Source organism: Lonchura striata, chromosome Z (genome assembly GCF_050655825.1).
Source record: "Lonchura striata isolate lonStrDom1 chromosome Z, ASM5065582v1, whole genome shotgun sequence".
Classification (NCBI taxonomy): Eukaryota; Metazoa; Chordata; class Aves; order Passeriformes; family Estrildidae; genus Lonchura; species Lonchura striata.
In genome coordinates this window covers 51,119,943-51,192,031 of record NC_140740.1, presented here as the reverse complement: position 1 = coordinate 51,192,031, position 72,089 = coordinate 51,119,943, and the positions used below count along the sequence as shown (strand labels likewise).

Here is a 72,089-nt window from a genome sequence, read left to right as displayed (position 1 = left end):
CAAATGCACCCCTGCTTGTGAAATGTCTCCTCTGCCCTTCAGGCCCCAAGTTCTGCTTCAGCACATGAGGATTCAGTGCCTGGCTGGAAACACAGGAATTACAACACATGAAATAAACTTACTTTAGTGGAAGTGAAGACAACCTGAACCCGACATCTTTAGCTAGCATAAAGCACCCCGTGGGTCCATACTGAATTGCATTTATTCGAAATTTGGTACATGTAACTTTCTGTAACTTTCAAGAAAAAAAATACATAGATAAGAAGTCAAATGAAAATAACAGCCAAAAAACTGTACAGACATGGAATACCATAATAAACTGGAAGAGAGAAGTTGCAAAAGAGGGAATCTGAATTCCAGATATTTTGCAAGTGGTGGTTTCCCTTCCCTGCCCTGCCCTTTGCTCCCAACACACAGGCTCAAATACCCTCCTTTTCACTTTCCTCCAGAAGGAGAACAAATTTTGCAATACTTCCCTGCTGTACTGAATTCTTACTGATACAAAGAATCCCGCTAAGATCTCACAGATACGAGGAAACTTTACACCAAAAGGGAGCAGGAGAAGCAAATGAATAGAACTAAAATATGTTCGGGGCCATTTACCTTCATTTTCCACGTTTAACTTGGTTCAGAATGCATTTCTGAACAGGACATTGATGGCTATTTGGTCTCTATATCTCCACAGGTGACTTCATAGGGAAGTGCCCCTTGACATACTGATATTATGAGAGACACTAAGCAATCTGTAGAATACATTTTTAAACCTTTAGAGATTTTGACCCATAGTCCTGACAAGACTCATCAAAAAACCCCAGAAGAACATCCCTTATTTCTTCTGATACATGTAGTCGTAAGATGTAAGGTAACAAAAGATGTGCAGTGACCACAAGACTGGATGAATTTGGTCATTTTGGTACTGAATTTGAGGAAGCTGTCCTGGTGAAAAACAAGCCCAAACCAAATGAAATGAAGAAGCACTTTTTGATTTTCTGCTTGCTGGTAACTGCTGTCCCTAAAAAAGGAAAGAAACAAATGGATTGACCAGACTATTAACCAGGAAGACTCACAGAAATTTGAAGGAGTATATCAGTATCTGCTGATAAAAACATTATTCACAAATATGTATTGTTTTAAAATTAATTTATTCAGCTAAACATTAAATTTGCAATATAATGCTATACATATTTGCTCCAGTTTCTGGACAATATGTTTTCCCCCACTCTGTTTAAGGAAGTGTTATGTAACAAATAGCTATGACTTCCTTAAATTATTTCTCAAAAATTATAGTAAAATTTACTCAAAATTTGTTATAAGAAAGCAATGTGAAGGGAGAATTTCATAGTTGAAGCTGTTTTGTTTCCTAATCATTTAATGAACTGAAAGATTTTTAGTTGTTTTTATGAAGGAAGTTGGAAACTATCACATGCACTTCCCAGATGTATAATAAATCTTTCCTGCCAGACAACCCTGGCAGTCCAGCTCATGAGAAGCTACAGTGGGATTTCCTGATGTTCAGAGGTTTGGTTTTCCCCAAGAAGCTCTACAAAGTCTTTCCTAAATTCTCTGAATTCTACAAATAGATAAAACTAATGTGCTAATCTCATTATCCTGAGTCCCCCAAAACAAGTTTGATATTTCCTGTATTTTACTGGCTTGAAAATATTGTCATGGCATCTTCCTTCAGAGTTTTTAACCACATCTATGTCCAGCTCTTGATGAAAATATTTATGATATATACATAGGATAACAAAGCAGCATTTATCTCATTTTGGAAATTTCCCCCCCTGATGCTTTGATTCCTCAAAACTCTCATTTGGTTCAGGCTCATGTAAAACACAAGACTGAAGCTGTGGAAAGCTGTTATCCAAAGCCAAGCTGTACCTTGTCCCTTTGCAAGTGGGCAGAGGTATCTGGGGCCAGGGGATGTGTGGTGCAAGCTGCTCAGTGGCAGATGTGGGCTGGGCCTGCCTGCTACACAGGGACATGTCTGATGTGTTGCTGCTCCGCTTGGCACGCTTCACTCCATGGCAGCAGCCCTGCTCAGGGCAGTAGAGAACACAGCCTCTGCTGAAGTTCACTGGCTTGGAAGTTTGAGAGCATTTCTTTCCAAATCCTGGTTCTCCTGGTTTCATGGAACTATCACTCTAAGGTATATGGCTGTGTCCTTGGCTTTGCAGCTGGAGATGAACTTCAAGGTTCTCACAAAGTAGGTGGGGTACAAGTTCCTTCCCAGAATTACAACAGCCAACACAAAATAGTTTTTCCCCTAAATAACCTTTCCTAGCTTTAATTTCTATCCCTTCAAATCAGAATTTTCCATAACATTTTTAAAAAACTACTATTAAACTGATTTTGTTACATCTGCATATAATTTTGCTTTTAAAGCTGCAGGACTCAATCCTTGATTCCTCTTTAGAGTTACAAATGGTCTGTTTTTAATTTCTTTGTTGCATCTACTACCTTACAGACATGAATTGTGTCCCTCACCACTTGCCATATATTGTAAGGACATATAGCACATCCTCATTCATCTTTGTTGCGTGATGCTTACATAACTTGTATTATGTACATGTAAAGAAGATTAAGTCAGCAGGCACCACTGAAAAGAACCAATCATATTGCATCAAAAAGTTGATTAATCATTTTCAATTAAAAAAAAAATCAATTTATTTTGGTTTGTTCACTCCAAAGAGAAAAAAGCAGCCCTTTAGAATGACTAGAACTCATAAAAAACAGATGAGCTGGTTGTTTTCCCTACTTTGTTGCTCATAAAAGCATATATTGATCCTTTGAAATTAAACAGTGATAATTAGTAGCTGTGATCTACAAAATGTCTAAGCCTTAAAGGATTAGTCTTGAGGTTCTCACACATGTAACGTGGGGAATGAGTGCACAGATTGTATCTACACAGCGATAGCTGAATCTGGCCTGGGGGGCCATGGAGGCTTGAAAAACTCCACTTAATTCAGTTTACATATAAACCTCAGCAGCCCTCAGAGCAGGAGGTACTGGCACTCCTTGTAGATGAAGTCATTGCCACCTCACTGTGCTGTGTGCACTGAAAGGCTGGGCAGACGTGTGGGAGGGCTAAAGCCCTGCTGCAGCCCCTCAGGACAGTCTGCAGTGCCACCCCTGCTCCTCCTGACTGCCCAGCGGCAGGGCCACTGCCACCCCAGCACGCTTTTCTTCCTCTGACGCTTTGAACCACCAAGCCTTTGCTCACTATGACACGTTTTCAAGGGGAGTGAGAGGCAAGAAATACTTCTGACCACTGTCTGACATTTCTCCCAGGGCAGATGCAGGCAATGGACTTAAATTCTCATAGACAATGAACAAAGCTGAAGCTGGATCTTCCCCACTGCAAAATGAAGGCAGTAATGCTTTGTTCTTTTTTAAAATTTAAAGCATTATGACTACATTTTTTTCCTTTTTTTTAAAGTTAATCCTTTGTGCTTTTAAAGATATTGCCTTGGGACCAGGTTATGAAATCCCAGGTAATGAGATCTCCTGGCTTGGCCTAGGGCATGCAGGTGCCCCCAGTTTCCAACAGGAAGCATAAGCTCATGCTTTCCCATTTCCTGTCTTTTTTTTTTTTTTCTTGTGATAAAACAGCTTTTAAAAACACCTTTGGACACCTAACACTAGAATGTACAAGTGTAACATTGTTTCAGAAGACAGGCCTATTATTTACTTTGTAAAATTCTGAAGCAAAGTGTGGGGTTTTCTTCTGAATAATTTCTTGTATTTTGCTTTAAACTATGCCCAAGCAAAGAAATTGCTGCAACAGAATGATGAAAGTTTCAGGGACAAAGTCTCATTATTCATTCTGATACCTTACTGTAAATAATTAACATATTTTAATGGTTTAAAAAGAATGCAGAAGTGTCAGTTTTCATTCATCTGTAATAATAAAGGAGGAGGAGGAGGAGTGAGCTGACAGGAGGATATGAGATAGTATGAATTTAAGTTAATAAATAATGCGTACAGTATCAGTCATCAGTTTTGCCTTCCACATCTCAACATGCCATATGCTGCACATTGCAAAGTCTTACAAGTGTTTTGAAACAGCCTTGTTTTATGTGGAAGAAAAATCATGGATTCTCTTTAATCAGATGTTCAAATAACTCACTTGAGATGGGAATTAAACAGAGGGAAATTAATCTAAGGATTGTTTTCTCTCACAGTTTCTTTTTTTTTCTATTTTTATTTAATGTGATATGATTAATAAATATTTGATGGGATATGACTCAGTAAATGTCATTTTCTTGGCTCTGAAGGGAATTTTAAGACATGATCAAAATGATATACAGTCTCTCTGGAACAAGTAAGACATGTACTGTATATCTGAAGTCCAGGTGTGTCAAGATAAATTACAAAGCCTCAATTTCATTCCAGGATTAAAAGGGAAAACTTTTGGGAAAGTGTAGGCTAAAATTTTAGCAATGCTGCTACACTAGGATATTTTCTCTGACTTTTCTTTAGCTCGTCACTTGCTGATACTGCAGAAGCAATAACTTCTGTAAACTATAAAGGTGTGCCTAACATTATGAAAATTACTTTAAGTGACTATGGCATTTTTCATTGTTGTTTTCAAACTTCCGCCTGCCTAAGAAACAAATCTGTTTCCTCTGACCTTATTGATGTGCTGACTTCAAACCAGGACAAATCTTCTTCCGTGTCTCCATTGCCTTCCCTGGACCATACTCAAAAGGTGAGAATCAGCTCTGACCTGAAATGGGAGATAGACACAAATTGCATGTATTTTATCAAGCCCTCTGTGATTTTTGGTAGGCTATGCAGCAAGCATTGATTAGCAACAGCTGGAACTGAGAAGCTGGTGCAGGCTGATTCCAGAGTTCTGTGGTGAAAAACTCCACCTCTCTATAGAATTTGGGAAGACAACAGAAGAGAATGCAAGACACATTTATTACCTGTTTTGTTGCTTTCTTGTGTTTACTTGTTAGTCTTATCCCCTCCCAAGAGATGCATAAGTCCTGAAGCATGGGACAAGCAGATTACTTGAGCAACATCTGGGCAGCCTTCCCAAACAGAAATTCTTGGTTTTTGGTGAAAATATTTTTGCCTGAGATTTTCAGTTTCCAAAATAACAAAGCACTGATGAAGCCTTTTCCCATACAATTAAAACTCCCTCACTAAGGCAAACAATATGAAAATTCAGTAAAAGCAGAGGAAGAATAATAATGTCAAAGATACCAGCTCCTACATACTTAAATATAATTTTTTCTTTGATGACTTTCTTTTGGTTTCATTCTATGAGAAATTACAGTAATTAACAAGGAAATAGATTTATTTTCAAGCACTTAATCTGGCTCCTTAAGACATGAAATTGCCCCTACAAGTGGGTAATTGCTACAAAAATTTTTGATTCATGTTTCCTGGAAACTGTTGCTGATACTCTGATACAATCGGAAATGCTGCTTCTTGCATTTGCTTTCTACAAATTACTTCTCATATCATTTGTCATTACTTACTTGAAGACATGAATTTAACACTTTCACCCTATGTGGTTGAATCTATGTCTGTCCACTCCTTCTTACATGAATTCTTTAATGGCTATACAACTATTGTACTGAGGAATGAAAAAGAAAAAAAACACCACAAAAATAGAGGAGGGGATTCAATAATACTTCTCCTTTACAAGCACAAGAAAACCAACCAACCAACAAACCAACCAAAAAAGAACCAAAAAAAAAAAAAAAAAAAAAACCAACACGGAAGAAAGAAGATTACTGCCTTCAACACATTTTGCAGCAGAGCCTGAAAGCTTCAGTGCATCTTTGGTGCCACCTTGCAAAGCTGCCTGGGTTTGGGCCTGTTGGGAGTTCAGCAGGAAAGAGGCCAAGTTTGGATGTGGCTGGGATGAAGCATGATGGTTTTGCCAGCCACCTTAGCCCTGTCAAGATGGAAGGCAGTTCTGGACATGTTCAGAGGCAGTACAAATGCTGAGTGAGTTGGCTATTAAAATCATAGGTTAAAGTTATGGTGCTTAAGTTTTGCTGAAAACCCATTTTAGAGACATAAAGCTTTCTGGGAGTGGCAGGGAAGGAGAAGAAAAGGAAGATTTAATCCTCATTTTCCATAGCTATTGGTTAGCCAAAGACTCTATTATCAAATTTACTGGTTGTTTTTCTTGGCTTTATAAAGCAGTACCAGTTGGATTGGTAAACTCCTGCCAAATTCTTCATTAATTGGCAACAACATGAGTTGATTTGGAAAATTTTGTGTTAAAGGAAGGTGATTTTTCAAAACTAATTTCCTTGTGATCTTGTCTCAGCCATTGAACCAGACAAAGGCCATTTCCATCCACTCTCATGCCTTTGGCAGCAGGCAAACACGTCAGTATTTCAAAAGAGTTTAGCAAGTTCCAGAAGCTATTTTGTTCAGTCATTAAACTTCAGGAGAGAACTTTTATCCCTTGGAAGCACAGAGACAGGCAGCTGTAACTAGATTAAAGAAACTATCATTGGCATTGGTTAAATGCACAATATTTTTAAAATGTCTTTCTAGCTTGTGTGTGTTGGGATCATATATGAGTGCACTTTGTTATACTGGAACCTAGTAAAGAGAACGATACTTTTTTATGGCCTTTGGCAGCCATTCCATGCTTCATTATCCACTGCTGTCCTAAGGACACTAATCAATCCCATATATTTACATCACCTGAAAGTCCCCTGTGGCTTGTTTTGTTCCTTTTGGTAAGCTGAACTCTGAGTTTTGGGTGGCATTAGCAGGTAATGCAGAGCAGTTGCTGCCCCTTACACAACTCTGGTGACACCAGCTGAGCATTGCCTTTACTGCCAGCATCAGTAATGCAGCACAAAGAGTGAGTCTTTTCACCACCTCAGTCTCCTCACACAAAGTAGAAGAATTAAAAAAATATAAGAAGCCCTAAAATCTCATCTCTTATGAGAAGGATATGTTGGTGCAAGCCATATGGAAGGCTGCCATGATCCACCCTGACAGTGGAGACCTCTCAATCCAGGCACAGGGTGTGTGCAGTGAATCTTGGGCAAGGCATGACAGAGGCAGGATGAATTCACACAACACCACAGAAAACCTGGACTGTCTTGAAATCCATAAGGCAAGGCAAGGAGACAACACAGCCCCAGTGAGGAGAGAGATGTGATGGGTACACAGAATGCACATAAAACTTCTCCAAAGGCCACCAGTAATGTAATGGAGGAAACTACTGGTGTGGGGGGATGGGCTGGGGTGGAAGAGAAATACAAAACCTAAATGACTGGTGATAACCTCTGACCTAAGAGAGGCGTAGATCAGATCAGAGGTCACTTGAAAGAGACCATGGAAGTCAGTGACATTATATAAACTAACATGAGCAGAGAGGTTGGTTTTGCATGAATATTATAAAAGTGCCTTAAGTATGTCCATGAAAGATATGTAAATTACCCCATAGCTGAAAAGGGGTAGTAGTGTAAGGGGTAACTGTAAAACGGAAATTATGCAGCGCATTCATATTCCCAGTGTATTTTATGCATTGCCTTTATTGGCGTCATATGTGCAAGCCAGTACTGTTATCAGGATCATCCTCTCACTTGTGTGTCAGAACATGTAATATTTTTCTTTTAAGGCTAAAGCCATAGTTGAAGGGTATGCTGTGCTATTAGAAGAAAATACATGAGGAGAATTGAAGAACAGACAAGCTGACGGTAATGCATATCTGACTGAGAGGTGCTGTAAAGGTCTGTGTGTGATTTGTTCATTTATTTGTAAGAGGTAGCAGTTCAAGAGAAGGGGGATTTATCCCAAACTTGCAAGTAAATTATAGTGTTTCACTAAGAGAGAGATATTCACATTTTACTGTTTTTTGCCCTTCTCTTGCTGGACAGGAATTATCAGAGGAAGAAAGGAAATTTTATTTAATGAAGTTGTACAGTTATTTCAAGCAGTTACTGGTCATAGGAAAACAGAGAAGTCTTGCAGGAGACTGTAAACACTGTCCTGGTTAGTGTCCAGGAATGGGTGAAAATGAGAGGACTCAAGATGCTCCTCAGGCAAGGGAAAGAACAGCAGAACCTCCAGTGCCTCAATTCTGACAGGAATGCCAGAAGAGCAAGTAGCTTCTTCAGTGGCATATGAAGACACTACAATTACAGCTTTTTGAAGAAATACTGGAACAAAATTTCTGGTTCAGACCTGCTGTCATGCTGTGTACACAAGCCTGAAGGTATTCTTTAGTTTAATTATATAAAATGTTTTGTAAAACAGTACATGAGAAGCAGTATACAAATACCAGACAGAGTATGAATGGCCATGTTGTTTTGATAGGTTACCGGAAAAGGAAAGTTTATTTTGGATTACACTTTGAGAAGAGCTATCACAATTTCAGGCAAATAAGAAAATATGTGACTGCATCTTGTTTCAGTACTTTTTTGTAAATCTGTCAAAATATTACAGACAATTCATATCCCCAAAAAAATTTCTCTCTGATTCCTCTTCTTATCCAAATGTTTAGGAGAAGTTCTGATGTCAGCAATATGGAGTGTGGTGGAGGAACATACATTATTGTGCCATGGATTATTTTCAGATTGCACATATGGTTTGTGAATTGTCCTGAACTCAGGAGAAATACTCATATGAGCTGCTCATAGTCTATTGCACAATACTGAATCTTCTTACAGATGCTTTTTGTAAACAAAAACATTTAAGGGGAGACCAGAAATTCAAGATTTAATTTCCCTGGGTGCTCCTCTTCAGTTGTGATATCTTACATTCATATCAAGCATGGAAGGTGCACTGCTTGTAATTTCAGTTTTGGAAATAGGATGCTGAAAGATTTTAGCTTGAGCATTTTAAAACCAGAATCTTTAAGAGGGAAGGAGTTGATAAAAATAACTTTTTGGGTTGTCCTAAACCTCCTTCAAGAGGGAATGATTGTAGGAAAGGTCTAGGTCCATTTTTAGATGTATCATAAATTATACACTCTATCTAGTAGTTAAAGAGGGAGAAATGCAGAAAAATGTAACCTTTTGACCCTTCCTTCCCCAAACAGCTAAAGTTCTCAAGAAAACATGAACTACTATAAATATTAGTCACTCCCCTTAGAGCTTAATTTGCTGCTTGAAATCCTGTTACAGAGCCTGCTCTTCGTGCATGAAAGAGAGTATATGCCACTTTGAGATCAGGACTTGGGGAACATATTCATAGTATGGAAGGCAATCCTTACTATAGATGATCACACTCAGAGGTAGAAGAGATGGCTTAATTTTTAATTTGAATGTTGACCCAAGAGATGGAGTGGCAAGTTAGTACCAGTAATGAAGTGCAAAGAAAGAATAAATACTCTTACAACCTCATGGTTTTATTCCTAGTTCATAAAAAGAGCTCGGTGGGAAAAGAGGGAAGGAGGAGAATCTCAGTTGTGATGTAGGAGTATTTTAAATCAGACTGAACCATAAAGTACATGTTACATTTACAGCTGAGACAAAGCCACAGGTTAGAATCAATGTTGCTCTTAATGGCTGTTCTCACATTTACATAGAAATCACATTTACATTTACATAGAAATCAAAGAGAAAATTCCCATCAGGCAGCCAAGGGTCCAAGCTCTGCGATGAAGTCCCTGATGACTTGACTGTGATGCTTGCAGCTGAAAACATGCCACAGGCATGCTCAGACAAATGGGGAAAGATTTCCCCCAGTGTGGGTGGCACTGGCACAAGGGCAGCAGTCTGAACTGTTGACATTTTGGAGGACATTTCTCAGAGCACTTGAACTGGCAGCATGTAAGCTGTCTTTTTATGTACTACATATCTTATTAATAGGGAAGGACTTGTCTTAACACAGGTTGGGTAGGGTTTCTTAAAACAAAGGTAACCATGTGACACATGCTAGATGCCAGACATGTACATATTCCATCCAGATAATTTTATAGCTTAAATATAGATGCTCCTCCTTAACATTGAACATTTTTTTTCATTCAGACACTGCTTCTACCCTCTACATTTTCCATCTGTATCTTTACCTTACTGACTTGTCCCAATATAATATTGTATTTGCTATCAGGATTGGTTTTACACTAGTGAAATTTGCTGTATCTTTTATCTTAGCAAAGTAATTTTTAGTAAAATATTTTTTTCTGGTAAGTATGGAAATTAAATGATTTTTTGACTGCTCTGTTCTGCTCCTGTAACAAGTTACAGGTATGACAGAATGTTTGTGTGTGGCACTAGCAAACACGCAGATCCTTCTTTTCTCAATAGACAAAAGCACAGTAAGGCACCTCCTTAACTGAAGTGTTTTTTGGAAATAGCATTGTCACACATCTCTCAGAGAAATAGATTCTGTCAACCCACTGTCAATTAACTATGTCCCATATAATTAAAGCTATTTTAAATATTCTTGGAAAGAAACTGTTGGGAAAATATTTAATCAATGGGCATTCAATACAAATAAAGCAGAAAGCTACTGGCATGTATTTATTATTGTTTGGAATAACTTAACTTGTCAAAGGAGTTGGCAAAGAATTTAAGTAATATTTATCTTTAGGGAGTAATGCATAATAAAGCCGTTCCACATTTTTCATTGCTTGGCTTTTTTTTTTTTTTAATTAGAAATGCTCAGGTATAAACTTCTCATAAACTTCTCTTAACATGTTGCTGAGATTGAGATGCAGGTTGATACAGCAAAAGATGTATTAAAACATGAATCTGACGGTACTTACATAAAATATTTGGATTTTAAATATTTTTAAAGCTGAAAAGTATGATTCATGTCTTTGCCTTTGACTAAAAATGATTATACAGACATTTTGATTCACTGGTAGGAAGAAATGAGCCCATTATTTTGCATATAATTTTCTGGGGATATTCCCAGGGACAAGCTTCATGTTCCTTCTTGCATGGAAAAGCTTCTTGAAAGTATTTCAAATACTTCTTTCCAGTATTAAAACACCAGATGCAAAGATACTTTTTCTGAATACAACATTTGCTCTAATTCTAAGAATGATCCATAAAGAGGTGGAAACCAGTACTTAAATGTTTCAGAGGAAGCATCCTGGAGCCATTTTCAGCTGATAAATAACAGCACATTATTAGAAATCTCTTCAGAAACCATTCCATTTGAATAGTTCCAAGTTGCAGGAGCAGACATGGACACAAAAAACAGGCAAAATGAAGGAGCTAACGTCCTACCTCTCCACTAGCAATTAAGCATTCAAATTTGAAACCAAAAACAGATTCTAATTCTCAGATTCTGGTGTTCAAAGTAGAGAGTTTAGTTCAGGTACCTTGGTAACGTAAATAATATTGTTTAGTTATTCTTGCTTGAGGAGGTTTGTACTATTCATCCCATTCTTATGGGCTCTTATGGGCTTATATGTCTCTCCTTTCAGTCAGGCACAACTGGAGACTTGGAGCTAGACAGCCAGCTTGAGGTGAGGGGTGTGCTGCATGGAGCAAACAGGGCAATGTGCCACCTACACAGTTATACTGTCTGCGGGACATCCCTGTAGCTGCTCTTGGTTTAATGCATTTAGCATTTAGGCAAAATCACAAAATTCAAATTATTTGACAAAACTTATTTTCAAGAAATTTCATACATTTTAACAGACCATTTTAAAAAAATAGGATGATTTGGCTGGCAAAATTAAATTTATCAAAATTGAAGATAAGGAGGGGGGTGAGGAAAGACCATTACAGCAAAAGGCAGGGGACAGATTTTTATTCACTAGTTTATTCAAAAATATCAGCTAGGACATAAACAATTAGTCATGAAGTAGTTTTACAAAAGCTTAGCAAACCTAGCCAGGTTTAACAGATTAATAAATGGTTTGTGATCAAACCCCTGCAGCAAGGTGGAACACCAAGTTAGCCTGTAAACTTACCTCTACCCCTTATTGTAGCAATATAAATTTTAAAAAATTATATATATAATGTAGCAAAACCAGGGGCAACACAGACTAAAAATACAGTGTGGAGCTGAACCACACTCTGAGCATTCATCTCACTCCTTTATACTGGTGGCTTATGGTCACACCTGCAGGTGTTGACCTGAGCCACCAGCCCTTGAGGCTGGCCAAGACAAATGTCTCTGTATAGCTTATTAAAGTAAGGGATTCTACAAAATATGAGAAAGCAGCCAAAGTATTTTAGATTTTTCAGTAGTCAAAAGCTTAGAATTATCAGAACATAAAAAGGCTAGCAGGACAATTTTCATTTTCTCTGTCTGATCTGATGCAGAAACAAGTACAAATCTGTACAAAACGTACTACTGATTTTTTTTTCTCTGCAGACATGTCTGCTGCAGTTTTCAGAGGCTATTCATGTTAAATATGCTGGCAGACCCACCACTTTCTCTGGTAAAGAGAGATAAGGTTGTCCACACCCATTGCCCACCCTTTCAAAGGAATGCCTTCACCATTCCCTGTTCACAGAGACAGCCTGGAACCACATACCTGGCATGAGATAACTTACGGCTGCTAGAATATAATTCTAAAATTCTCCTAGTCTACATATCCACTTTCTTTAAGGCACTCAATCTGTTTTGGAGAACAATTAAATAACATATTCTGACAAATCTGTAACATACTCCAGTCTGATGACAAATGTAATGCTTTTCCCAGCTCTGTCAAAAGGCAACAAATTCAAGTCCCAGAGACAGGATTATGACTATTCCTAAGCATAGAGCAGAAATTTGATTTATCTAAAAACCTATTGGCCAGCTGGCCCATCCATTGCCCTTCTCTCTGCCTGCCATTCTTAACAGACTTTGACTTTTTCCTCCCTGGTCCAGACAAAACCCTCTGAGGTTGCAGGACTGCATGCTGCTGCTCTGAGAACAGATAGAGGGACTTAGAGTCAGAACATACACACTGGCAACTGATTGCACTGGAAATAGCATTATGACACAGCATTATATGTGCATGCATATGCATACCCTGTCTGAGCAGCATCTGTCTAGAAATCAAGTGAGTATAAAAGAGAAAATTCATTGAAAGCCTAGACAAATACGTATTTGTCTGGCTCCAAATTTTTGTGAGTTTATTAGCACAGGGTTGACAAAAAGTTTTCCACTACAAATTGTCTGCAATGAAAAAAAAGTGTTTAAAATGTCAAATAATTTCTCTTTAACTGACTCTTTCAGGGACTAAATTCAATCCTATTTTTTTCCACATGGAAGGAAAAAGGGAAATGGAGGTTAGGGGATGCTCCAGACATTGTCACTGGAAATGAGGCCTGGCAGGATACATCCCAGACATCCTGGCCCCATGCAGCCAACATCCTTGTACAGCAAATTAGATGCAAAATGCTTTATTTCAGTGGTGAGAGACTGAAGGCCCAAGCACCCAAAGCACTGCTCTACTTCAGCTCATGCCTTTGCATATGGTAGGAGACTATGCTTACAATTCCCATGCTTATATCTGTGCTCTAGCATGTGCAATTGAAGATGCCACCAGAGTGACAAAGTTTATATCCCAAAATTGCAGATAACTGTGCTAAGCTAAAGGTCACTGACAATACACTCAGGTCTGGCAGCCAGCAGAAAAATACCCAATATGCCTGTAGAGAGTATGAGGAATATTTCAACCCTACCCTCAGACTTTGAATTTTGTATTAGTTCACAAAGGCCACAAAATCTTGCCAGAGACAAATAGCCATATGCAATGTGCCCTATTAGAGCTGTGATCCCTCTCCCTCCTCCTCTCTACAGAAACATGTGAAGGGAGTTTCTCACAAAGCCAAGAGGGATAATCTTTGCCTACAATTCTTGCCTGCACACTCACTTATCCTGAAATCAGAGATGAAAATTTACTCCCCTACCAATTACACCAGGGAGTTTTAGGTACTACTAGATGGAAAACAAATGAACAAACAAACAGCAAACCTCTTTGTTTTGAGTCATTGATTTAACTGATTTCATTTGCAAGTACTTCTGTATTTTTAAGTAAATTACAAGTGTCAACACAGGTGTGCAAATAAATTAGTCATCCTACCTGTGTATACATTATGAGAACAAAAGTTAAGAGAGTAATTTATATAGTTTTGTTTTCTTTCATTTCATTAATATCTAACTAAGATACAGATGCAAAAATCTCACTACACATTCACTTAAAATTAATTAGTTCCTTATTCCTGTTCTACATGTTCTTATACTTAATTATTGTTTACAAAAGACAACATCAAAAGTGTCCACACATTTGCATTTTGCTTGTCATGATATATATGGTACAGCTATTGTGTTGAGGTTCCTTTTCTCTTAATTGTGCATTGAAGTAGCTCTGGGGGTTATAACAAAAATGAACTGCATCAAATTATTTGTGCATCATAATTAATGCTCCAGACTAAAGTAAACTTTTCATGCCTCAGTTATCATTTACAATTCTCTCTGAGAGACATATGGAAATATCTGTGTATTGGGATGCTTTTTCATTTCACTCTCAAAATCACAATGAACAAATGTAACTTTGCCTGGGAAACAAATGAAACTGCTAGTGAGTTCATATGAACACGTGGCTGGTTTCATATTAAAGTAGCTGCTGATACAGATGTAGAAACACAATGAACTTAATGCACAGTTTAGGAATCTTGCCTGAAGTTTAGTCTGGCCCAGATTAGGAGACACCTTTCCTACTGTGAATATTTTATTTTTTTTACCTAGTGAAGAATTCTCTCTCTTTGTAGTGAAGGTGGGATAATGAGCAGGCATCTGTGAGCAAAGGAAGAAACAAGGTAAAAAAGAAGGGACTGACAAAATGGATTCCTACAGGTTTCTCACCTTTCAGACAAGACAGTGGGAGAAAATGCTTGCATCTGACATGTAAAATGTTCTGTGCATTTCTTTTTTGTGAGGGCACAAAAAACCCTTCACATAAGCAGCGCCCTGATGAGAAGCAGAATATGAGAAGAATATGAGAAGCACTGTGCATTCTAGTCAATGTTTGCCACTGTCTGCTTTAGTTTCAGTGAAGCAAAAGTTCACTTGTTTACTGGAATGACCACAAAACATGGAAAAGCTATACTATATTGTGTTAATGGCATATTTCATGCTTTATATATAGCCTCTTGGACTAATCCTGCTTTGAGAGGATTAAAATATTTAATTTTAAAAGAGACTCCAGAGCAGGTTCTGTAAAGTTATTAATATATTACGAACAGCATGGAAGAATAAAAAAGAGTCAACAATGAATTTTATTTTAATATTAGGTTTTTTGCTTCAGAGTCTGACTCACATTTTTAATGATGTGAGTCTTGTCCAGCACATTGCTTTCTCTTGATTACTTTAGAAGTAAGTAGTGGAGGTGGAGACACCACATAGTTTTATTTGAGAAACAAACATGGGTCTCCAGATAGAAACAAAAAAATAGAAACTACAATCAAAAATGGTAGCAACTAGATCCTGAGAGAGTAAAAAATGAGTTTATTGCAACTTTTTAACTTCCTAAAGAACAAATAATGCAGAATCCAAATGTTCAAGTCCTGATCCTAGTCAGTATTTTGTCCACTCCAGACTATGTTCTTATTCTGTAGGTGTATGTGTGAAGTATTTGAGTAGATATCAAAAGCTACATTTCATGTGATCATTGCAGAACTCCCTGTACACCATGTAAGTAAAAACACTTATTTCACAGTAACATCCAGTGAAACTGAAACAATCCATCACCCAAGCAAATCAATAGAAAACACTTAGAATTCAATGATTCAACCACTCAGAGCAGGCCAGGCTGCAAGACAAGCTCCAAGCAATCAACCAGACCCTTGAAAATCCTCCCACATGGAGCAAAAGACAGACATTCTGGCAGGTTTGCATGCACTCTAAAGGCATGATTGCCCTATTGTCCATCCTTTCAGTTGTGTGTGTGTCCCTTTGTTGTACTGCACCGTTTTGTTCTTTTTATTGACTTTGAAAACTTCAATATCCTGACCTACATCCCAAAACTAGGTAACTGAGGAAACTCTGTCTCACATAATGGGGAAGCATATAGGTGATAGTCCCAGTCTGGTTAAAAGGCTTTAGATTCAAAAGAATTTAGATACCTTACACAAGGTATGGAGAGGTAGCTCTACATTTTCCTACTGTCCTGGCGGTTGTGCAGCAGCATCCTGATGAAAACTTTATTTTCACCCCTATTATGACAGCATTAGGTTCCTTCAGTTTTTCCTGTTGAGCTTTTTTGTTTAGAAACAGTTAGTAAGCTGTTTTGTTTAGAAAATAAATTCAATTTGACCCAAAATCAAAAGAATCATTATATCACCGTTGTAAAGACATAAATTTAAGGAGAAAAACTGTTGGAGTTGCATTTATAGCAAGAGGAGATATTTGTAGTGGCTTACAATCAGGCATTCCATAGCCTGGAGCCCTGGCTAGTCCTCCTGCAAAATATGGTCCCTCAGCATCAGTTATTCAGTGCCTAGGTCTCTGGAAATAAAGAGAATTTGGGAGAGGAATAAAATATTATTTATGCAGAAAACACTGAACAATCCTGCTGTAAAGATTGTAAGTGAGGCATTCACAAATACCTACCAACTAAAATGTGCAGGAGAGCTGGAATATGCCAGCCCTCCCTTGACAGTCTCAGAGAGCTTGTAGGTGTTTTTGGCTGAGACCACGGGATATTATCCACCATTATTCTACATTTTTTTAGAGGCAGAACTTTCCAGAAATCTGTTCTCCATGAGATTAGCTAAACAACAACAGCTATGAAATCCTATATTGAGTCTTGGATGTATCCACATCCAGGACTCAATATAGGATGGAGTGATGGAGCTAACTGGTGGCTGTGGTCCAAGCTCAGCCTAGTCAAATTGTCTATGATATTCATTGCATTGCACATAAATGAAAGGAACTAGCTGAGGCTGAGGGAAATATATGGGGCTTTCTGAGTCTGAATGGTGCTTCTCAAAATCTGTAATCTTGAATGCACTTTATAAATATAAAAATACCATGGTTGATTTGCGATATTTTCAGAATCTACTTTTGCCCTGGCCACCATGGTGGCAGGTGCGTGATGAAGTCTTCTACATAGCTTATGAATACATGTTTACATACAAATAATAGAAATAAATGCTGTCGTGTTTAGCCTATAGGTATTTGCACAACTGAAATTTCCTTGGGTAGGGCCCAGGACAAGAACCTGGATAAACACAGCAGTTCTCTGTCTCGAACACGCTAGCAAACATCAGTATTGGAGATTACAGAACTTCCCTGCTGGTGCTAAACAGAGTGTAGAAGTTTCATGCCCAATCTTGTACTGCATTTAATGTTTTGATGAATGATTGGTCACAAGGGAAAGAAGAAACATTATGCTGCCCTTCAATTGACAAATGCTAACAGAATACTTCAGAAATAAGTAGTATCTCTAGTAGAAACAATGTATGCAGCCAGCTACACAAAACCAGAAACTACTCTTTCTGACTGGGCTTGGGAGTTCAGCCCTTTCTTGGTATAGACTCTCAAACAGCAGAAACATTTTCTGTGTGTGATGATACTCTGCATGTGTGCTGTATTTGGGATCAGTGAGGCATTCAGCAGGAGTAGTCTTTCTCCTTACTTTCAGTAAGACTATGGCCTATTTTTAAATCACTCACTCCGGAAAACTTTAGGCTCAGAAGAAAACTGAAATGAAGTTTACTGCTTTACATCAGTGGGCAGGTAGACTTCCCCTCTACAGTGTCAAAATGGAGTTCTCCAAGAGAGTCTTCATGACTCTCTTCAAAGACAAGTGTCAGTGCTTATGGACCTTCACACAGCAGGGACCATGCCATTAGTTTTCAGATGCCTGGGTAACACCTTTACATTTGCCTAACATGTGACAAAATCAATTCTAGTCTGTTAAACAGAGAACCAGAAAAGTGGGGCTTTTTCTGTCTCCAGGCAGTGGGACTTGCTACCCAGACAATTGAACTATTCTGGTACAAATCTGTCTGGAATGAAGATTACCATTTTAGACCATCCCCAGAGCTATAGCTAATAGAGAGTTAGGTGTAATACATCCACAGTTTGGATATAGGTACTGTGTGCTGAAGTTCAGTGATATGGGGGTCTGTGTAATTGTCATTGATGATAGGCAAAAGTCTTGAGTGTATTTTATTTATTCATATTGCTGAGAAAAACAAGCCCCAAAGAATTTAACATTTTGCTCTACTTATAAATTATTCTGTTCTTGTCCAGATCTCATAAAGCCCAGAGAACATTGGCCATATACACTGCCATGAGGGACTACCTGTGCATATAAGGACAATCTAAGAATGTAAAATTATCTTGGTAAATTAAAGCACCGAGTAGGGGGAGGAAAGGCAAAATACCAACAAAACAAAAGTCAGATACAATGAACTTAGCCCAAATACACGATTTCCTTTGTTGAGGACAACCAGCTGTACCAGTTCAAGGTGGAGTGTAGGAGTCTAGGGAACAATCTAGAAAAAAAAAAGGATCTGGAATATAAGTGCAAAAATAAATGTGAATTAATGGTGTCACAGTCTTGTGAAAAAGGTAAACAGTAGCTCTATGAGCAGGAACAGTTTTACTTGTCCTTAGTAAAACCGCATTAATTAAAGTATTAAATATTTTATCTGTGTTGGGGAAGTGAAGGGAATTTCTTTCTTCTTTCTCATTCTTCCCCTTTTCAAATCACTCTTGAAGAAAATTAAAAGAAAAATAAAAAGATAGAACACAAAAATATCTATAAATATTACCTCTGTAGGGAAATTGAGAGTGTCAACAGTATTCAGTCTAGAGGACTAAGTCTTCAGATGTGGAAAAGCCAGCAGGAGAGGAATAATCTGTTTTCCATAGTGGCTTTAGATAGGATCAAGTGTTACAAACTTCCTGCAACACCAGACCATATTTTCTGCTGAATCTGAATATGTGCTGAGGGTAGGACAATGCCCATATGAAGAGCAAGGTGAGCAGAGTTGTAAGGAACAGCATGAACACACTGATTGGTAATGATCTCTTGAAATGTCAGTTTGTTTTCTGTGACTTCCATATATATTTTCACATCATTGGTGTAGGTCTGAAATTCTGCTAGAATTAATACCTGACTCTTTATTCACACGGTGGTGATTTCTTACCATTTTTTTGACACTCAGTTAACTAATTAATTGAATCCTTAGTGTTAACTTTTCCTGGTACTGCATATTACGTGGCACTTTCAATCACACACACATTACAAAATCTCTGGTGTATAATATCCATACTGTTACATCAGTTTGGTTCCCAAGACAGAGCGCTCAGTTCTACAGGCTAGATTCTTCTTTAATCCTTCAGCAATCTGAACATCTTCTTCCTCATGGGAATGTAAGACTTTTTCCGTCTACAGTGCTTAGAAAGTTGCTGGTGTAGATTGTGGCCCTAATCCACCAGGGATTTTTCAACTGCCTTTTGACAGGTAAAAAAAGTTTAAAAATGATGGGAACATCCTGAATAATGAAATATGAGAAAAGGCATAGCATCTCAATCTCTCTCTCATTCATATGTAGAGAACAATTCTTAACCCATGATTTCCGTGGCATTCTCTGCAGAATCACCAGAGAGAAGAGATAAATGTGCTGTATTGTTTGGGCACTGTGGAGATCAGGTTTCAATTTGTGTTTCATGAAGACAGGAAGGACTGAGAATTCCTGAGAGGCAGAGGAGAGAGATATGGTCTCCTTCTGTCTCTCTCTATTAAACAACCCCCTCCCTCCGCTGGAAATGGGGAGTTGTGAAATGCCATGTACAGAATGAGTTGCACAGATTTTAGCTATTCCCCAGGAAGAAACCAGTGTCCCCCTTGCTCTGGAATTTTTTCTGCAAGTCCTACATAGGGTCTTTCTGTTGTTTATGAGACAATAATATTCTACTCAAAAGTTAGGTAGATGAGCTCCAGGTATTGCAGTTTCTCATTTGTTATTATTCAGACTGGCTGCTGCCAATTTAAAAAAAATAAACTGTTCACTTGTAAAATAATGAAACTTCAGACTGCTCTTACATCTATTAGCTGGTAGATGTAAATGTCACATGGATCAGTCTCCAGTGCAAGAAACTCATTGCATATGAGATGCAGTGACTCAATTTGCAGGTTCTTATGCTTCATTGCCCACTCTATGGCTTTCATCTATTTTTTTCAAGAGTGCTGTGTGCTATTACAGTCTATTTCAAGTAAATTTTTTGCACTGAGAAAGAGTAGAATGATTGAATTATGTCAAAATGATCGGTACTGACAGCAAGGTTCTCAGAATATGCTTCTTGATAACCTCCAGACATGATGCATGAGTTGGGCTATAGCATATAATCTGTGATATGTGTAAAAGGCCATTACATTATTTATTGCCAAAGTGTATTTTGGGGGGTAATTTTCTTAGCACGATGAAGTTCTGAGACTACAGAGCTCACAGCACTATGAATATCTGGACAGAAATTTTGCAATGGAAACCACACAACTCCCCAGATAAACTGTCTTTTTGTTTGCTAAAAAAAAAAATGGTCTTTTAAGCCAAGCAACAACAAAGGTGAAAGTTTTTTTGCTAAATTATGTTTATTCTTTTATTCTCTCTAGTTTTTAAAATATCAACAAGTTTATCCACCTTTCTTTGTATTTGCATTCTGAATTCTTTTTTTGAGATTTTCTAACAAAAGGGGCAGGTAGCATTTTGCACAAACCAGACATATCCCGCTGCTAACAGTGCTGCTCATTAGGTTAAAAATAACAGCTTTGGTTTTCAACTGAAGAGGAAGTGTTCTCAATAACACCCACAGGTCTCTGAAAACAGCATTTATTTTTACTTAATGTGCCTGATTCTGTTATTATCTTGGTCAAAAAAGACACAGCAAAGCGCAGAATACCTTTTTAAATCATCTATCTTCTTTGCTTTATAAGTAGGCTTAGAATAAGAATCATCATTGTTACATCACAAGTACTTCCTCTGATCTCTTCACCCAACAGGAGTTTCTCTTGTTACTTCCTTATACCGCCTGCAAAATGTCCATGAAAAATGAGCAGGTATCAATATATGCTCCAGGTAATGCCCTTCTCAAAACCAGCTTGCCCACATTTGACAGCACAGGAGGCTTGATTGATATGTGAAACACAACCTCAAGCTGATTTCACCAAGTGCCAAATGGGACAAAGGGAGGTTTTGACAAAGCCTTAGGGGAATTGAACAGATATGACCAAGGTCACTTTGTTTGAGTCATTGCACAATCCTTACAAGGTAGCTACTTCAAATATATCCTTAATGTAACAGGAAAACACCAGACACCCGACACTCTGATAAACAGACCTCACCACATCCTGATTTGCAACCAGACTCTACAGTTAAGCTCTGTTCAATCCTTTTAGCTGTGGTTTCTTCACACATTTCTTGGAGGAAAAAAAAGAGTTGTTCAATTGACATGATATTTTGCAAGATGAATTGCAAGAAGTTGAGCAACATTTTGGCAAAGATTTTGGCATTTTCTTTTCCTTCTTTCATGCATCTATCTTCATCCAAAGTAGATCTTCTCCATGACTCTCCTGTCTGCTGAACAGGAGACTGTTTGCTGAAGGAGTCTTCACCTACTTTTAATCAATCCTGAACTTTGAAGCTTCCTTTAACTTTCTGTACTAGATGATGTCTTTTCCTTTTTTTTCCCCTCCCCAATGATCTTCTTCAGACAAATTTTTCCTCTTTTGAGATTTTTCCTCTTTTATTCTTTTTTCCCTCAAGACATATAATGGTTCCTCTATCCCTCCACAGGCTTTATCATTTTTTTTATAATTATTGCTATTTTTTTTTTCTTCTTAGCATATTTCCTTAGACAGACTTTTATGAGTAAATTTCTGTGTTAATAAAAGCATGCGTGGACAAAAGGCTACAAAATAAAGCCATAGAACTTGTTTTCAGTTTTTTCATTTCCAGCAGATTTTTTGCATTATTGGTAGTTCTAAGAGTGCAAAGGGTGATTTCCTTATCTGTTACCCTTTGAGAATTACATCAGTGAACAGCAATCTAAATTTCTCAGAAATTCTGTGGGAGAAGTGCAGACAGAAGCAGGAATAGGAATGTCATAGTTATCCTGATCTTGTTCAGTACAAACTGAAATGTTTTGGGTTGAATCCATGCCACATACAATGGAAATCGTTAAGTGACACCAGAATATAAAGAATATAAGGAAGAGACTTACTCACTAAGAACTCTTTTTCAGCATGTTTGGACAGCATGAGTAATGGCCACTGTCAAAAATGCAGTTTATGAGAAAAGAACACAATCACTTTTCCAAAGCAGCTAACTAGCTCTCTTCATTTCTAGCAGGAAAGAAGTGAAATGTTATTTGAAACAGAAAACAAGCTGAAAGCCTACATAACAAGATTTGTAGAAATAAGGTAGAAATCCTTGTTTTGAGAATAATGTTAAACACAGTCCTACACTTCCACAAGAATATTTGTGCTTGCAAATGTGCATGTCCATGCATACTTTTGAACATACCTGTCTTCAGTGACATATCAGGAGTTTGGGTAACAATTCTCAGAAATATATTAGCATTTTAACAATTTGGCTTGATATCTAATATGCTTAGCAAAAATTTACCAGGCAGAACAGGCTTGGGTTTTATTATATTGGGCAGATGCTTTAACTAATAAGATATAGTTTGATAAGATCAGAAACATCTTATATTTTATGTACTTCTTATACTTACCTTTATGCAGATGATGACTACTGAAATATCTACTCTGCTGACTGGTTTTGATATAATGTAAAACCTTTAATTAATTATTTCTTTGGATTGCTATTTGCTTCTGAGGGATTATAGATGGTACAACTATCATTCAATGTATTTATTATTCTCTCGAGATTTTGTGGTGACTTTTAAAAACAAGACCATGGCATGAGTAAACAATTCCAAGTGCTCCTCTTAGTTCAATTTATAATTTAACTGAACTTGTGCATATGTGTCTAAAATGCTATTTTCTTAAAAATTATGAAATTGCTTTTGGTTTTTTTGTTGAATTTTCCATAAATGTGACCCAAATGAGCATTTGGAATAATCAGTAACAGTAGTAAAATCAAAATCATGTGCTTTGATCTTACTGAAACAGTAAATATCACAATTTAAAAAAAAAAAAAAGAAGGAAAAAGGAAAATAATCACGGAAGTATTACTTTTATACTCATTTGCATTAGTAGAGAATTTCCTATTCCAAGCTTTGTCCATTTTTTACCAAACAGCATGCTATTAGCATCATATAGATACTCAGTAGTCCCATATTTCAAAAGCTTGTAGTACAGAGCAGGTAGATGGCAGGTTTTAATTAAGCAACATTCCATGACAATTTTACCCTTAATTTTCTTAAAACCCAGTACATTTTATGCTATGCCTACACAGATATCACTAGAAATGTACTCCAAATAAAAGCTCCTGGCAGTAAGTGCTTCATAACACCTCACAGCTAAGAGCTCCAGGACATCCAGCATACACCCTGAGGAGCCAAAAGCCTAGGCAGAGGTAGTGATGAATGTGGATAACAGTCCTCCTGGAGGTTCCACAGTGGCAGGGGTGGCCTAAATGGGAACCAAAGGAACTATGTGATCTGGACTTTAACAGCCCTTATTCACTCTTATTTTTTTCCCAAGGCAACGGCTATGGATTACATGTGAGTCTCTGAGGGAGCAATCTGATGCTCAAGGCTTCCTCATACACAGAAGTCACACTCAATCTTCTCATAAGCCATGAGGGGTGCCCCAGTGAGCACTCTTTGGCAGTGGTTGTATGTATTTATATGCTCACACACATGTGTTCTAACATGTATGGAGTAGTGGGGCAATAGGACTGAACAGTTACAGAAGAACACAAGGATCCATGAAATATCCTAATTTATGTCTGGGGTAATGTTCAGCCAACAGAATCCTCTCCACAAAAAGACTTTCTTACAAAAGCCCATAAGTATCTTTCTGCAGCACCTGAGGGCTTGCTGTGTTTGCTGAAGGAAACTGACACTGTGTTATCTGTCTCCTGGATCTACTCATCAATAGTCATTAATATTTGTATAAAGTGTTTTAACCTACCATCAGGTAAATTAATCACAGAATCACAAATCACTTTACTGCAGGGCATTTTTAGTCTTCAGTGGAGGGACAAGAAGAACAATGTTTCTTGAGAAGTGCCACTGAGACTCACCCTCTTTGTCCTACCAGCTGCTAGCTACCATCTCTTAGTACACTGTCAGTATAAAACATGACTATCCATTTAACCTAGCCTTGGATCTGACACAATGCTAGGGAGTTGCCTTTTTAAAGCCCAGCATTTCTCATCTAACAAAAGCAGCCTTCATCATCAGAACTTCTGTTCAAACATATGTGGAGATCAAAAAAAGGGAACAAACTCTCAAAGAGAGAAAAATTCATAGTAGGAAAAGGTGAGTGAGGTCACTGCTTTCTTACATGCTGAGTTCTTTTTTTAACTCTACTGTTTGAATCTCATGTGTTCTACCTTTGTTCTTGTCAAAGATTTGAAATAAGCTATCCAGAGAAATTATCCAGTCTGTGTAATATGTTATCTGCTTTATGGGTTTTGTTAGGTTTTTGTTTGTCCGGTTTTTTGTTTGTTTACTTCTTATGTTGGTGTTTTCCTTCAGTTGATTCATTGGGTTCTTGCTATACTTCTCTATGACTTGTTGCTATGTGTGCTTAAAATTTTGCAGAAACTAGATGAAAAATTTAGAGTGAAAGGCTACTTCCTTTCTCCTATGTCACACCTTCACAGTAGTATTTGCACTAGCCAGAAGTATTACCACATCATGCCTCCTCCCTTTTTCACATTTTTCCAAACTGATGGGTTGAAAACCCCACCACTTATGGCAGTATTATCAGAAGTGCAGAGTGGGAAGAGATGATCATTACCAGGTACACACAGATCAGGCCTGGATTTCTCATATTCTTACAGCTTCACCTGTACACCTTCAGTACACAACAAGAGCTCATAAGGTTTTGTCTGCTCACATTTGTACAAAGGCCAGGAGGTCATGAACACAAGTGGAAACAAAAGAAATTCCAATCAGACATAAGGAAAAAAGAATTTCAGTGGGCACAGAAGCTGCAGAAACTCTCTTCTTTGAGGTTAAAAGCAATATAAAAGGCCCTAAATAGACAGATATAGACTGAAACAGGCCTTGCACTTGAACAATGAGTTAAACTGCAATCCTTCTTTCCTACATGAATTACTGTTTATCCCTGTGGTTTCAGAATCAGTCTGTGCTGGTGGATTGCAGAAATAAAGCAAGACTGCAAGCAGGTCTCTAGGAATAGGGCAAGTATTCTCAAGACTTGACACCTGCTGCTGTAGGAGGGATGGGAGGTAATATTACAGAAAAGACTCTGGGCTGGTAAGACTTTGGGGTGGGAGAAGGTGAAGGGAGAGAAGGGTAAAGCAGATAATCTTCTCATGACTTTGCCTAATTGGGGTATCAGATCCCAGCATGAGGGAAGCAAGGCAGGAACCAGCAGGCACATTAATTACATATAAACCGCATCTCAAGATGTCTAGACATGAATGAGAGATTGGTGTTTTTTCACAAAGAATGAAAATGCAAACTACCAATCACAGAGAAAACATTGGAAGCATAGCAAGACAATATCTTTTTAACCAAAGCTCAGGAGAAACACATCACTTCAGAGTATGTTTTTAAAAAAGAGGATGTATGTCAAGAAAAAGTTCAAACGTGGGGACAAAAGAAAACCCAGAAGATTTAAAAACATAGGAAAATTTGCAACCACATTTTGGTAAGGAAGAAATTCAGAAGAGAAAGAAAACAGAAGTGAACACACTGAAAGAGAGTGTGCTTCGAGCACATAAATGCATCACATGCTTTGAGCACCAAGATTGTCAGACTAAGAAAGCTGATATAAACAAGAACATAGAATTGCATAACCACAGAATGGTTTAGGGTGTAGGGGACCTTAAAGATCATTTAATTCCAATATTCCTGGCATGGTAGAGAACCTTATATTATGCTGCTCAGGGCTCAATATAATCTCGCCTTGACTGCTTGCCCAGGGATGGGTCATTTGCAACTTCTCTGGATAACCCTTTCCAGTGCCTCACCACCCACACAGTAAAGAATTTATTCCTAATATCTTCCTAATTTCTTCCTAATTTAAATCTACACTCTTTCAAGCTATTAAGATGAGTGACAAAGAGGGAAAAAGTCATCTTAGATCTGGAAAACAAGAGGCTGTTTATATGGACTACATGCTTGAATTGGGTTGGGTGGGAGTAAAATCATCCCAGGGCACAATTTATGACTGGGTGAGGTTCAAGATGATTTGAAAAGAGCAGATGAATTTGAAAAATGGAATGGGAGAAGCTAGGACACTGGTGACTAGCCAGCTTAGGAGAAATTTTTTGGAAAATGCTAAAATAAAAAGTAAATAATAAATAGTGGAGATTTGTCTATAACAAAGAACAAACAAACAAAAATATTTTTTTTATCTGTAACAAAACCCAGTTTTTAACAAAAGATACACTAACTTAGGGAGGATCTGTCTGAACCATCTACATTACTAAAAAATATTTGGTTTTAGTATCTGTTAGATAAAGGCTAGTTTGAATTGGAAATCCCAGAAATATTAATCATGGATTTACTGTCGCACTGTGTAGTTATGCATGAGGTAGTATTTCAAGAGTCTCTGTCTGGGATTTAGGAATAACCAGTGTTTTTGCTATTTGAGTATTGAGGATTCACATTTGACAGCAGTTCCTGACAAATGGGATTTTTAAAATTACAAATCTATGCAGTAATACACTAGAAAAAATTTGTTGCACTTTTTCAGACAAGGTATTTGTTCTTACCACTGGTCATAAACTGTGCCCAAGGTGGAAAAAGTTTCCAAACTTACTGCCATATCCAAATTAAGTTTCATATTTGAGGCAGAGGGAATAATCTTTTCACTTCATGGGCTGCAGGCAAGTTCTCAACTGTTTCCCAGGAGACATATAGATCAAGTGGAGAGTGCAGAGAACAGCTACAAGCAGGTCAGAAGTCCAGAGAATATGAGCTGTGAGGAAAGAACTGTATTTGTTTATTCTTAGGAAAGAACAAAGATTATGGGGAGACATGATAATAGCTTTTGAAAATACAAAAGAATATTTCAAAAGGGGAGGTAATAATTTCTACTGTGGATAGAGCAAATAATAATGGTTTCAAACTACCAGGTGGTACATTTGAGATAGACATTGAGACTTATTTTGTAATGGTGAAGATAGCTAGAAACAGGAGTTTGCCAAATATCTTTATCAACAACTAAAGGACAGAATCAGGGATGTTTTATGACTATGTGAAGAACAGTTTAGAAATAGCTGATCCTTGCTTGGAACAGAAAGGTGACCTCTTTAAATCTTCTTCATCCTACTTTTCATAGTTTTGCTCTCTCTCATTCTATGAGATTCATATGGTTATACAAATGACAAATATCTCCAACAGACACTTTGATTAGGAGAACAGATAATAGTGAAAAAAAGGCACCATGATTATTTCTTTGAAATCAGAGCCTCTAAAAAAATGAAATGCAAAATGTTCTATTTGCTTAAAATATTGTGATATTTTTTAAGGAATTATCTCTTCTCAATTGACCATTCAAATCTTTTGTAGTCATAAGACATCTCATAGGACACAAGGGATACCCTAAATTTATGAACAGGTATCAGATTTTGTACAACCCTGATTATGGACTTTTATAGAAGACAGTTCACCCTCTTTACTGTAGGTCAGGTATCAGAAAAAAGATCTTGCCAACCAACTTTTCATTATGTACATGATGCTTCATTTCTCTGAATGTCTGTTTACCCCACTTATTAACAGGAGTAATAATATTCAATGTCTCCAAAGTTTGTACCATGAGCTGAAAGGTGGAAATACACCTCTCACCTTGTAAGAGAAAGTGATGTGGAGAAAGAAGACAGTGTTTAGTAGTCATGTAGTCTTTGATTTGAGAAAACAGTATAATTCTAGTCACCTTCCTGCTGTGGTAGGATGTTATACTTTAAATAAATGTATGAGGCCAAATTTCAAACTTAAAACTAAGCACAATGGGTAACAAGCAGTGTCTTTAATGAGTCCACTTAACAGGGTCTTCTCCACCATATAAAAATATCCTTCATGTCTTAGCTGAACTAATAAAACTGTAATTTAAAATCAAATACCTACCTGTTTGCTGGGTTTTCTTTAACCCCAGTATCATGGTTTTTCCTGAGCCCACTTGTGTGCATACAAATAAGCAGATTTTGCAAACACACTGTCATGGCAATATCACCATAGAAAGATGATTTTTAGATGTAGCATAGTTTATATAGAAGTATAATAATAAATATGATAATAAGTATATGATAATAAGTATTTGTTAGCACAAAACCCACTGTTCAGTAATTCACTGCTACAAACTGTAGTCTGTGATTTATGCTGAAAGATTTTAACTGTGCAAAGGCCTTATTTTGCAGGCAAGAGAAATTAGGGTCATTCAGTTTCTGACAGTTTTTAAAGTGTAAGGCAACTCAGCTGAGTCTTTAGATCAAAATAATCAATGCCTTAGAAATAAAGCCTGTTGTTTTAAAAATGAGGATTTGTAGGTTTGCTTGGTTGTAGTGGAGTAATTGTTGACAATATTAAATATATGCTTTCAATCCTTCCCTGAGCCAAAATTTTGGTTAGAACATTTGAATTACAATTTGTTTAAATGGGAGCTGATTAGAGACTTATGGACAGAGCTGTATCTTTGTCCTCGCCTTCCTCTGCAACAGCAGGCATCTGCAGAGAGAAAAATCCATTCCTGTGGGGAGAATGAAAAAAGACAAACAGTAAATCTAAGTATCCCCTTCCTCTTGCAGCCTGGAGCATACCTTCTGGAAACCTGAGAGGACAGGTGATTCCCCTTGGGGAATCCCCAAAAGAGGATCCTGTCGGAGCCAAATGGAAATCCTCATGGACACCAAGGAAAGAATGATGGGCTTTAAAAATAAACAGATATTACCATGCTTTATTTGTTTGGTTAGGTTTTTTGTCTGGCTGGTTGGTTGGTTGGTTTGTGTTTATGGTTTTGGTTGTTTGGTTGGCTTTGGGTTTTGTTGTTGTTTTGTTGTTGGTTGTGTTGTTTTGTGGGGGGTTGGTTCTGCTTAATTTGTCAGTTTTATGGTATGTGTGTTGCTTTTTTCGGTATTTGTTTGGTTTGTTGATGGAAGTTCTTGGATGAATGAGATTGTTTTAGAAAAGACCATGTAGGTTCAAAGAATTACAAATAGCTGAAGACCATACCTCTGGGAAAAATGCCCTAAATATTTTAGAAATCAATCTTTTTTCAATTTTTCCTTAGAAGAAAATTAAGCAAAGAATAACTACATAATTTTTGACTGGTATATGATCACCCCTTTTGAAGACCTTTTCCTAGACAAGCAGGCAGGTGAAGATTTGCTGGGTGTAGGAGAAGGTTAAAGAAAAAAATCAGTTATCTTCCTAGCAGGACCATGCCAGGATAATGTGGCTTTTACTGCAGCACATTAACCAAGGTACTGTTTGCCTCATAGGAAAATTCTGGTGCGTTCCAATTGTAATGCCAAGATGCCAGGAAACTCCTCTTCATAGCAATGTGCTACAAGCAGCAGCCACCTGTCTTTTCCAACAAAACTGCTCTGGTGGTGATTGCCCCTCCTTTCAAAGGAGGGTCTGTTAATTGGAACACTTTGCAGCACAGAGCTATGTGGTGTGGTGCTGCAAACATAGGAGGCAGAGCACTTCATTTTTTATCCCCTTCCTTTCCAAGACTCTGACCAGTGCTTGAAGAGGCCATGTGGCCCTCTTAACAAGCTAACATTTTATGATGTGACATTGTTAATCTTTAAAGTAAAACCTTGCTAAACACTGCATCAGCTGCTCCAAAAAATGTTTATTTCTGGGTTTCAAATATTTTGCAGGTGAGTGTTTACAGACCTGAAGTATATCAAGACCAAAGCAGAAGGAGGCAGATGATGCTTCACAAATCATCCTTATGTAAAGAAATGCTTTGCTCTTCTAAAGTTTCTACCTTCTGAACATCTCAGACTATTTTATAAACAAGCATTAATATAACTTCAACTTACCTCCTGTGGTGGTTATGCACTCACATTAGTCCGCGTAAGTACATAGCCAGAAGAAAGAAATGTTCTACAACACTAAGTATATGCATTAGAGATGGAAAGAGCCTCTGCTCAGAGGTTAGTAAGCCACTTAGTTTGCTGCCTTGGTCTGAAAGTGTGTATTCTTCAAACCTGGTATAGTTTCTCATCTCACCCTATCCTGATTTTCCACAACTCTGTCAGTAACAGTTCCATTCTTTCACTGAGTGATAGCCTCAAAAACAATTTTTTTTTTTTGTTTTGTTTTACAGATTTCTACTAGAACACTTTTCAGCAGAAGTCAGTCCCTGCACAAGTATAGACTCCCCATGCTTTGTCACTGAGCTGCCCTTGAAGAAAATTATTTTGTGGCCAGCTGATCAGGCTACTTCTTCATTATCACATCAACTTTCATGTCATGGATAAATAAATGAAAGATCAAAGAAAAAGCTGTTTCAGAACAAAAAGGGTAGGTGTAGTTTTCTATTTGAGTAAAGATTTTTTAATTTGAAAGATTATCAGTAGGCACCTTGAACTTCAGCCAATTGCTGGCATTTTCCCACATCTGTGTAATTGTGACAAGACAGTACACAGCTATCTTTGCATGGTATTTTTCTCAATAATGAGAAATCTGTCATGAACTGTGGATCTGAATAACTAAGCTGTACCATACTGCATGAGCTATTATATCTTGCTTAACACAGCAAATCAAATTCATCTGGAAGTTATCTGGTGTTCGTAGGCAAAAAATTTTCATTAGGTTTCTTGGCAGATGCTAGAGATCAATTCTAAAAAATAAAGAAGTTTGACTTAACTGATTGTTGTGTTATATGTGGAAGATGCAGTTTAATGTACAGACTATGGAGTTTAATCAGTGTAAACCCCATAAACATTAAAATTAGTTAGTTATGTACTATGTCTTTAGCTAGCTCAATAAAAACTAGACATTATTTAGGCCTGTTACTTAATTCTTTGTAAAGAGCAGCAATTTAAAATATATCTGATGAAACAATATTACTGTGATATGAAAAGACTAACAACATGTCGTCTGATATTTCTTCTATAACACAAAAAATAGTCCCCTGTATTTTCACATCTCCCCTGGGTCTAAAAAAGAGCGTTTCTCCACATCAGGTTTCCAAGAGCTGGGCAAGGCAATCTTCTGGCTACATTGCATAAACATTCTACCTATCATCTGCAATGAGCTAGCAGATAACAATATGAAGGAAAGCTAATACTCATTTTAATTTTATTTCTTAACAGCAAGGATATTAACAAAATTATCAGGATGCAAGATGAACAAAAAAGGTTTCTGCTAGAAAAGCATCATGGAATGTTTTGTTCCAGGAAATCATTATTTTCAGTCATTCCAACTATCAATCTGAATTCTCTTTGTTTTGGAAACATCAGTTTCAAGTATAATGGAAGAAATTCTTGGCAATAACTGTTATTAAGAACATACTAGATGACGGTAATGTCAGTTCTTCTAATTTTACTAGTGAAAAAGTAAAAGGCAAAATAAAAATCAAAATTAGCTTCCATTTGAAAGAGATATCTCCCAACCACTGAAATAAAATCACTTGGGGCTGCAATGATAAGAGATTTTTGTTCTAGGCATTGTAAACACAACTTTCACTTAAGAACACTATGTGCTAAAGCAACAGAAGTTTTTATGTCAATGATGATAAATCTCCTTTTTTCAGTCTCTTAGCAAAATACAGAAACATTCTGTTTCATGATTTCAGCCACAGGGGCACAAGGGCTACCAGAGATTTTTCCCATAAACAGCTCTTGCAAGAAAATTTTAATCTGTGCTGATAAATCAGAGTGCTTAGATGATTAATACATTGCTTTATGACTGACTGCCTTCTGCTTGGTTTTCTGGCTTGCAACTGCTAATAATTTTTTGTTTGTGAGATAACTAGATATATGTCTGGCTAGTGAAAAGTGTTTATAAGGTGCGTGTCTGGCTATTTCACTGTCAGTCAAATAACATTGTGTTGAAATTATCATAGAGAATCATATCTTGCATCCTATGTGCTCTTTTTTTTCATCCATTAATCACTCTTTGGATCTCTTTTTTTATTTAAGAAGAAGAAATTGCCCAATTTCTATATGGGCTGAGTGGTGCTGAGCCCATGTAACTTCTTCAGCAGGAAGCCCTTGCCCAGTACAGATTAAGGAGTAACTGTACCAAGGGATTCAGTGTCAGGTAAGAAAGTATTTGAGTGAGGGGGTGGCAAGAAAACACAGCAGTTTTGTAATCCTCTAGAAAAACCTACCTGGTCAAAAAAAGAACCAAGTTACTCAAATGCCCACATTTATCTCTGGGCTATTTTCAGTGTAACTCTCACTTCCTGGTGACTCTGTGCTTCTGGCAAGCTTTCAGGCACAGGCAGGCTTAAGCACATATTTGATCTTTGCACCCATTGAATAAGAGTTCTGAACATATACGGACTCAGGAATACCCAATGGTGATCAGGAATGTTCCCCAGCATTACAGATGAAATCAGAGTAGATGCCATTTGGAACCACAAAATCTCAGCTAATTTAAGCTATATCCTTATTTGACTGTTCAAATGGAAAGGAAAGCTTCATATTTTTTTTCTTAAAATAACATCTTCCTCCTTTTTCCAAACACCCTTCCATCTCATCTCCTCTTGCTCCCAGACTACATGGCATAATACGTACACCTCACCCAGCCACCAAAATTATCTAATTTATTTTGAATTCACTTGACTTATGTTTCCTCCTTATTTCACAATGTTAATAATTGTGGACAGAAGTCTTGCCATCACCAGCCAGAGCATTTATTTTTGCCACTTGGGATCATTTTAGTGCATTATTCTGAAATGGTTAAAGTCCAATATGACTCACAAAATACCCTATAATAGACTTGTTCTAGAAAGACTGTAATCAAAAGTTTCTGATAAACAATTGCCAGATTGAGTTGGCTTCATGGACATATTACATTTATTTTTAAAATAGTGCTTCAACAGTGATATAATTTGGAATAAATGATGCATAGGTATTTTTCATTGCCAAGCCTCACAGAAACCTTTATCAAAAGCTTTACACAGGTTTTACATCCTGGTGAAAATGATGAATATTTGATGTTTGTACTTTCAAGTAGATACAGATGCTTTCAAAATGAAGAAATGTGATTCTGATGTAATATGATGTAACATTTCTGAAAGTCATGCTTTGCAATGCCAATGTCCTAGTAGGTTTCTCCCTTCATCCTCCCAAGGAAAAGTCTCTCCCTGTTGTTGTGGTGAACTTCATGCAAAGCTTGGACAGAATCTCAAAACATGTCTCTCTATGGACATTATAAGGGTGAGCGGATTTAAGGTTTGCTCAGATAAAGAACATTCTGTCCAGATTCTGCACAGAGGTGAGGCATTTTTTTCTCCAGTGCTCAGGATATCTCACTCACAGTTGTGTATCCCTGTGTCCTGGACCCTTTTCTCAACAAGGATATCTCACTTATTTGCTACATGGAAATAATTCTCTTAATTGAATTCATATGTGACAAAAAGGGTAGTGATTAGGGTCATCACTCTAATGAGATTCTAAGAAAATTTGGTTTGATTTAGTGTATATGTGCACATTATGCCTTCTCAGGGGTGCCTCAAGCCTGAGCCAGCTCTGGTTAGATCCACAGCCAACTGGCTCCCTATGTCACCATGTCCAGGAAATATATCTTTCTTTAGAATGATGTGTATTACCTAGGAACAGCAGTGCCCTGGTTTTGGCACTCAAAGAATCTTTGCTGACTGTGTGTTTTGCTGTATAAAATAATCTTGAACTTTTATCAAAGTTATGCAAGGGTTGAAGAAAAAAATATGTGCAAAGGTTATCTCTACTGTTGCTCCAGAGACCCTCTATATAAGATCTTGTATTTATCACAGTTAAGATTCCTTACCATAGCTTTACTACAGGTGACAGGGCTTGCTTGTTGTTCCTTCCCAGAGAACACTGGAAGACACACTGTTCCAGCTGCACTCAATAAAAGCATCTTCCTTATAAGCTGTTCTGCTGGCATTTAAAAATAAAGTCACTTCTACTTGCTTGGAAATACCAATATGCCTTTTGCGAAGACAGAAAGGGAAAATATTCATCTGGACTTTGTGCTGTGCTGATCATATACAAAGGAGGGAGCGATCTGCTGACCCAGTGTTGTGCTTCTCACAGGCTGTGTTTTAGCTGATGTTGAGCAGAACTCTCACTCCACTGGGACTGCATGGCAGGCAGCTGGTTTTCCACACTATTCAGGGAAGGCTGGCACTTACTCCTGGTGAACTGACAGAGTCACATTGCAGCAGATAACAGCCCAGCTTGCAGTGCCTGCCATCCTCATTGCCTCAGGAACAAATTAAGGTGGTACACAGGACAGCAGTGGAGAAGAAAGGCTGAAAATCTTAGCTATTCTGTGCTGTAGTTCCCTCTTTTGGAAGGTGAAATCAAATATATGCACAGCAACATTTGTGTTCAATGGCAGTTGTGGTTTATATCATATGGAATAGAGCCTACATGTATCAACAAGATTTCTGTGAAACACCCAATATATTCAACTCCAAGTATTCATAAAACCAGTTCGCTTAAAAAGCAATTGTACTTTTAAGGGCTGTCATGTAGTGAACTTTAATCCTGATCTTTTGGAGTGCACATGGTTTGAGCTCTCAGTCTTGTAACAGCAAGAGCTGGAGCCACTTAAACAAACAAACCTAGATTCTCTCATGATCACCTGACTACAAATGCGTATTAAGAAAAATCCCAACTAAAGTGTATCTTAAGCTTAGAGCCCTCCATTAATCAACGCTGGTTACCCTGTCACAGTGTCTATATATATAGTTGATCTCCCTGCCAAACTTACACTCTAAACACTTCTTGCGAAATGCAATGTATTATAAGCAGGGTCCTCTTAGTGCTGTTTCTTCTCTCCACTTGTTATTAGAGGAGAACACTTGTTTAAATTTGAAAATAAATTAGTGATTCTCCTATTCCCTGATGATTCTTCTGTATTCTAGGACCCACTGGAGGGCAAAAGAGAGAAGTTTTATAGTAGCTTAAAGAGTCTGAACAGCAACACAATAAAGAACAAAAAAATCTTCATCCAAAAACCTAATTTTCTATTTGCCTTATTTATTTAAAGATTATACTAACCCCTTTGAATTTCTAAAGGTTAGGAAGTGCCGAAAGTTTCAAAGTTAATTTTCTGCAGCGTGATAAATAAACTTCTTTACAACAGCCCCAAGGAAGTCAGTTATCACATCTGACACCTACTGCATTTCTTCAATTAATTTTTAGTGCTAACAGTGAAAAGAGAGTTGTTTAAATGCTCTTTAGAAGCACAAAAAGAAATTGATGTAACACAGCAATTACTATACAAGCTATCTTTTCACAAATGAAACCAGATTAGAAAAGAACCCAAGCATTAACTTGTATTAACCTGCTTGCCAAATTATCAACCCAATCAGACAAAACCCCACAGCCTTAGAATATTAACAGAATTTTCCTGTAAAGTTTTATACTCAAAGACTTTGGATAAATTGCTGGCAGAACAGCTTTCAGAAACACCGCAGACTTCACTGGAAAACCAAGTAGGCATATTTAAATGAATTTCCAGCTTCTAGACACTTCTGTGTTTAGAACAAACAGGAGCAAGCTCAAGAAGTTCTGTTAGATACAACCTGACCTGTGCCTGGCCTGATCTTGATTCACTAAAGGCAGTTTACACCAGGGAATTTTCTTTGAGATTGTTGTTTGTGATTGCTTTTTAAAATAATTATACAGAAAGATAATTCAGACCTGCACTTGACAAAATAACATTTTTAGAGCTGATCATGAAAGGCCTCATCCTAACCTCTAAATTTACTTCACCTCCTACTGAAATCATCTCATTGTCCATTAAGTAAGTTCATGAGAGGAGAACAGTTCCAGAAACCATGAATCAACTACTCCAAAGGCTATGCACAAAGAGAAAACAGCAGTCTGGTTTGCAATCCACTTCACTCATGTTTGCAAACATGTCTCAATATGCCTATCTATGTAAGGCTGCAGAGGGAATACTACAGGAGAGAGCAGCAATGTTTCAGAAATCACCTTAAATTACATGACTTCAAGCCAAGGTCCATCACCTTCATACTTTCAGAAAAATGTAAATCCTCAAATCTCTCTTTCAAGGTTTTGGAGGATTGAAATTTTTTCTGTAAATGCACATCAACCATTTTTGAGACATTAAAATGCCCCACAACTGTCTTTGAGGTTATTCTACACATGCTTCTGTAAACCTAACTTAACTACAGAAAGGAGAAAGGAGTCCTTTTCAGTGCAAACAATCAAAAAGTTTTAGATTGGTTAATTTCTTCTTTGAGCTTTCCAGTCATGAGCATACTTTCACTATCAGTAACTCCACAAAGTCTCAGAAATTCTTTAGCAGTGAGCCAGATCTGAGGCTCACATCTCTTGTATCTCCCAGCCCCCACCTGCATCAGCTTCTCTCAGCCAGCTTGGCTCAGCTCCAGTTGCTAAATATCTTGATTGCTTTCAGATTTCTGCATTTCCTCATAGGTTTTCTTCTCCTACCACAAGAAGCTGGGAGATTCAAAGGCTGGTGTTTAGGGAGTGATATACAGCTACTCCAGATTCTGTATATTTACTGGTGCAAAAATGCCATTGTATGTTAGTGGAAAACAGAGACAGATGCAGTATCATTGCAGGAAATAATCATGCTTGGTGGCAACTGAGTTGTTGACCTTGATCTGTAGATCTTCACTTTCTTTGTTGCTTAGCTGTTTAAGAAACAACTTTGCCTTTTTTAGGCAGCTAAGGGGGGGGGTAGTCAGGTTTTCTCAGGGTAGAGGCTGTGCAGTGATCTCCATGCAGTTGGGAAGCAAAGGACAAAGAGCAGTGTTTCCTTAACCTGGGATTCACTCAGCCAAAGTGTGAGAGAGCCAAAATGTACTGAATCTCTGGTTACCATGCAAGGTTTGACTGTTGGCTTGGTTTTCTGTCCAGGGATGGATAGAATTCAGTCTCTTAATACTTGTTTTTCATCTTTGTGTATGTTTCTAGAATGTGTTCTGAGGGTCCAAAGCAAAAAAGCTGAATTTTCTGCCTTCCTAGTTTTTGGATTTTTTTCCCATTACTCTTTCCTTATTTGATTGTTTGGCATAACAGGGACTAACTTTATCACATCAATGAAAAAGATTCTTCTTTATATGAAGGAAAGAACTATGAAAATAAATCAGTAAGTCAATAAGGATGAAAAGCCTCAGAGTCTTTCAGACCAGAGCAAAATAAAATGCCTGAAATGCTGAATAAAAATCTACTTCTGTTATAGGGCATTGAAGAATATATTCTTGTATTTTGGTACGATCATCTCTTTATTTTAGGAGTTAAAAAGAATAGTTCCTTTCTGGAGTCTCCAAAACTTACAAATTTAAAGACTGGTGCCTATGAAAATTCCTTTGGGATTTAAAAGTGCTTGGAGGTCATAGTTCAATATTTTTTTTCCCCCAGACATTTTGAAAGTTTTAGTTTTATGTTTTTTGGGGTTGGAGTGGGTGCAGAAGCTTTGGCACATGGAGGATATCAGTATGCCAAGAAGTTTCTCCAGAGATATTTTTACCATTTCCCCTTAGGAAAGGCCTCACATAAGATCAGGAGATCTTTTATGCACCATCTTAGCACCACAGATCTCTTCTTTCTCTCTGCTTGGGTTTAGCAAAGCTCAGTATAGACTATATTATCTATATTATGGACTATTAGTAAAATGTTGACAAAAAAAATCACAAATTTGATCAGTGTGCAAGAGTTCAGGTCTTGATGCTTGTTTCTGTCATAACCATACACAGACAAGGAAATAATGTAAGGAGGTGTTTTCTGAAGCAGACACGGAAATTAAATATTCAAATTCCACTGGCTCTCAGTGACATTTGAAGACATAGCTGTATTTCACACCTTTGGAAATTTGATTTTACATCTGTTTTCTTCCGTGTTTTGAAGAGAGACTTGTATTTTCTAATCTTTTTGTCTTTCAACTTCATTTTAAGATTAGAATTAAAATAGATGCCCTCTCTTTTCAACACTGGAAAAGAAATGTCTTTCCTTGCCCCTCCAAAGTTTTTTGTCATATCACCCAGGGCAACTCAATGCTACAACAGAGTTCTAAGTATCTTTTGGTGATTTATTTGAAGATACAATATATGGTACTAAGCTTCCAGGCAACATTTCAAACTAGGGACAACACAAAGTGAATTTTTCACTAGACATATATAATTTTAATTTGCAGTTCAAACTGCTTAGGAGACACAGTCTATTGTGACAACACTTAGAATTCACCCCTGCTCTCAGCAGGAAGTAGCAAGATAGGCACAAAAATGAAGGTGATCAAGTGTGATCTGTGTCTGTCATTTAAATAGTGGAGTGATGCCTAACAAACCTCCCTGTGATGCTTTAAGAATCAATAAAATTTTATATTTATTAATTTGCAATATAAAACTGTTAAAAGAATTTTTGGGCTAACATATTCATGCTTTTGCTGCAAACTTATCAAGACATGCTTAATTTGAGTAGCATGAACAAATACAAGTTTATTAAAAAAAATAGGCAACAAGGTAAAATATATGCATACTCTGTAAACCAATATTTTTACATTACTGATCTAATGACAGAGAGCACCATGCTGCTCAGCAGTTCTGCTCATTGCCTGAAGCTTTATTCACATCCAGTCCCACTGACATCTGCTTGTGGAATATGATGCTGATTGGTGTGAAAACAGTGCAGAATCAGATATATCCTAGTTAAGATACATAAGAAGGGGACACAGAGAACCCTTTCCTCCTGACATGCCAATTTTCAATATCTCAGGTGCTGTGCCACTGGGCACAAATCTATTAGCAGCTCAGCAATGGTGTGGTTGTCCAGCTCCAAGGACTGTACTTCTCTCCCTAACAGATCTCCATTCTGGGAATTCAATTTCTCAGTTATTATAGAGAAAACATTCTAAGCCCTCACTATTTGTCATATATACAACTTAATTCTCTGTTAGTACTTGCCTGTACATTTCTAACCTTCCCTGCTGCCCTTTTTGTTTGTTTGTTTTGTCTGTTTGTTTCGTTGTGTCAGATTTACATAAGCTGTCATGGGAGCTTTGAGGCTTCTGCATCAATTAGGAATCCTGCTTCTCAATTGAATTAAGCACTTCCTAGCAGAGATTTCCTCATTATTTCAATTATAAAAGCTTTATTATCTTGGCAACTTTCACCACTCAAGTGTCCATAAGAAATCATACAACCATTTAAGCAAGATTTCCTGCTTATCTCAGATGTAAACACAATGATCAATTGCATTTTAGATACACACTGCTAGCTCAAACCAAGTTTTTGTTGGATCCATGTACAATACCTCCTTTACAACAAACAACATCAGCGTTACTTTTATTCATGGGTACTAGCCAGAACAATCTGGCTTTATCATGGTTACTGAGACTGTAGGGTTTTCTTTCACTTCCCCAAAATGCAGCTGAGGAGGCTAAAATAGCCTCCACCCATTCCAGTCTTTCTTCATGGAAAGGAAAGAACATTTCTATGCCTTCAACTGTGCCTCCCCATTTTCACCACATCTTGGCCTGCTCCCCATCATTGCGGTCAAAAGAACTGTTAACTCCTGTCTGTCATAATGACAGACACTCTGCAATGGGTTGGGAACCAGGAAATTTGTTACTTTGCTGCTCAATTATATGCTAGAGTGAATATGTCAAAGGAAGTACTCAAGTATTTAGAAATTTACTTTGACTCATCTCTTAGCTACTCAGCTAAAAGCTAACACTTAAAAAGACAGTCTTTTTTTTCCCTCCCCATCAGCAACCAGCAACCTCTAGTGCTACTTCTGGTCTGTTTCTGTGCAAAAACAATCTCAGGGATTTCAAAGGAGTAAGTTCTGGTTTGTTTTTGTGTAAAGATTAGATCCATGCATACATCCCATAACACCGGACACTACCATGATTATTTAAAATCTAAAAATGCTTCAGAAAACTAAAAATCCAAATATTATTTTGCTCACAAGAAGTAACAAATCAAGCTGATTTTCCTACACTGGTGAAAATCCCAAGGACAGATAGTGTGGCATAGGGTTTACTGTAAAATTTTGCATTGGTCATTTAAAGCAATTTTACAATGACTTGTCACAATGATTTTTCTAATAGTGACAAACTAATATTTCTGGATATAAAAAAAAATAAAAGCAGGAAGAACTTATCCAGTTCTTCACACGAAAATTTAACTATATATCTTCAGAGTACAAAAATAACTAAAATTATTGTAAAGTTCAAGGCTTTCATTCCTTTAATTACAATCAGAAATGCCACTTGAAACAAGATAAACAACAGTGTTTTACTGTGATGTTTTTTTATCCAGTACTTAGATCAAAGTGGTCATATTACTATTAGAATTCTTAAAATTATATCAACCAAATTAACAGTCTACTGTCACGAAAAAGCTAAGCCCCTCCTCTCTGGTCAGAATAGAGACTGGACTCACAGAATAGAGACTCACAGAAATACAATAAAATTCCACAGAAATACAAGTTTTCCCAAACTGGATGTGCAAATTGAAAATTTCATCTGTGCTTAGATCTCACTGCTCCCTTTGGATGCAGGAGCAGAGGATATGATCTCAAGATGGAAGCTTTTCTTCCCCAAATAGAAAAATGCATGTTGGTTAATTCTGTGGATAGGGAACCTGCCAGCAGTTTTATCTGTGAGGCATAAGGCTGGTCCCATATTGCACATGTACTACCCAGTACAGCCTCTAAAGTTTGTGAATTTCTGCCATTGAAGGGGGAAGAGAATCTACAAAACAGCAGAGAAGGGTGATCATGAAACATCAGTAGAAAATAAAATATTTTCTGTGTAAGCTGCTTGATGGGTTGAGAGCCTGGGGTAGAAGCAGACACTAGTGAGGAGCTGTGACACCCATGTCCTTTACACCTGTCTGTTCAGCACAAATTAAGCTGTTTTGACTAGTGCCTGAATATTTCTTAAATGAAAAAAAAAATTAATATATATATTTAATCCAGAAAAATGGTAGTTTTGGTTAATTTTATAAGTGCAGTAGTCTCAGGAAAACTGAATGTTCCAGTTGGCATTCTTTATCATATTTTCTTTTTTACACTTAGGAAGAGAAAGCATTAAATGCAAAGACCAATTATAAAATGTAAGCTCAGAAGGTAAAAATCAAGTGTGACTGTAATCTGCAATTTTTGGGGAAATGCTATGGAGGAAAAAGGCTATTTTGAGACCTATAAATAAATTGTGTTTAATAAAACAAGTCCATAGTCTCAGGTCCATAAATTATCAGTAAAGCTATTCCCTCAGCCTGGATCATCTCTCTGAGAGAAAAAACAGATAAATATTCATAGCATTGGTTATGAAATTCTTGCAGGAGCAAATTAAGCAAGTTGGCAATTGACTTGCTGTTCTCAGTAATGCACTTTCTCCAGGGAATGGCTGGGCTAATCCAATACTCAATTGATTAATATATTAGCAGCTGCCAAATATGTTTTCTCAAGGCACTGGGACTTTCTCTGTGTGTACCAAGTCTGGAAGGGACATGTTTGCAAACTTGGTATCTCAGCTTCAGTAAGGAGAGGAAATGTCTGGGGGGGAAATCCCAGCTTTGTTCTCATCTGCTTCTGAAGATTTCATATGTCCACTTGTGATTTTGAGAAAGCACTCATGGAAATTTAACACCTGCAGTAAATATATGGTTATGTTTACATGTCTGGATATGCATTTGGCTGTGCTTAGACAATAAAGCTATTACTTTATCCACATATTGTGCTGGAAATCACTACATGGACACACACTTTAAATGAAAAACCGTCTTTTAAGGGTAAACATTAGTGAGGTTATGTGGTATTTATGAAGATACTGTTGTACCCAATCCTGTGTGTATAATAGTAATTTACTTCATGCTTTCATTAAAAAATAGTCTCTCTTATAATTACAGACTTGAAAAGTAATAAACAAAATAAACCAATTGATGAAGTAATTAAATATGTTATTTTTATAAGAACATCTACTTGGGTTAACATTCTATGCAGCTGAAAAATCTTAAAACCAAGCTAGGCTCCACAATAATAGTTTTCATTAGTGTTTCCCCTCTCTATTTTCCCTTTTAAGTATATTAAAGAATAAGGATAAAGAATTTACTTTCTAAATTTAATTTTTAGTTTAAACAACTAAAAAATAAAATCAAAAATGTAGATGGAAGCCTTTCCTTTACATAGTTATGGTCCTTTTTGCTCCTTTCCTATATGCTGCATTTATGCAACTTTTTATGTAGTTAACTGTTTCAAAAAAAATCCAAACCAGGCAGTGGAAAGAAAACGGATAAAATTGCATTCCTACACCATTAGTGTCTTCCCTATGACACCAGACTAAAAATCCCTTTGTATATTTTGACATTATTTTTCCTTTCTTTTGGGATTTTCCACCCACTTCCCCACTGCACCAGATAGTTTATGCATCTAAACATCTGTGTTTTTCTTTCTTTTTTTTTCCCCCAGCACTACATTGAAAATAAATTATTTACTAAATAGCTAAATAGCTAAATGTTATGTTTTCCAAATGATTATACCTGAATGATAGGTCTGATTTAATTCTTTCTCTAAATGCAATGTTTGCAATCATTCAAAACCAGCTGTCATTAGCCATTTGGAAAAAGCAGAATCAATATATACACTACTGCTTTCCCACTCTGTACTCTAAAAACAGCTATCTGTACAGCTCTACAGTTTGCACTCATAAAATCTGAAAGCAAAAAAACACCCAAATCCACAAGATTTGGAGAACAAGATAAACTGTGTGATATACATCAGACAAAAGTGAACACTGGAATTATGAATACTTTGGGAATTGTTGACACAAGTTCACCTCTGATGGCAGGAAAACAAAAGAAAGGTAGAAACTTAAACAGTCTTTCTTTTATTTAGCTTCCTTTGTTAATATTTAATTTTAGACTCCATCTACTAAGCAACTTTCACTGTGTTTCCTTTTTCTTATCTTGAATTGTGAACTCCTGAATGTATTTTATAACAAGTCATCTCTCTACAGAAGGAAGGAGGACAAGTCACCCTCTGGAAGAAACAGCTGGCCTGGGTCCATATAAGAAAATGCCTTGTATCAGGCACTTAAACACTGAATGTACAAGCCCAGCCACAGCTTCACAATCCTCACCTGCCCTCTATAGTTTGCAAGGAGGTTTCACATTGCAGTAGACTGAGCCTTACAAGATGAGAATTTGCAAGAAAATTTGAAGGACTGCAAAGAGACTGTTGAAGTATGAAGCAGAAATACACCACCCACTACAACTCAGTTTCCAAGCAAATGACTGTTATATGACAATACAAATTATATTTTCAGGCAAGAAAAATTAGAGACAAAATTTGGCAGATTAATTAATTTTTGATAGTGCATGGGCCACTGGAATGTGTGTTATTTCCAGTGACTACTGAAGAGCAGTTAATATAGAATATAAGAAAGAAAATCAGTTTTATATTTAATTTCAATCCTGAGTTTTGTTCACAGGAAGTATGTTGCAAAGTTGTGTGAACATTACTTGCCTCACTTCAACTCCTTCCTACAGTAGTTTACACATAGAATTATCTATATGAGTCAGGTGCTTTTCCTTAATGAACATGAAAAGTTCAGCTTGCTCCCATTCATTTCCACTGTTAGTGAAATGTTTAGGCTTTCTGTTCTCATTTTGACTGTGTTAAGTATTATTTACCACTGGCATATCTGATTGCATCTGTGTGCTTTCTGTAGGTAATTTCTGAGTTTTCATGTGGTTACGACATTTTTCAGCATATGAGTCACTGCGAGAAGTACAGTGTGTGCACTGGAGTCAAACCAGGAAAGGACAGCTGCAGCAGATACGAGAGGAAGATACCAATTCTCATGACACTAAATGAACTAATATGGGGACTGTTCAGTTAATTACATCAAGATAAACAGAAAAGAGCAAACATATGCAAAGATTAAGGCTTTAGGCATGCTCATCAGTTACCATTCCATCTCTCTGAAAATAGGGTTACCATGGCTCTGTCTGGAATTTCCAAGGTTTCTGGAAGCTGGGGCCTGTCAGGAAGTCTCTACATTTTCAAACAGGTTCAGTGCTTGAGTTGCACAGTCAACATTGCCTGGAAATATCAAACTTTCTCCAATTTTAGGTAAGCTGAATTGCTATATATCTATATATGAATGACAAGAGCAGATACTTGGCAGCTATGAAAAAAGTACTATGACAGAACCAGTGTGCATTTCAGTAATTAGGTGAAAACCTCAAAATGATGTGAGGGAAAGGTCTTGGGAAACTGAGACATATAATTACTCTACTTGGGAAAAGGACTAATCCTCTGTGAAAGATGCAGTATTACAGAGATGAGTGTACAGAACACTTTTTTCTTTTCAAACATGCGTGATTATTCTGCTACAACACAAGTCATTAGGATGCAGCTATCAGGGCCAGTTGGAGGTGACAGCATACACAGTCTTGCTTTTCTATGCTGGCAGTGCTTTTTATTCTCTCTAAGGCAGAGCCTGAAGGTTTTCTAATTACATGTCACCCTAAGGACTGTTTCCTAGGCTGTGTGCAGACTGTGAGACTGGCTCCCTCCACCATGCTATCCATACTCCTTCAATTCTCTCTAGGAAGAATTTGATCCCCCAAGGCTCCCATGCTTTCTTATCCCACAGTCCTGTTGCTAATCATGTGAAGTAACTTTCTGTGTCATACTTGAAGTTTTCATGTTCTGTCAGACAATTTGAACTGTAAAAGCACATATTAAATAATACCTTGGACAGCAAAACAGACCAGAATAGATTCAGAGGTTGTGTTATTTGAACATTAATAGCAGCTGCAGAAGGTGTTGTCCCTAAAAAGTGTGAATACATGAAAGTTGTACCACCTGGCCTTAGGCTCAGGGGCTGGTAGCTGGCACCCTTTATTCAGCAGGATCCTTTGAGCAGAGATGTGCACTTTCATACATTTGGAAGTCACCTACACCAGCACACTAATTCTGAACTAAATATTGACTATCTTATATCCATAAGCTCTTTCTGATCCAACCATATGCTCCCTTTTACATTCTGGAAATTACCTGAGCTATCCTGCAAATACTATGCCAACAATATCATTCCAGGCATCATTTTAGTGTCAAGAACAACATCACTGTGGTGCTCATACCCTGACTCTGTGGATCTTCCCCTGTAGTCTGTGAGGGTATTTATAAGCCAATGCAGATGTTGAGATGGGGAGAAGCCAAGAAATCCTGTGTTCTCTGTCTTCTAAAAGCCTATTTCTATTCTATGTGCAAGAGATATAGGTGTGCAAATTTGGGAAGCTAAAAAAAATTTCATTGAGAATTTACCTCTGCCAGCAATGGGATGTGGGGGATTAACTTATGTTGTCAAATTACAGCTTTAATTCAGTCAATCAAACCTACAATTTTGGAGACATTACAGTTGAAAAACCATATGGAACATACTAATTTTCCTTACTTGTTTTTAATTTTTTCATTGAATGGCTAATAACTAATGTAATCTGTTCAGTAGAGTCACACAGATTTTACTATGTGACTAGGTGAAACCTTTTCAGAATCTAAGATATTTTTTCAAAGCACAACAAAAAACAAGTACAATCTACCACTGAAAATTGAGTGATTCTGAAAAATCAATTTAAGCCACATTAGCCAAATGCAATTGAGAAAATACAAGAATATTAAAAAGTCAATCTCCTGTTTCAATGTTTGCAAGCATACCTGCATATTTTAAAGGTATTTGAACTGTAACACCATCAAAAATTAAGCAGTTTTAAAATTTGTGATAGAGGCATAGGACAAACAATGACCCATAAAATATATATATAGGATGTATTCTTTGGTATTTTGTAAGAAAATAATTAAAATGTAGTAAATCAACTAAACTCACCATGTAACACATACAAATTTCACATTAATTGTACTTGTATTAGAGAAATATAGACACTCTCTTCATCAACATACTTTATATCACTAGTCATCATCGTAGGCATGTGGACTTTCAATCTCTATCTGTTATAAATACTGCTGTTATGTTGATTTACTTAGGTCATTTTACTTTAAGCCATCCAGCTGACATTAATTTCTGTATGATCTATACCTAATTATTTTCAGTATTACTTTTACAACTGAAGTTTTTATGTATTCTTTTCCACATCTTTCACAAAACAACTGCTACAAATTTATGCCATTGTATCTCATAAAAAAAAAAAAATCTGTCCTGATCTTGGTAAAGCTCTGCAAAGATCAATTCTCAGGCAGATTTCATCACAGGGCAACCATCGTACACTTTTCTCATTTTATAGTGGATTAAGTACAGGTAGTGTTAGCCCAGATGATAATAGTTAATTACTCAGGTTATAAATTATATGAGAGTTTTAGAAAGTGTCCTGGATATTATTCACCCACAGTGTTTAATAAAAAAATGCACATGAGTTTTCATTATAGAAAGGGATCTGATGATATGCATTTGCCATGTGAATTGTGGTTCTCATATAGCTTCCTTCTGAGCATGCCATTCCACCCTAAAAAGCCATTGGAGGTAGAACTAGTGTACAGTTTGTTTTTTCTACCATACTTGTCCCTATTTTGTCATATTAAATGACCAATTTTGTCAGCCATATTGCGAACCAGAAATGTTCCAGTTCAAAATTAAAAGACTTTTTTGAGTCATTTTTATGAAAAAAACTCATTTGTTTCAGGCTAAATACAACAATAGATTTAAATAATTTCTGATTGAGAGTGAAAGGAACATACCTGCTCTTTATTTTTGCTCTGGGGGTAACAGACACATAAAAATGATCCTTCCCTTCTCTCTATACACATATTCTTGACAGCTGAAGAACAAGAGGTGTGTCTTTAAAAGTTCATATAACATGTAAACTAGAGAAAAATTACTAACAAATTTATTCTTCTCTACCTTTTGCAATGGGAACTTTGCTTCCCACGAGGGAAGAACAGGACTTGGCTGGAGGAATAATTCTCTCACTCTTAACAGAAGTAAGACATTCAAAAACTCAGGTCCACTCCCTCCAGATATAATGAAAGAAACACCAATTACATTAATGGCTAAATTTAAAAAGACAATCCATTTTATTTTCTAGAATCCCCATTTACTAAATAAATGCCAATGGGGAATGACTAAATAATACTATACCTTTCCTATTTTGCTGAGGAACAGCTGTATTTTCCTAAATCCAAGCATGAATCAACAGTTATTTATTTCATATCCCTCTCCATTTGAATTCTTCAGAATTAATCTCTGCCATTTTCCATACCATTTTTTACCATAAACATACCAAAACATACTCTTTTCTAAGGTGTGTTTACTGCAACAGCATTGTGGCATGCCCTCATTTACTCTGTGGAGGGGGGGTGCAATACTCTGGGGCCTGCTCTGGTCCAAATCTTGCCTCTGCCTGCAGTGGTTTGTACCAGCATTTCAGATTTAGAGGATATAGCCTTTTTGGAAAGTGAATTGTCTGTTAATTAACTTCCCTGTCCCTACTTGAATTAGGTCTTGTCTTAACAATATAAAAACCACTAAAAGAATAGTCTCTTAAGCAATCTCATCAGTTTTCATGAAGGGCAAGTCTCTATTTTCGTACCACTATTACTAAGTTTCATCTATTTTTAAGAAGAAAACACATACAAGATTTTTTTAGTTTGTTGGGTGTTTGGACTTTGGTGGGTATTTTCTTTGTTTTGAGATTTTTTTTTTTGTTTATTTGTGGCTTTTCCTTACTTAGAATTGTACTACTGCTAAAGTAATTCTCTTTTAATTAGGAGGTATTTTTTCAGTACATTTTCACTAAATACAGTGTGTTCCAAACACTGCTGTCTGTGTCTTGAAATAACTGCCAACAGATTGCAAAACTGCAATGAAATAAATTAAGAAACTGAAAAATACCTTAAAAGACATTTATATTTGCAGGAGGACAGTGCCATCAGCTAATCTTTATACTTCATATAAAAATACACTAAATTATACCCTTAACCAGTCCAAAAGTTAGAAATATTTTATTAATATGTAACTACATGATAGGGGTATAAATTTATATTTTTAGAACAAAAAAAAAATATATTTTTCAGCCCATGGCTTTTGAATAATTCCCATGGCTTCTGAATAATACAGATGGACATAAATGAGAGTGGATGCAGCCCTGATGCCAGATGAGTCACACAGAGAACATCTGGGAGGGAGGTGAAACAGAAGCTTCACCCACTTGGCATCATCCCAGGCTGAGGAGAGCTCCAGCTGGCCTGTGTCTGCTTGCATGAGTGACACAGGCAATGACACCCCAGTGGTGCCACACAGGCATGTTTCTCCTGTGGCTTCCAGAGCCCACCAAAAGCATTTACAGAAGACAGCACCTACCAGTGGACCATAAAATATCTAGTACTGTCCAGATACAGCATCATTTGTCACCAAAATGGGTTGCTAAAGCATAAAAAACTCATACATGAAGCATCTCGCCCACCCCCAAGGAAAACAAGTAACAAAACCAAAACCCAGAAGGGAATCATAGCAAATACTTGTCTTCAGAGCTGCATTTTTCCTTTAGACTTGAAGAGAAAATTATTATAACCACCTTCCTCTGATCTTAAATATTTTTTTTTCCTTAAGAAACAACATGCTTTCCTCAAAAGCAGAAGCAAAATCCTCTCAAATTAATTTGATTTGTGATCCAGAAAAATGAAGAAAACAGCAAGCTACTCTGAGTTCACAACTCTTCTCCAATATGAAAATTTGTCTTAGATTGCTCCATCATTTATCAAACTACTGGCAAAGTGCTGTAAGCCTAGCCACATGGACTGCAGGGCTGGAGTCCTTTACTAACATAGCCTGTTGTGTACTCTGGGCATCTCACTTGCTGTCTTGTAAATCCAGTGTCATTCTACTCCTACAGCTTTGCAAAACAAAGAATATTTTAAAACAATACATTTGATTATACAGAGCTAACTAAAGAGGGATCTGATTATCAGTAGCAGATATTACAGCTAACATTCAAATGCTAATTTGGTTTCAATGTTCTTACTTAAATCTGATAGAACCAGAAAAATGCTAAAGGACAGAAATGTTGAAGGTGTTTATCTCTCAGACAAGACTTCAATGTCGGCTTCATAGGAAGTTTTTGAAAAGTGGAGTGTGGCACACTTTGGATCCTTTCCTTGTGTTTTTCTATTTTGGATTACTACATAAGTATGGCCTGCTCTTGGTTCTATTTAGACTAAGGTCTGAGGTGAAACCTCACTGTAAACTCAAATAGTACTGGGCTAACATACTGAAAATTGGGCAGGAGAGAGAAGAAAAAGAGGAGGCAAAGAGGAGATTAAAAAAAAATCTTTGTAGATGTAAATGAAGAGATAAGTGAAGAAAGAATCAAGGACTCTGAAGATTCAGTCTGGAAATTGTCCTGGGCAACCTGGTCTAGCGAAACATGTCTCTGACCATGGCAGTGGGTTTGGGGAAAAAAAAAAAAAGGAAAGGAAAAAACTAAAAAAGGAGAAAAGATAACTAGGCATTTTTTGCATCAGACATAACACGTAACAACATTTATTATACAGTGAATTTCAAACAAGATACAGTCAGTCTTAAAATCCTCTGACCCCAGCATTTTGAAAAATATTTTCAGGATTTCTCTAAATTTACTATCATCTAGTCCTAGAATAAATTTTATGGCTCTGATTCTATTGTACCAAGGAGTGGATATTTTTTTAGTAAGTAATTGAAATTGCAGTACCTAAAGTTTATTTTAAGCTTCTTGATCTTTTCTGACTACCTGCTAACAACTGAGTGTTGACATACAAATGTTGAATAGTCCCACAAACAGCAATATAAGTAGTTTCTGAAAATAGCATGGTTTGTTTGTTTTCCCTCCATACCCTTTGCTAATTTTCAAAAGTGACACTCAGCCATGAAAACAGCAGAAACCCAGATCTGTAGGTGACTCCAACTTGAATGGAGCGTTGTCAACATAGAATATTTTAGTCCGCAGAGAAATTGGAAAACAGGAAAAATGCAGTCTAGCATACCACAGAAGGGACATTCAGTATCTTGTATTGGATGGCATGATTTTAGAAACCTGGTTGTCTGTTTTTATTTGCAACTCAGAAAACCTTTCTCAGGTCTTCCTCAGGGTAGGTGGCATCATCTCGTTAACAAAGTGGTCTGCACAGAACACCCACAACTGCAAACAGATTTGTTGAAACCTAACTGCCGTTGTTTCAACTGTCTAAAACTAACTTAAAGACCTTCTCTCAGATGTGATTTTAAATTATTTCATCTTCATTTCTCTAGTGATTATGTATTGGATAATTTTACAGAGACACGCACTTTCAAAGTATTTTAGGCAACAGAGAGCCCAGTGCCTTCAAGATATCTGTCACTTCAGGAGCTGGAGCTGCTCTCCTTTCCAAGTTCTTCCAGAGGACAAGATTGCAATATTTACATTGGCAACCAAAATGCCTTGCCACTCAAGGCAACACAAGGAAAAAGGGATAAAATTCAGTAAATTTCCATTTGAATTCGATAGGGCTGTGATTTTATTACAGATTGTGGTTCCATCTTTGCTAATTCATCTCTCTGAAATTGTATTGAGCATACAATACACATGATCCATAGCTGAATAAGTGACAGTATAGTAAATAATAGTTTTCTGTCTCTTCCTTCAAAATATGTGCATTTCCATAACAGCACTTTTCTAGGAAAGCAAAGAATAGGGCTTTGATATTCATGAGACAAAAGCAGTCTAGGATCTTCGAAATGCCTCTGTTGACCGAGGTTTTAAATCAATTAGATGTTACTGCTTATGAAACATTTCCACAAAGTAGAATTGTCTTATAAGGCTTGCTTTAACATTTTTTATTCAATATAATAATCTAATCTGTAAACTGCTGTTATGAATTAGTGATGCATTACACAAATGGAGGTAATTTAGAGAAGCCCACTGATCACCAACAGGAAAAATATCTGTGATGAGCCTGATATTTCCTACCTTGAAAGAACAACCATAATATTTCAAAGATGAGTGGTATTTGTATTTGAGTGGGACACAGTATTGATAGATGTAATAAATTCTATTTTAAAAGGAAGACTTTGATGCAAGAAAAATGTTTTCTACAAACCTTTACACATATGAGTTCTTGAGAATATTAATGCATGTTCTTTTTTTTTTATTTAGGCTCAGCTTATCAAGATAACAGACTAAAGAAAAAGATCTGTCATGACTGAATAATTCATGTATTCTGTCTTCACACTGAAGCGATACACAGAATAAATAAATAGACTCCACAGCTTGGGGTAGTTGTGAAGTGGGTATGTATTGTCAGCGCTGACACAAGTGGGATCGCTCTCTGAGACTTGTGCCCTGAGCCTCAGTCTGACCCAAACCTTTATTCCCAAAGGTGTTCCATATGCAGGACATTACACAACTGTCCTGCATATTCAACCCCTGGCCCTGCCTGCCCTCGCCCCTCATGCTGAATAGGTCCACTCCCTTCTGTGCACGCGTGGTTTGCTGTGGTGGTCCTGCAGGGGTCTCTGGTGGTCTCTTAGGCTGAACATCGTGGTTTTCTTCATGGTTGAACTTTTGAACTTTTCTCCTTCACGCGTGCGCTTTTGGTCCTTTGGTGTTTATCTGAGTCCCATCTCTCAGTAGGCTTAGGGACAGAGGAGCCTCTTTATCTGGGTTCTTGGTATCTCCAGTCTTTATGCAAGAAGCTTCATAAATTCGCATTCTCTTATGCCCTTTTGTACCATGGCACAGGTTTCTTAAGTAAAAGGTTAAAATTCAACACATAACTCTACAGGCTAGAATATAAATGTTTAATTCATTTTGTTAACTTGAGTGAACTCAAAAAATCTCTGTTTCAACATAAGCAATACACAAAGATTAATAGAAAGAGCAGAACCCAGGAGTATGTTGGTTAAACCAGGCTATGTAAGGCTGTCTGGCACCAAAACATGATCCAATTTTCAAGCATGACTCCAACCCCTACCTTGTAATAGGCATGAACCAAAATATTCCGTCAGCCAAACAAAAAATACAGAATATTTAAAAACAAGATCCAAATTCATAAGACCTATTTCTGTTTGAGGCACAATAATGTTAATATGCTAATGAAATTAATTTTCTGATGCAATGTAATTGACTTGATATATTTCCTTTGCTAATGATATCTTGTCTGTCTGCCATTAATTCCACAGCATAGACAGGAGACACTTCAAGGTAAACACACTACCACAGCAAATTGCTGAGACAAACTGAGAACATAATTAGCATCATGCAAAATGCAGGCAATCCTAGACTCTGTACATTTTTAGAACAGCCTCCAGGTTTGTACAAATTATTTCAGGATTAAAGCAAATACTTGTTCCAACAGAAATAAAAAACACAATGAGGAATGAGGTTACGAGTCCCTACAGAGTATTAGCACCTTCTCCCAGCTGCTGGAGTGCAATAAAAAGGAAAATTATGTTTAATTCACTATGAAGAGACTCAAGTGTGGCTAATCTTATATATATTATTCCAATAATCGAATACGATTCTCTTCATCAGGCTAGCTAGTACAATCTGAAGCAATACATTCAGTTATTTTCCCTGCCTTTTGTGGAGGCGTATGGAAACACTGAAAATACTGGAATTTAAAGAAACTGGCTTAGGTGAGCTGCACTGAATGTTTGAAGGATAGATGGTTGTCTGTGGCTGTCCTGATCTTCCTTGAGCACAGCCATCCATCCTTGGGCTTTTGCAGCCATTTGTAAAGTCCTTGGTTGCAATTTTACCTACATGGCCACACAGACACTGACAACAGCGGTTCCTCTGCTCTGAGAGCATAAATTCTACCTGTAGGCATTTTTCCTCCATTGGCTGTGAATCCTAATCCGGATTTGACCAGATATGTTGATGGGCCTAAAGGTCATTTACCAAGCAGAGTTGTTCTGCTATATCCATTTGGCAATCTTGAACACTTTTCTTTCCCATTTGCTACCAGAACATTACTTTTGGAATAATTTCCTCTAGAAATAATCCTTTCAGTAATTTCCAAAATCACATGCTTTAAGGAAACAAATATGTGCATTTTTTTGGTCATAATCTTTATTGAGATATTAGTTCCCACTGTGATTCTGGATCAATAGCCAGCCTTCCTGGAATACAGATGAGCGACAGGAATTTTCTTCAGTAGCTATCCAGCTCTTTTATGAGATTATGGATATTGCAACATAATTACTCTGTTAATAATCAAATTTGGCCTTCCATAACACATGACTTTCTCAAATTTGAGAAATGCCCATTTTTACCATCTTGACATTCCTGTTATGGTTCTAACAGGTTTTAAGGAGTTTGTCTATCTAATTACCAAGTACTGAGTGGAAATCTTCATCTTGAAATGATAATAAGAGTATTATTAAGGGAAAACAAGGCATTCCTTCTCACACAAAATCTTGCCTCCTTGCTAAGGGATAAATTCTGAGTAATAAATTTTTTAAATAGTCCTCTGTGGAACCTTCCTACACACTGTAGAATACTTTGCAAAGTTTCTTCTATTGGATTTATAGTGTCAGTACATGGTAGAGAAAGCCATGTGAAACTGAGATAAGCACAAAAATAACTTGCCTAAAATACCAGCCTTCTAAAACCAAAGCTACAATCCAGCTCACAGTGAAGTAGCCAAGCTAACAGTAACAACATTCTATACTTCCATTTTATACTTCCCTTGATGCTAGGAATTTTCCACATTATGAATCTCCTGCATAAAAACTTGCTGTCCACTTAAACCAGGAAAAAAATACCCTACAACTAATGACAATTCTAGCTCCAGTGCCCAGTTTTTATTAGAGTTACAGTGGAAGAGCATGTCAAAACCTTGGGGAAGCCCAGACACACACACACTTTTCATACACCATGGGCTATGTGGACATGAGTTGGCATTACACAGTGGTAAAGCCCAAGGAGAAATGGTGGCCATTTGCCCTCTAGTTTGGTCAGAGCACAAATAGAAGCATGAGCAGCAATAGCAGTTCATGAAAGCTGCAGAGATACACTGGCTGCAGCTATGCTCAGTGATCCATCCTGATGCTCCTGCTATCCTCCTGGTGCTGCACCTTCCAAGCTGGAATTATCCTTTCCCTTTGCTCTCTCATACCTTCACAGATTTTCTTTTACATGCCCTCTAAAACTCATTTCTGCATCAAAACCTGCCTCTCACTGTGCATGGTCTGGTTCTTAGACAGAAGAGTTAGACTAAGAACATAGAATGAGAATGCACTGGTCATTCCCAGGGATGGGAAAAGCCACACCTATAGTTTGGAACCACAGATTTAACAGACAGAGACAAGAAACAGAAGGATTCTGCAGAGATTGCCTGGTCCTGCCCATGGCATCTAGCCAGAAAGCTGCCCAACCTGTTCTCACCACAAGGCTTCAGTCAGCAAATCTCCGCAGTTTGCCTACAGAAACATATCAATTGCTTTGCTCTGGTATCCAGAACTTTTTCCCAGTGTGCATTATGAATTTCCTTTGCTGCAGTTCATGCCCACTACACCAGATAGGCTTTAAAAGATACAGGATCTCTTGCCTCTCCCACATCTCCCTCTACAATCTTCTGCATTTATACATTTATATTTTTTTCTCAGTCCTTTCTTCCTTGAAGTAGGAATCTCTACTTCTTCAATTTTTTTATTTTACCCATAGTTCAGGCTTCTTTTCATAACTTATAAGATATGCAGGATCTCCTTGGGAATCTCCACCTTGTTCTCATATATTTCTTGAAAAGCAAAGCCTGAATGAGAATGCAGTACTTTTGCTGAGGTCCTAAAATGGCTCTCTGTTTTCACTAGTTTTGAGATGAAAAAGGTTTTATAGGGCTAAAAGAATGATAACACAGTCATTCCATGTCTTTTCTCCACTGTTTTCTTTTACTAGAGAGGCATTCTTGTTCATTATCTGTAACACTTGTGCCATTTATATATTACCACTTTTAAGTAAGATACTTGTTTAAGTTTTGGAAGTTTTACCACTGAGTTAATACTTTCTTATCTTTTCTGCAGAAATCCACAACTTTAAACATGCAATATAATCAGGAGAGATTCAATGTAAAATAAGTATTACAAGGCAACAAGAAAATAGCTACTGGAAGACCATTAAATACATTTATTTGGAGGATTTTCCTTCTGGCAGTGTCTGCAGCAGGGTGAAGATTCTGCTGAATCCTCCAGAGGCTTTCTGTTATGGACAGATGACCAGAAATTCAGTGAAAAAATTTCTACCCATGGGAAAGTACAGTTTCATTGAAAACTAAACATTACGTGTTGATTGATACTTTTAGTCTGATCATATCACAATAATGTTGCTGTTTCAGTAGAGGAAAATATATGTCTGACAATATAAGTATTTCAAGTTGACTATCTTAATATTGAAATATTGACTGTCTTAATATTAAAAAAAAAAACCCACATAATTTAATTGATCTGAAAAATTAACAGCTTTTCCTGAAACTTCATTTGTTCATCATTGTCATCCTCCTCATCTAATATTGTCAGCATCAAATACTCCACGAGGCATGAATTCTAATGTTTTAAAAATTTTGTTTCACTGGAAATCTTTACTATCTGTTTTAATTTAAATGGAACAAATTACCCACAGAATGGAAATTTCAGCTTCCAGCCACCTCAAGCACTGTGATTTTGTAAGGAAGTAGCTCATTAGAAATTCTTTGTATTGCTTCTTGAATGTCTGGAGTTAGTTACAAGGCTTGATATATATTTTTTCTCAATTACTGTACATTATTAATTCAAAGCACAACCAAATGCATTTCTGAAATCCAACTTTTTGCCATGATGAATATTTAATATCTTGACCATGTTTGTCACCATTACAGAAGAGAGTAAGCCAAGCTAAGCCTGGACTCATGGCCTCACCCTCCCTGCATGTAAGCAACAGCACTCAGCAGCTGCATCTCAAACCAAGTTAAGGTGTTGATTTCATTCCTTTTTGTTGTTGTCATGTTACTTTTCAGCAACTTGAACCAACTGGGCAAGCTGGCTGTGTAGATGTGTGAGACTATATCTGGTGTTATTATTTGTGTGTTTACCATTCTTATCATACACATACAGTCTTGTATGCAAGCTCTTTCCACGTGGAACAACTGAGCCAACACTCCAGAAATCAAATGTGTTCTGAATACCTGGGAAGCCAGTTGTTGGTTTTTTTTCTCATTTAATTTTGCAGTAAGTTATTCTATGGAAATATAACTATAAATACACTTTCCTTTTCAGCATAATCTTTCTTAATTAAATGCAGATAAAAAGTGAGTTGTCAGCACTCCCTCATCTGTCAAAGGAGTGCCTGCCAAACCGTTTCCTTTCCCATCAATGTGAGCATAGCTTCTTCATCATATATACAGTTATTGTGTATTCAGACAGAAACAACCTCACATTTGGATTCACAATTCACACTGTGTGTTTGTACCAGGAGTTTACCAGATCAGAGATGCATTCAGTCCCATTCTACCTCAGCCCAATATCAGCTTCTAATTCCTACTTCCCCTTCAGGTTTCTTCCTGATTGCTCATAATCATTTTATTGGGGATCTAATTTGTTCAAGTTACCTGAGGGCTGTGGGTATGCTGTTCTACTCATCAGGATAGTTATGCTGAAGGCAGTGAGACTACTCCTCCGCTTGACTGCAGGCACAAGGCTGAAACAAATCCAGAAAGCTCAGCAGCTATTACGGCAAAGCCTTTATTACCATTAATACCTTATGCAAATATTGCATATCACTAATTGTGGAAGGTAATAAATGACGTTCCTTCTTGTAGTCCAAAACTACCAAACTTTGCCCCAAAGGCATTGAAGGCAGCACAGTACTGAATGTCCCTGCACCAGTACTGGGAACTGTAACACCCATTTCTGACTCTCCAACTTTTTTATGTAATGCAGCAGAGGATCAGAGATATTGCTTCTTTCCCCTGTAACCAGAGGGGAAATGATGGAACATTCTTTACAGTAATTTATGTCAGCCATGTACGCATTTAAACCAATAAAAAATTCTGCCAAATATTCCTCCAAAGCCAAAGTGTGCTCTTGAGGAGATTTCATATATTTTTTTTAAACAAAGCCTCTGTAGAAGAATCCAGGTAATGCTTTTGAAGTTATTATGCCTGAGAGTCACATATGATAGCCCCTGGCTCTGTTAGTGTTATTCATCCTCTATACTGAAGTCTTCTAACTTGAGCAAATTTACATTGGACCAGAGCCTGACACAAAATATTAGCTCAAATGTAAAGAACTTGTTTGGGTTTGGTGGGGGAAATATTTACTGAAAACAGGGGTTTTTAAATGTTGATTGTGATCAGTATAAATTAATATTTAGATTGTTTGGAACTTTTTCACTGTAAAAGAGAATCAATCAAACTATAAAAGAGAATCACTGTAAAAGAGAATCAATTATGAACCTCATCCTAATTTTCTAAACTTTTATGTTTATCTTCGAGCTAGTTTTTAATGCCTGCTGTTTCTCAAGACTTAGCTATCATCAGAGAAGTCTCATCACTCAAAGGGATTAAAAATAAAATCTCAAAATCAATTTGAGAGATTAAATATTTTTCTTTAAGAAATATGTTCTATTTTGCCCTAAAAACTCTTAATTATTGAAAAGACACTTTAGAATATACTGGAAAAAATTCTAAGTGTTTACATTTTCCATTTTTTGATTTTTTTCATTTTTCATTGTTTGATTTTCTATAATTTATGGCATGTAAAGTAAACTGTTAGCTGTTTTCTCATAGCTTTTCTCTGTTCTGGCAGTTTGCATTGTTCAGAACCAGCAGAGAATCTGTTAGTGGCTCAGTATCTAAGGGCATTCCAACATGCATGACCCAAGTAAACAAGGAGGGCTACCAAATAGCCCAGAGTAAGAAAGTTATTTTTTCACTGGTTGGAGTAAAAATGACCAATGAATTCAACTGCTATGGAAAGAGCCTCACCATTGAGCCTCAGCTCTAAGGTATTCTGTTCCCAACGCCTCTACCATACTTCTGGGGTATTTGTTGTCGTAATCAATTTGGAATCACTTGAATGAAGCCTGTGCTTCAGGAGAGTATTATCTGATATTTTGGGCATGGAGAGAGACTTTACAAAACATTCAGAGACAGTTTTGCTATTGCACAGTCATTCACCTGCCACTTTTATCAATATTATTTGCTCATATTTACATTCTTCATCTGTTTTATCACCAAAGTCCTTACTTGCACAGACAAACTCAGTGATGGTATGCCTGAAAGGCAAGGAGAAGATAGGGCCTTATATAGTGCTATCACCAAACCATAAATAAAAAATGTTATATGCTATTAAACTATAAATTCTATAAATAATAAGTCATTTGGATTATTATCAATTTTATATCAAATTCTGTCTGCATATAGGTTGATATTTTGGTGTATTATGCTTATGTCCGGAAAATCTGACTCCTCATCACTTGTACAGGCACCTTCTCTATGCACCCTGTTCTGCCTCACTGTATTTAAAAAAACAGACTGAGAGAAAAGGCTGTGTTTCTTCAGACTGGACTAATATAATTTCTGTCCTCAGGTCATTATAGAGGAGACTGAGTTGAATCTTCTCAAATGTGCATAGTGAAAAGATGGGAAATGGACATAGGTCACAATACGGGAAATTCCTGAGGAATATATTTGAAAAATATATACTGATTCATTGAGGGTGATTACATGCTGGAAATTATGATTTTTGAGTGATAATTTGTTGTATGTTTGTCATTAGCATATCCATTTTTTAAGATAAATGATTCTTCTAGACTTTATTAAGTGTGCCTTTACTGAAAAAGGAGAAGGCAAGTATTTTTCTCATAACCCAACTATAAACCAACAGAATCTATGATCGGCACCTCTCTTTTTGAGCAGTCAAGCTACAAACCTTTGTGATTGCCCTGAGCTTCCTACAGGAAGATGGAAGGTCTTCCTGCAGTGCATCCCAACCACAGTAAAATAACCAAGATAAGATGGAAGCTTCAGTATAGGAGAGGTCACTGAGAGCCAGAATGGGCCATTGTCTAATCAGGGAAAGATGCCATATCCTATACCTATTAACAGTTAGACAAGGAATTTGTTCTGCAACAGTTCCAGAGAATTTGTGAACTCTGGGCTGAACAGACCAAGCAGGCGCAAGCACTTCCACTAAAGGGGACAGATGAATTTTTCTTCAGGTTATCCCTTCCCTTTCCACCAATGGAGCATAAAGTGCCCCGGCTCAGTTCTTCCATCTTTCCATTTGGGATTGATTCTTACGAAGCAGTAAAGAGAGCAGTGTGATAGGATAAGTTGTACACTGACTAAAACAGCGATATTATGGATTACATGGCTATCTTTTAATTTCAAATCAAAAATACAGTTTTAAGAGACCTAAACTTTCGCTGATATGTAAGCAAACGTGTGCATTTTTCTCAGTCCCTATTTTTCTCACTTAATGAAAACAGAATCTGAACTTTTTTTTCTAGACAGGTTATTTCTTTGAGATTGTTGCAAAAATGAGCTTCCACATTTTCTTTCATAATAATAGTTTCAACCAAAGACAAAAAATATCGCTTTCAAGAATCAGCTTAATACATTTGGTAACTTCTCCAGCTTTTCCTTGATGGTAGTAACTGCCAGATGCGGAACTCAGAGTGCCTTTGGATAAGTGTACTAAGACAAGAGAGCTTATTTAAATAGTCCCTTAGGGGGAAACCACTTTAAAACAACAACAACAAAAGTACTGACATTTAGCAGCTTCTAAATTTATAACTAGTTTAACAGCTAAAATAATTCTACTTGGTGCTGTTTTGACAGATGATATACAATAACATCCTACATGGCAAGAAGGAACACATACTATACAGTGGGATTTGAGCAGTTAAAAATCCATGTCTAAACTGCTGTATCCAAATATTATACATTTCCTATTCCCCTTGGGTGCAGAATTAGCTGTAAGCTCCAAGGACATGCCAGAAATAGCAGAGCATCACAAAAACAACACAGCAAAACTCCCAGACCCCAAATCCATCTGAATGGGTAGTTACCACAGACCCTGTCAACTACTCTTCTGTAACTTCCCTTTTATGAGCTTGAGCTTGGAAGAGCTAAGAACAAAAGCTGATTTTGTTGCTCTCTTTTAGAGGCAAAGAAATCATATCCCAGATTAATCCCAGGGAATTTTTCCACTTACTTGAAATAATTGTTCATTAATTCCCAAGAGAATCCATACACCCTAACTTTGCTTTTCCTGGTTGGAGATGGGAAATGGGAATTAAATTCCCATTCTGCTTCTGTTCTCCCAGAGCAGTAGATGTTGTTTTTCATGTTCCACATCATAGTGTTAAGGCTGATCTCACAGTTCAAATATAACCGGACATGAGTTTATAAAAAATGAATACTAAATATGGAGAACTACACGTAAAATCACAATATTTTGGAATACATGTTTTCTGATCATAGTTGCAGAAAAACCATTGAAATATGAAATGAAGTGTATATACTCACTGTTTTTCTATTAATATCTTGGGTTCTATTCTGGGAGTTATATGGAGATATCTGAACAATGCCTATACTCCTCTTAAAGTTTCCCTAATATGTAGGAATATATCTGGTGAGTTTTGTTGCTGTAATTTTTCACCCTGCTAAAACACACCTCAAAGTAGAAATGTTTCACTATACAAGAGCAGGCAGACACATCACATGAACATTTCTTCTGTACTGGGAATCCATTTGTGAAAAACAAAATTTTACCACTCCCCGAAAATAAGTTACAAAATCTTCTACAAAAGGTTATGGGAGAATGAGGGCTATATATTCTAAAAATGAAGATCACTTGACAAAACTGTAGGGAATAATCTCTGCTCTGGGAAGACACCAGAAGGTGATTCTCTTGAATACTATTTTACTTCTATCCAACATATCTGTAGAATGAACACACATTGCTTGCATTCTATTCAAACCATAAACAGTGTTGTCTCTATTCTAACCATAAACAGGTGTTAATAACTTCTCTAATGCTCTGGACTGTAGTGGGTCCCCCTCATATCACACAGATGATATGAATATTCCCTATCAGCTAGGGAATATAAACCTTCATAGCTTAAACATCTTCCAGTCCAATGCTCAGTCACCTCCTTAAAGTATGTCATGCCATACAATACAAACAGAAGAGATATAGTCTATTTCATACTTTAAAGGTTCTCTTATGCTTTTACACAGTCCATTTTATCTTCTTACACCCCTCCTACTCCTGCTCTTCTGGAGTCCCTCTCCCAGTTCACATAACATCCCAGGAACAACCTACTCAGTTCCAAAACTGAGATTCTGCTCTATTAGTAGCACAATCTGTTACTACTGCCATGAATCAAGCAAAGGTTTTCCACTGTTCTCTTTTACTTGCTTTCAATGAGTGCATTGTTATCTCCTGATGAGAGGTATAGACTGACCACAGCAGAAAACCAGGCTTGAAAACCACTCTCAAGCCTTAATTTGAGTGGTCTTCAAGGCCATTGTTTCCAAGCCAAATCTCAACACCCTGATAGAGAGTAATTTATTAGACTGTCTAAAATTAATTAAATAAGTCAAAGGTGACTTCTAATGACTATTTTCAGAGCATGAACATGGCTAATATTGTATTATATTTCATAATGTTTTATTAAAAAAATCTAACATTTGTTTGACATGATGAGAAGATACAGGACAAAGAGATGGTAAAAAGATGTACCAATTGAAATACTTCATCCTTATTGTGGTTGTTTATTAAAACTGTGTTAAACCTAGTGGATTTTACATATTCAGCCATGTGGAATATTGCCCCTGAGACATATTTAAGTTGGTTTTGAAGGCTCTAGTTAGAAGTGAAGCAATTTCTTTGCCACCCTAAAATACCTCCTGTGCATCTTTATCAAAGTGCTCTTGAGTGATATCAGAAACATTGGAAGGTTTTAAACCCAGTGATATTCATCACTCCCTTAATAAACCTCCAGTGAGGTAGACAAAGAATGTGGATACCAAGTTTCTTCATATTGAGTCAATGGATTGAATGCTCTAAAAGGCAGTTTGGGACAGTTAGGTGGTCAGATATGCTTGAACTACCTGATGAAGCCAATTTATCTCCGACGTTCAGGAACTCAAAGAATCCTTAACATGGTCCTCCAAGTTAGGCACTGTACACTCCCCTTGCTGGCATTGCATGTGCACCTTCATTACCTCCTGGCCTCCAGGAGCACCAGTCTCATGCTACATCTTTGGCATCTCCTCCCAAAAAGTGCATAGAAAATTATTGTTCAAGAGTAAACTATATGTGTAATTTAGCTGATGGTAGGACACAAAAGAGAAAACTGATGACATAAAGAACAAATTTTAATGCCGGTAAGTATTTGTGAATTTGGAAATCAGGATACTTGCATAGCCCCTCCCCAGAACTTTCTATAGGATGGAAACAGAAATGCTGACTTGCTAAACTTAGCAAAACACAGTGTTGTTTCAAGGCTAGAGCATTATAAATCAGAAGAAGTGTTTGTTTTCTCTTCATCCTACCTGGCTGCTTTTTCAGTGGCATGTAACTACAAACGTCAAAGTCCAGGGTATTGCAGCTGTTCTTTAACCTCCTCATTTGATAGAAATGCACTTCAAGAGTATTTTTAATTTTACAATTGTGACATTATGCCTCTTTCACCTTAGAGAATGCTGATATAATTTAATTAAGTCAATGTATTATGAAGGCATTAGATCTTTAAAGAATAATTTAATGATATTTGCATTTAGTAAGTCAGTTATTATTCGAGGTTGGAAAATTTTCATTGAGGTTTTTGTTCAAGTATTCTGAGGGTGAAAAAGAATATGATCCCTTCTTCAAGTACACAGTGTAAATTCTACTTTATTTCAAGCTCTAATCCTGTGAGAAAAAGTTAAATTCAAAACATTTAATTCAGGACATATACATACATGGCACAAACAATGGATTGTATGAGCACAGCTTAATGATTCTTTTAGCAAAGTAAGTTTATTTTTAAATAATGCCAAGTTATCTTCTACCTTAGTTTTCTGCCTGCAGATGGCAAGGACAGGACAACTATATTTTAGTAGGAAAATACTGATATTTAGAAATGCAATTTACATTTGTCTTGGTTCAGTCAGGAGGACCTCATCATTTTGAATGTGAGTATGATTATGAAAATGCCAAAACAGAAATGAAAATATATATTTCTAATTTTAGAACCCTGATAATGCAGTTTTGGCCTCCACTTAGCAGACAACTTGCAGCAATTTTAGATAGCATCACCATTTACATTTCAGTTCCTCCACTTAAAATAAAAGGCCAATGCCTTTTTGTGTTTCATGTTGTAACTAAGAAAACCAAAAAAACCACCCAACACCAACCAACACCTCACTTATAAAAGAATTTATTCAAAATAACAATGCCAAAGCAAAAAGATTTCTTTCCAGATAGCAATTTGTATTTCTATGTATAAAGCCAAGTTCTGCTATTTTTAATCTACTGTTAGGAAGCCATACTAGGTATTAAGAAACACCAGGTTCCACAAGACAGATTTTTTATTTTAATGGATCTCTCAAAGCAACACAGAATCTATTCCTCTAGTTAAAATGTCCTTTTGAAAAAAGGTCCAAGAAATGCTGCAACTGAGTATCAGTCTCTTTGACAAACTTGTATGTCTCTTGTGAATGTCATAATATGCTGCTTAGTTGTGAGACAAAAAAAAACCTGAATATTGAACAAGATTTTTTTGCCAAATAAATATTTTAAAGATGATTAAAGTGTCTTAGCAGGTAGCATTATAAATAAATGTGGCTAAAATTCTATGTCTTGATTTCTCCTTTTTTAAAATGCTTGTCTGCGGTGAGTGATGTTTCTCTAAGGACTTGTTGGAATTGTTATATGTAGTAAACATAATTCGTGCCATTCCTTGTATGAAATATGTAATATTGGATACTTATTAGATTATGCTCGTTTGTATTAGAAACCTCCCCACTCTCGCAGGTGAGACCTGGTGTATATTTGAACCCGATTTACAAATAAAAGGATGTGGCTCAGCCAGGAGATGGACCATGTCTGGAGAGATATGGGGACCCCAGGTGCTGATCATCGCATAAATGACCAGAAATGGATATCAAGGGAATTCTTGGGCAGATACATGTGAATGTAGTGTTCCTATAAACTTCATCAAGGGATTCAACAACTCTGGACACTGAATTGTTCTTCCTCATCACCAAAAAAAGAAAATCTTTTTAACCTATGGACTCTGAATGGAAGAAAAGACTGACTGCTGAAATCTTGGCCTCAGGAAGAATTTTTCCTATAAAAAAATCTCTTGTGCAAGGATGGAGGTGTGTGGGCATAGGGGATGACTCCTTGTCACACCCCCAGGGTCGATCCCCAGGCTGAGCACTGTTTGTTTTTTTTTTTGTGGCTGGCTAGATAGAATTTGACCTCTAATAAAACTATTTTTATTTTTAATTTGGCTGAGTAAATTTCCATTTATAACAATCTTAGTGACCCTGACATGATCCGGTTTGGGGGTATCCAGGGGGTTCCCCTATCCTCGATCCAGGCAGCGCCCCTCTGAGTTCAGTGGCCAGACAGGACAGAGGAATTCTTCAGAACCAACCAGATTCCAAAAAGCTGCAAAAGCCACATTAAGGAAAAAAAAAAAAAAACACAGGCCCCGAGCTCTCAGAATTCAGAGTTAAATCTCCAAGGCTGCAGCAGCAATTCTTCACTCATAAAATTGATGTACATGAAGAATCTACGTGGGAAAAGGAGCCGTAAATATCGCGTGGTTGGGTGGGGCGTGAGTGGGTGTGTGAGATGTGACATAGTCGCGATGCGAGAGCAGACCCCAATAAACCGCAGTTCCACTAGCCCGCAAGGGAGGTGGTCGGCTACGGGGGAAGCGAAAGAACTAGGGTATACTCACAACACACTTACGACCTGAAACTCGGAGAGTTACGGGGATCCACCCACGAATGGGTCGGGAGAGGGAAGGTACGTTCTCATGGACTTGAGAAATTGGTAAACCTCACCAGCTCTGTGCTCGGGGAGCCCAGGAAAACAGGTAAAAAGAGAGCTCAGACATCTTCCAACCAAAAACTCACAGACCAGTTCGCCATGTGGTTACTAGATTGCAAGACTCGGTCGGGGACAGATGGATTTAGACACTTGGTAAGACTCAGTCTGGGACAGGATTGAAATACACATTTATCACACGGGTAACTGACTTCTTGGAATGGCTTGCAGACACTGACTTGGAGAATAATGTAAGGAAAACTTTTAAATATGGGACAAAAGAACAGTAAGGTGCAGGGGGAATCTCAAGGGAAAAATCCTAAGCCAGGAAAGAGTGAACACCTGGAAGCAAGAAAAGGTAAGCATTCAAAAACAAGAAAGGGGGGAAAAGACGAATTCCCTGAAATTCTGAGGGAAAGTCCCCTGGGTTGGATGTTAGAACACTGGGCAGACTGTTCGGTGAGATGGAAGAGGAATCGAGCTATTTATCAACAGTCAGGTGTGGGGGAACAACAACATACACTGAGCGCATGCTGCCCTGTACTAGCACAGTGAGTAGTGTACAAAACAAAACACACACTTCTGACAGGAACCCATCTTATTCTGGACATTCATGTGTTTACTTGCATTGATCTTAAATAAATTCTTAAATTAACTTTTGATACTATAGTTCTGGAAATGCTTTTCTGAAAGATTTTCTCTGGGTTATGATTTGTCTGTGTTTTACAAAGTTGTAAATATCTGAACTGTAAAAATCTGAACTGTGATTCATCTAAAGACATTTAAAGATATGAAAGATATTTATCACTTTTTAAAGATGACATTACAATATCTCTTTATAAAACTAAATGATATTTCACTACATTACCCAGCTCTCATTAGTTTGCTTTTTTATTTATCATATTAAGAATCTTTTCCTAGATATGCCTGGATTATAGGAGATGAGAAACTACCAGACCTTATTATGACTCTGACATTTTGACTTTTATCCTATTTCATGCTGTGGGACACCATTGTCTTAAAACCAAAAATCTCTCATTGCAGTCAGTGTGGTGAACTTGACAGAATGGCAGAGTTTTCAAATGGCTGCATTCCTGCAATTGTGTAATTCCTGAAATTCTGTGATACAGTATGGACAGCCGCAGGGGAAAGTGTGCATAGCTCTGTCTCACTGACCAGACTATTTGCTGTGTTGTGAACTATAGACCAAGAAGTTTCAAAGGCCAGTTTAACAGTCACAAATGCTCAAGATACCATGGCTAGAGAGCTGTCTAGTTAGGGTGTGTTCCACCACTGGTGTTTAAATCCATCATTTTTGCTCATATGACTCTTCAGAATCATGCTGGGGTTTTCTTTACTATTCCTATAAGCCTTTCACCAATGGAAAGAGTTGTCAAGGAAACAAATTTTTCAGATTGCTGTGTTGTCTGGGAAGGTAAATTCATATATGTTGATGAGAAACACTGAAGGTGGATACCAGTGCTTTTTCTGCAGCTGTAGTTACTGTAAGCATGCACCCACAAACTTTTTGTCCCTTTCCAAGATATACCTGTCTGATTCCAGTACTTACACTCAATAACATTCATAGACTGTGAGATTCAGGACTCTTATATGATGCATTTCTTGATTAGTTTTGTGCCTTTGAACAAAACCTCTGTTTCTATTCTTTTCTCTTCCCCCATTTCATGAAAGAAAATGCAGAACAAGATTTACATGATACCTGTCTTTCTGAAATATGTTGGCTTCTGTACCTTGATTCTGATGGTAGGAAAATTGAAGAATCACAGAATGGTTTGGGTTGGAAAGGACCAGTAAAGATCCTCTAGTCTAACTCTCTGGCAATCGGCTTAGACATCTTCAACAAGAGCAGATTGCTCAGAGCCTTCTCCAGCCTGGCCTTGGAAGTTTTTAGTGATAAGGCACCCAGAACCTCTCTTGAGCAACCTGTAACAGTGTTTCACCACTCTCATAATAAAAAATGTATTTATAATATCTAGTTTGGACGTACCCTATTTAGCTTAAAACCATTATCTTTGTTGCTAAAAATCCCATGAAGGGATTTTGAAAATTCTGACATACTTGAGGCCCTGAGAGTGAAACAATCAAATTATTTTAAATGCAGTACCAGCATTCTTATTTGGCAAATACAATGTTTAATAGGGTTTGATAATTTGAATGATGTAATTAAATTAAATCTTGTCATGGGAAAGTGCTCAACATAGCAAGAATTCAGTGGAAGTAGGAAATTATTTTTAAAAATTCACTCACGAGTAATCAGTTCCTGATTTGTGCTAGGAAAAACTAAAAATGAACTATCAAACAAGCTTGAAGGTCATGGCTTGTAATGCCCACACCCTTCTCCTCCGTATAATCTAGTGCAATGATGACAAAAAATAATAAGACCCAACCTTTGACTCTGTAACCAACAGTTTTGATATTTTTATTTGGCATCTCTGTATTCTCTATGGGCTTTGTTTTGGCTGTTCTGAACTTCACAAAATTGAAAAATAGTTTCAATTTCTTGAGAAAAGAAAAAGCAAAACCAAAAAAATTTGAAAGTTTCTTGTCAGGAGTATTTCCCTCCATCCAGTGAGTTTACCACAGGTCTAATTTTGAATAAAAAAATATTTCTTTGGAAATATGGAAATATTATTCTATTGAGCCAATTAAAAAGTGACAAAGATTGTCCTGTGCCATCATTTTTACCATCTTATAGAGTATTTTGCCTTGCTATTATCTGTAGCCCTTCTATAATCACTCTGGCTGCAGCATGCTGTGACAGGGTTCAAATCCTTTGGCTTCTCTTCTTCATTCTGTGTTTGGAAACTCATGAAAGTTCACAGATTTTCCAAAACACACAGCAGATATGAACCCCTGCTTTTCACCATGGAGGGTGCCCTGACTCTACAGGAGCCTGCCCCAAATCTATAGTCCTGTGCATAAACCTTTGTTATGGTGACAGCTTTTAGTGAAGCTGAAAATGACCACTTAAAGGACTTATCTTGAGCCTAATGAACATGCTAATCTTCTTCTAGACCCCAATATTAAAGTATTTTTTTTGTCTAAGCACCACAGAGGTCAAAGTGAAAATTACCAAATCCTTCAAAATCTAACACCTAAAATCTTCTCCTACTCCCTAGAAAAAAGCCACAAGTAGCTTGTCTTCATTAGAACAGCCATATCAAATACTCACTTTCCTATGAGCCACTCTGTGACACTTCAAATACTAAAGCAGATGAATATTTGTGTTGCTTCAGCCTCACAGATCAGTGGCTTCTTCAAATAAAACAAAACCACAACTTCAAATGCAGTGAATGTAAGGCTGGCCCATGGGAAAGTTTAATTGCCTGGAAAGTAGACAAAATAAACTTCTAAAAGCTTATCAGTTTCCTGCTAAAAATAAAATAAAATACACCTATAGAACAACCCTTCTTCCCCCTGCCCAGCTCTTACAAGTCTGTGAATACAGAAAAGGCAGTAGTTCCTCATTCCTAATCCTGGTAATGCCCAGAGTTCCCAGATCCCTTATCTCCAGATATTGGCAGCCTCTGGAAGGCTGTCCAATTGCTTGGCACGAGTCTGCCTAATACTACCTGGATTTTTACAATATTCAGGTGGCCTTTTTGCCCTCTGTTAAAGCATAGTGGTAGACATGAGATTTGAATACTCAGGCAAAGAGATTTTACCTGCTTGTGCTTTGGCGTATTCTGTACACAATTCCCCAATATCAGTATTCCTTAAGCACAAGACCAGATAGCAAACCTGGAGTAGACAGGGTACTTTTAAACCACAGATCTCAAAGACAGCTCCTGCCTCCCCCTCTCTCCCCAGTGATAATACAGAGCACTGGATCTGCTGAGAAAGAGCTGTGAGAACTGATCACACTTTCTGTCTCCCCATTAAGGGCTGAAGACTTCTATTTCCATGTCAGAGCATCAAATGTTCTCCTTTTAGGTAAAAACCATCAGAAGATATAACTCTAAACAACATTATTTAAAAATAATATTGCAGATTTAGAGAGGCATTTATGTATACCTCAACTCTAGAGACTGATACAGGCTGGTGTCCATGGTGTCTTTGTCACCTCAGCAATGAAGGAAGGATAATGCCTATGTAGACTCTTTACCTTTTATATTGAGACTTTTAATGCATTTGTTAATTTATTTCATTATCTAAAGTTGGAAGAGTATGATAATATGCTTTAATACCCTGAAAATAATATTAACTTGAGGGACTTCTAAAGCTGTATGCATATATTTATATGAACAAACATGTAATACTCAAATGAAGTGCCACCCATCTGTCATAAACCTGGAAAAAATGGTTTTGAAAACTAACTGGGAGAAGTTAGAGTTACTTGAAGTCAGTTACCAGAGAATATCATTATGGAGTTAAAGGCAATTTTGTATCTTAATACTAGAAACAAAATGTATAAGATCTGTTCAAGGCAAAGAGTTACTGGAGACAAAACAAAGGCTTCAAAAAAATGTGGAGGCTTATTCAGCCTACATTTTTTTCAGCCCCTTAGGATAGTGGCTAGCTAGTGAATTTTTAAAAGCTTAGACAAGGTCTTTATATAGGTTAGGGGCACTCTGGCTACTTGAAGCTCCAGATGTATCAGAAGGTAGCATAGCACGTTATACACACAAACCTTATGTTACCTTGGCAATGTTTCCAAGAGTGTTATGAGAAGACTCACAAGCAAAACTTTCTTCCTTTGTATCCTTTTCACCACTCCAAAAGGAAATTCTACACTACCTCCATTCTTGCAAAAAGTGTACCAGGTCATGAAGACAGTAGCGATTGTTTTCATCTTTATTTTGATAATAGATCACATTTTCAAGTCAGATATCTTAAACAAGGCAGTAGCAAAGCACACTTGTCTTAGATAATGCAGACAGAGAGGGTAAAAACTTGTTATATGACCTAAGTATAAGCCTGATTTCTTGGTCAGAAGAAGTGCTATGTTTAGCAGAAATGTTTATTCATCTTTGTTAGCAACTGAGCTGGCAGTCTGACTTACTACCATTCTGAAATATGTTACAAATCTGGCAAGAAGGTCTGTGAAGTTCGGAATTTGTGTAGCTTTGATAAAACCAGCTTACTGATTCTGAACATAATGCAGTTTCAGAAGGATATGAGCAATTTCAAAATGTTCAAATAGCATAATACAACATCTTCGTTGTGATGGAGTTCTGCTACCCTGGGGATGAGAGTGGGGAGTGATTCTGGTTTTGCTTTGCTTGAGTATGTCCTTTTGATTTACCTCTTCAGCTCTCCTTATCTCAGCCCATTAATGAGTTTTTAACTTTACTTTTCTGGCTCTGTCCTTTGTTCCTCCAAGAGCGCGACACTAAGCAACTGTATGGAGCTGATTTGCCAGCTGGGGATAAACCATGACAAGAAGTTTGGCTGATGTTGTGACAAAGATATGCGTGTACTTTTGTCTGTGCTTTATGTCTGCTCTCTGGTATAAGTGGCAGACAGAAGGTTAGATCACCATATGAAAATCACTGCAATGGATTGATTGTTTGAATCCCAGAATTCTAACACTGGCAGTAGTTGCAAACATGGGTTTCTGAAAAAACACACAAGGTATTTTTAGATAGCTCTATATTACCACTATTCCATATGATATAGGAAAGCAAAAATGCTTTCCATTAAAAAAAATTGAGAGAAGGAAATAAGCCATACTTGGGTAAATCTGCTTTTGACAGGTTAAACCTATAATATATTCCCCCTCCCATTAACAGAGGCTTTTGCCTCCCTGCATTCTATAGGGTTTTTATCTGTCCCATTAGCACTCTGATGTTTCAGCTCTCCTCACCCTTCACATCTCATCTTGAAAGAGAGTTTCAAGACTCTCTCTGCTCCTTACTATCTTGTCATATGGAGAAAAGTGTTCGTTTCTGCATCCAGGTTGATTTGACTGACTGTAGGGCTGACTATAGGACTGTGCAGTCATTTAGACATCTAGATGTTTGATAGCTCAAATGCCAACCATGAATGCACACAGTGTCCTTCCAGTGCATTTTCCATGAGGGTCCGTGAGATCCATGTCAGTCATGCAACAGATCTAGCTCACTTACTCACATATCAGTCACCCGTGCCAGGAGACCAAAGAGAATATTTTTTAGTCTCATAAATTTCTGTCAGCAGAACTGACTAGAAGAGCTGATAAAAAGGGATGGAAAATTCCACATAAGTTTTTGTTGATATTTAATTTTCAACTAATCTTTCAAAAGGTAGTAAAAAAGTAATTGCACAGACACAGTATTTATAAACTTTCCAGCCAACTCCAAACAGGTCTTTACAGGATGGTTGTTTGCCTTATATATGCAGGAAATATTTCTGTTCTAAGTGTGTTTCTATCTACTTCGCCTATGGGGCAGAACTAAAAATAGATATCAAAGACAGCTTGTTACAGCAAAATTGATTGCTTCAACCCTACCACTATGTGTTCACAAGCACCAGGACTAACCTTATTTTACTCTTCCCAATATAAGCCTTTCAGTTAGCTCCCCATGTTCATTCACAAGACAATTTTATATAAAACAAAATAACTTTGTAAAGAGACCTCATCAACAAGATCTCAATCTTTGAGGTGAAGGAGCTGAAGAGACTGATTTTCACAAGACTATATATATATAACTTTCAACTAAAACCTTGATGTATAATTAAGTCTGAAAACCAAGGTCACATCCCTTGGCAGCATCGTGTCCTAAAAGTGATAATGCAGATAAAAGAATCATCCTAATTTTAACAAGAGATTCATGCAGACCAGTGATGTAGATGGGTAAGCACTGAACTCTGAATTCTTGCCATGAACTTCCTGGCTTCTGTCAAACTAT

General features: G+C 37.2%; 1 long non-coding RNA gene across 1 annotated transcript; it reads left to right on the top strand.

Moving 5' to 3' along the window:
• The first annotated feature begins 16,706 nt into the window (after positions 1 to 16,706).
• LOC146763816 (uncharacterized) lies at positions 16,707 to 64,689 on the top strand. Its single transcript, XR_014951564.1, has 3 exons — positions 16,707 to 44,312; positions 51,365 to 51,498; positions 55,234 to 64,689. It is a non-coding gene; the product is annotated as an uncharacterized LOC146763816 (long non-coding RNA).
• Positions 64,690 to 72,089: the final 7,400 nt, after the last annotated feature.